General features: G+C 38.9%; 1 protein-coding gene across 4 annotated transcripts; it reads left to right on the top strand.

Annotated features, from left to right (window-relative positions):
- The first annotated feature begins 20,603 nt into the window (after positions 1–20,603).
- On the top strand, positions 20,604–57,049 carry LOC131231691 (probable serine/threonine-protein kinase BSK3). Of its 4 annotated transcripts, XM_058227978.1 has the most exons (12): positions 20,604–20,956; positions 21,116–21,184; positions 27,113–27,301; positions 27,386–27,606; positions 37,778–37,913; positions 39,118–39,251; positions 39,335–39,440; positions 44,713–44,798; positions 51,127–51,315; positions 52,506–52,670; positions 54,846–54,959; positions 56,065–57,049. In XM_058227978.1, exons 3-12 carry the CDS (start codon positions 27,220–27,222, stop codon positions 56,308–56,310), a joined length of 1,479 nt encoding a protein of 492 aa, XP_058083961.1. In that variant the 5' UTR covers positions 20,604–20,956; positions 21,116–21,184; positions 27,113–27,219; the 3' UTR covers positions 56,311–57,049. The 4 variants fall into 4 exon arrangements, with proteins under 4 accessions (XP_058083961.1, XP_058083964.1, XP_058083962.1 ...); XM_058227981.1 differs by lacking the exon at positions 27,113–27,301; XM_058227979.1 differs by having other exon boundaries at positions 20,604–21,184; positions 27,113–27,297.
- The last annotated feature ends 584 nt before the right edge of the window (positions 57,050–57,633 follow it).

Below are 57,633 nucleotides of genomic sequence, written 5' to 3'. Positions count from 1 at the left end.
TCCGGATGAGATTTACCGGAATTTGTACCATTTGGTGGACCTCGCCGACATGATCACAAATATCATCACTGCCCTTAAGAACAACAAGCTCAGTGAAAAACAAAAAAACTCCATGCACGGAGTATCTTCTTAACTTTTCTGCTTCTCTCGAGCTAACCAGATAGAAAGCACAACTCTGCACCTGGAAATCAAAACTCAAAAGTCCATACTTTGTTGGTGCACCTATGTTTTTTTTTTTTTTCCTTGTTTTGGTTTATTGATGCCTTAGTCAATAATAATTTTCAAGAATACATGAAATGCAAATGATTGTGTTAGAAGGTTCATGAGTTCCTGAACACTTGAGTATGACGCGGTTTCAACACTTGATTCGATGCATTTTGAACTATCATCGAGAATTCGAGCCTTACCCCAATCGATCACGACCCTGTGGATGCCATGTCTCAAAAATAGGCTAATCTAATCATCAGGTGGACCACACACGCACATAAAATTCCTACGGTTGGTATGTTTCTCTTAATAATCATGGGTGTAAAATAGTTGCATTTGGGTGTACATTAGCTGTATTTGGGAGGTCCAAGAAGACATGATTGTCTTGTATTAGGGTTAACTCATGGTGATTCTATCCTCTATAAATTGTATGTAGAAATAGCTTTCTTTATAACTCTTATTCATTTGTGCATAAAGTTCTTAACATACATGCAAAAGTTATTAGCATGCCGGAACTTGTTTGCCTATGTACCTAAATTTTATTTAACTATCTATTTGAGGTGTGCATATATTCCATCAATCTTACCTGCATATCAAGTCATTCCCACTATGGTGATGAGATACCTCAAAAATTAGGTTTATACAATCAGTGGTGGGCCACGCCATAGATAGCATTGGACATCCATCAAAAACATTTAAATTCATGTGGTGGCCCACATGATGTTGGATTGGCATTATTTATGGGGCATCCTACTTACTTAGTGAGGTGACCTTTTAGACGAGTTAGATTACACAAACTTACAATAGGTTGACTTGATCCAATCAACTGGACTAGATTATAACTATAATTAAAAAACAGCAAGGAAGAAAGTACTTAAATTAGTTAATTTTGTATGAGTATTATAAAATAAGAAAATAAGCAAGAATTTGGCGGATATATCGGATCAAGCCCATCTCTTCAAGTTTCATAGCGACTCCACTCGAAATCTCGTAGAGTCGAGTTAACTCAGATGAATTCCAAGTTGAGTCAAAAAGTTTTAGAACTATAATAAACCCCACAAGTAAAATTTTATAGAAAAAAATAAAATTCTAGAGGATCTAGCTAGTCTAATTAAGATAAATATTTTATCCTAGACAACCCAAACATGGCTAATTACACCCAAATGCAATTGCCATTGTTTTACACCATTGCAGGACAACCTAGTTTGCCAGTTTACCCCCAACAACCCAAATATGGAAATGCACGCCCAAATGCAAACGCTGCTATTTTATAGCCACTGCTATTAAAGTTTTAGAGAAAGCATTTTTAACAAATAGAGGAACCAGCCTGTGGTAATTATTTTAAAGTGGACAACCTAATTAGTCATTTTACCCTTAACAACCCAAACATGGCAATGCACATCCAAATGCAAATGCTGCTATTTTACACCCACTGCTCTTAGAGTTTTAGAGAGAGCATTTTCTACAAATGTTGTAGTGGAACCAGCCTAGGGTAATTATTTTACACTGGACAATGTAATTAGCCATTTTACCCTAGGCAACCGAAACATGGTAATGTGAACTGCAGTTTGAGGAATTGATAGGCCGTGCAGTGCATTGGAGATGGAGATTGAATAACCTTAATCAAAATTCGTACTTGATTGTGACGTCATTGTTGTAGAACATGCTACCGTCTTCTGCACCTTACACCCTTCAAAGAAGGGTTGAGATAGAAAAATTGTCTCTAACGTGAGTAGGATTGGAGACCAACGCTATTTTTGTAATTAGTAAGAGTGGGGAGTTTATCACCCATTGAAACTCCTCTCCTTTAGGCTCCACATGAATTATTCCTACCCTATTTAAAACATTGTATGTGTATCACAGTTATAGGGAACTACTACACAATTTTAAATCAATCACAACTTTAGTGGGGTCCACCAGTATGCCCAATCATATCATCCAACCCTAAGGGAGTTCCAAACTCTTGATCAATAAGGCCCACCTTATAGAATTCTTACGGGCAATGCACACCCAAATGCAATGCAACTATTTTACACCTGCTCTTGGAGTTTTAGAGAAAGCTTTCAATATAAATGCTATAAAGGATCAGCCTATAATAATTATTTTACCATGGGCAAACTAATTAGCCATTTTACCCTAGACAACCCAAATATAGCAATGTACACCAAAATGCAAATGCTAACTATTTTACACCTATTGCTTTTAGAGTTTTAAAGAAAGTATGTTGATGACAAGAGGAGGGAAGCTCCGTTGCATAAGTCAAGGAAGGAGACAAAAAGGAGTAGCGAAAGTGGTGGAATAGCTAGAGCTGGGCATCGAGTCAAGTCGGACTGAGTTAGGGCTGACCCGACTCGATCCGGTTTTGAAATATGCCTGACGGGAACTCAACTCGACTTGGTACTGAGTCCGGCATGCCTAAACTGATCTGAATCCGAGTCTGACTTAGACTAATTTGAACTGAGTCTAACCTGGTAAAAGTACCAAGTCGGTTCGAGTTGGCACCGATTTGGATCCGATTCGAATCGAGAGATGAGGGAGGGAGGGAGGGCGTGGAGAGGAGAGAGAGGAGGGAGGGGAGGGTGGTGGGTGGTTGTCGAGAGAGAGAGAGAGGATGGTGGTGGTGATGGTGGTGGGTGGCTGTCGGGCTTGGAAGAGGATTGTGGGAGAGAGTAAAGAGGAGATATAAAGAGATGAGGGTGGTGATGGTGGTGGTTGGTTGCCGAGATTGGAAGAGGAGGATGATGAGGGAGGAAGAGAGAGTTTGGGATCGCGTCGGGGTGGGTCGGGTATGGCATATAGGGTTAGAGATACTTAAAAATTAGGGTTTATTATTATTATTATTATTATTATTATTATTATTATTATATATCCGAATCCGAGTTGAGTCTGACCGGATCGAATTTCGGGTCGAGTCGAGTCAAGTTACTAAGAACTTAAACTCGATTTGGTCTGAGTTCAGATTGGGCGAAGCCTACTCAGTTTGGACCAACTCACCCATTCGGTTCTATTCGAGTCGGGTTTGAACGAGTCGGACGAGTCAAGTCGTCCCATGCCCATCTCTAGGAATTGCGAGTGATATATGAGAAAGCTTTACACTGCACAATGGCACCTCTCACCCATCAAAGTGTTCAAAAACGTTGTATGAGAACTTGCATAGAGAAGGATTTTCCATGACGGAGTTGTCAATTCAACCCACCCACTGCTTTTAAAGGGAATTTTCTACAAGTGCTGTAGAGGAATCAGCCTATGATAATTATATTACATTGGACAACCCAATTACATATTTTACCCTTAACAACCCAAACATGGCAATGTACACCCAAATGCAACTGCATCTATTTTACACCCACTTTTCTCGGAGTTTTCGATTCGTTATACAAATGTTGTAGATGATTCAGCCTATGATAATTATTTCACACCCTAGATAACCCAATTAGCCGTTTTACATTGGACAGCCAAACATGGCTAATGTATAGCCAAATGCAATTTGAACTATCTCACAGTTTTAGAGAAAGGTTTTTCTACAAACATTGTAGAGGATTCAGCCTATGATAATCATTTAACTTTGGACAACCCGAATATGGTTAGTGTACTCTCAATTCTCAAATATAACTATTTTACACCCACTGCTCTCAGAGATTCCACTTACATGGTATTCTGCATCAATTGTTCAACTTACATTGAGTTGTATCTTCCTCTTACGTCCATGGTTGTATGAATGTCATCTGACCCGTCCATTAGATATGCCCCCCCTCCATGTTAGCCCAGATCCCAAAATTCGGTTTCATCCATAGCTTAGGTGGGCCATGCGAAATCGAACAATGGGGACACTAGGGAGGGTAACCGCCTACTATAGAAACTTTCAAATGGAATATGGCTATTCAAAATTCTGATTATGACAGGCCCACGCCCGGCACATTGACACCCCTACGAACAGGTAAGTTCCATGTTTGATACCTAATATGTATATATGTGGGACCATAATGATATGAACCATGCCTAAAAATTTTCAGAAATCAGAAGATCCTAACCATCAAATCTTCTTTCTTTTTTTTTACTCCATTAAATGTGGACCATTAGCATTTCTTATCAACCATGTATTTATATGCCAATGATAGAAAGGTTAGAGTTGTCCAAATGAAGAGCTCTTTTGGGTATTGACGCAAGGAAGGACGTGAGGTCGAGCACCTTCCTCAAGGGGATAACTGTTCCGAATCCACGGAACTTCTCTAGACTCCTCACACAGACTTCTCGAATCCATGAGGAAAAGTACAAGAAAACAAAAAACAATTTCTATAAAATTTGAAATTGATTGATGAATGAAATAATCGAGTTCAAAACCCTTTAAATAGGGGTACTATGCAATGGAAGAAATTTCCAAGAATTCACAACTTACTATAAATAGTAAAGTTACTATTTATAAACGGTCGTGTTGTCTACTAGTGCGCAAGGTTTTCGGCCAAAAATAATAAGTGCCCTATTTGGTTTTACCACGTTGTTCTCCTGATTATTCTTAGCACTTTTCATGTTGGGCGCAACTCCTAAAGCCTAATGGATAAAGAGTTAGAATCAAACTAAAACTTACTTTTTATAGTAAAAATGAAATAAAAATAGGGGAATGACTGTCACTTTGATAGTATTTCACAAATCCGGCTTGAACAACCCAACTATTTTATGTTCGATAACTCATTCTGGTTCATGGGATATGTTCGTTTTAAGTTCTGACGGTCTGGATCATCTCCATCTCTGATCGGGCCTTTTCTGGTCTATCTTGGCCATGAAATTATCCGCGACCCGCTCTCCATCAGGTATGGTTCACCTATGATGGGCCCATCAGATTAATGGATTGGATAAACCAACCATGGGCTCGTATGCACAGATTAGGTGTTAGGGATTTGGTCTGCGGAATCACACAGATCTAAATCGAGGATAGCAATTCAATAGTAACAAGTAATCACAGAAGAACACAAAGTTTTAACGTGGAAAACCCTTGCAGGAAAAAACTACGGCACAAAGCGATAGAGATCCACTATGAAATAGAAATTATAAGAGAGAGGACTTACCCGATTCGAATAGCCTCGAATCTCACCCTTGCTACACCCTTTGATAACCCTAGAACCCTTAAGAATGCTTTAAAATTATTTTCCATACCATAGAAAAGCCCTAGTAATACCTATTTATAGTTTAGGCAAATTCCCTTTCGTACCCTTGCGAAAGGCGACACAGAAATCTGCAGTCCGCATCAAATTCGAAAATGAATCTGCGTAACTACGACTGGTCGAAGGATAGCCACGACGGGTCGAGGGACCCCCTCAACCGGTCGAGTATCCCGGACACAAAAAAAACTGAGCTCGCTGGACTTTAAATCGTGTAATGATATACTAGTCGAGCAGCTCCCACGACCGGTCGTGCAACCCAAAACTCTAAAAATTGAAAGCTTTTCTGACAACAATCTCCACCAAGTCTTCAAACTTCAGCCGTGTAGCTCCTTGACTTCTTCTCTTATTTTTGTATTGCATCATAGCTTCAATCGACGCTTCTCGTGCACACTCCGTTCTTCTTTTACGCCATTGTCAAGCCCAGAGAAGTTGCACAGAACTTGAACTTCTCAGTAGGAACGACCTTGGTGAGCATGTCTACTGGATTCACGCTGATGTGAATCTTTTCCAATGTGACGCCTCCTTCCTCAATCACCTGTCTGATAAAGTGGTGACGAACATCAATGTGTTTAGTACGTGAGTGATAAACAGAATTTTTAGCCAAATTTATAGTGCTCTCGCTATCACAGTTAACCGCCACGGCCTCCTGCTGAAGTTCCAACTGATTTCTCATGCTTCTGAGCCAAACACCTTCTTTAAACGCTTCCGTCACTACCATATATTTTGCTTCGGTCGTGAAAAGAGTCACCACGGACTGAAGCTTTGACATCCAACTGATTACTCCACCCGCTAGTACAAACGAGTATCCTGAAGTAGACTTCCTGGAATCTATACTGCCTGCGTAGTCAGAATCCACATACCCAACCAACTTTGTCCCTATTTTCTCAAAAGTTAAGATGTAGTCTTTCGTACCTCGAATATATCGAAGTAGCCATTTCACTGCCTACCAATGTTGATTGCCGGGGTTTGACATGTATCTACTCAAAACACCGACTGCCTGTGAAATATCTGGTCTCGTACAGATCATGGCATGCATTAAACTACCAACCACATTCGAATAGGGTACATGAGACATAACCTGTTTTTCCTCATTTGATTTAGAACATTGTTCTGAGGAAAGCTTGAAGTGAGTCGCACGGGGAACACTTACCGGCGTTGCCTGATCCATCCCATACTTGATCAATACCTTTTTAAGGTATTCTGCTTGTGATAACCAAAGCCTGCTCCTCTTCCTGTCTCTATGAATATCTATGCCGAGAACCCTTTTTGCAGCCCCCAGATCTTTCATTTCGAATGTCCCTGATAACTGAGTCTTCAGTATATTGATTTCAGACATATCATAATAGGCAATCAACATATCATCAATATACAATACTAGAATGATGAATTGTCCATCACTCAATATCTTGTAATAGACACAATAATCGAATTCACTTCGAGTAAATTTCTGACTCACCATGAAAGAATCAAATTTTTATACCACTACCTAGGCGACTGTTTCAGACCGAACAATAACCTCATTAACCTGCAAACATTTTTCTCTTCCCCTTTAACTTCGTAGCCCTCTGGTTGCTCCATGTAGATTTGCTCTTCCAATTCTCCGTGAAAGAATGCAGTCTTCACATCCATCTGTTCTAGCTCGAGATCGTATTGAGTAACCAGTGCCAACACGAATCTGATAGATACCTGCTTAACCACTGGCGCGAATATCTCTGTGAAGTCGATTCCTTCTCTCTGATCATAACACTTCGCTACCAACCTTGCTTGTATCTATCCTGTTTCCTTTTGAATAATCACTTGCATCAGATCGCTTTTCGGCCCACAAGAAGCTCCACCAGCTCTCATGTGTGATTTATGTGCAACGAGTCCATCTCATCGTCCATAGCCACCTTCCACTTTTCTGCATCAGGCTCATCAAGAGCCTCCTGAATAGTAGACGAGTTCCCCTCATCTATAATGAGGGCATATGCAATATTGGAGTCGTCCCTATATCTTGTCAGTAACCTGCGATCACGCGGTGGATTCCTTCTCACAGGTGGCTGCTCCACTTGATCTTGTACCTCTATCTTCACATCTATCTTTGCCTGAGTATCATTTGTATCAATTTGGACGTCTACGATCACCTTTTCTGGTTCCTCTTGCTCTTTATGATCATTCTTGCGAAATAGGGAGCTTTCATCGAATCTGACGTCACGGGTAATGATGACCTTGCGTGTGACTTTGTCGAATAACCTGTAACCTTTCACACTAATGCCATAGCAAACAAAGATATACTTTTTGGCCCTATAGTCTAGCTTATCTCTCTTAACTGACGGTACATGAGAGTAAGCCTCACAACCAAATATACGTAGATCTGAGTAGTCTAGTTTTTGACCACTCCATACTTCCTCTGAGATTTTACATTCAATTGTTGTTGAAGGAGAACGGTTCACCAAATAACAAGCCATGTTAACGGCCTCAATTCATAAGTCATTGCCCAACGCAGCATTACTTAACATGCATCTAGCCCTCTTTAGGAGAGTCCGATTCATTCACCCAGCCACACCGTTTTGCTCGGGCGTGTGGCGTACTGTTTTGTGCCTGATGATCCTTTCATCCTTGCAATAATTATTAAATTCAGTGAAAGTAAATTCTCCACCATTATCAATCCTTAAAACTTTTATTTTCCGCCCTGACTGTTTTTCCACCATTGCCTTCCATTACTTGAATATGGTGAAAACTTCGGATTTATGTTTCATGAAGTAAACCCAAACTTTCCTGAAGTAGTCGTCAATGAATGAAACAAACCATGACGACCCCCCAATGGAAACTTCTGGCGATGGCCCCCATACGTCAAAGTGCACATAATCAAGCACTCCCTTACAAACATGTTTTTCAGATTTAAAAGACAGTTTAGATTGTTTATCATATATACAATGCTACATATATCTAAGTTAGAATTTTTAAAAACTGAAATCAAACATCGATCAGAAAGTACCTTCATGCCTCGCTCGCTCATGTGGCCCAAACGAGCATGCCACATATGTAAAGACGTGGAGTTTGTAATAGCCGCTGCCGCTCCACCTGCTGAAGTGCTCACAATCTGCCTGTAAAGGTTTCCGTATCTCTATGCTCTCATAACCACGAGTGCCCCTTTTAAAACTTTAAGAACACCATCAATACCGGTGAACTTGCACCCTATAGCCTCGAGTACACCGAGAGAAATCAGACTTTTCTTCATATCAGGAACGTGCCTGACGTCAGTCAAGGTACACTCCATCCCATCAAATATTTTGATGCTCACTATGCCAATAGCCACAACATTATAGGCATTGTCATTGTCCATATCCAGCAATTTGCACATCAATTTATTAAAGTTGCTGATATGGGCTTCTAGATCTCCACCCTCTGCCATCTTGAAGGTATAACACTGTAGCTTGAAGTGTAGGCGATTTTCAGAGGACTTCTTTGCATAGATGTTCTCTAACTTTGCCTACAAACTAGCCGCAATTTTCTCCCTCAAAACATTATAGAGAACCTCATCCGTAAAACATAAACGAATAGAGGCTAAAGCATTACTATCAAGGTTTTTCCATTCATCATCTTTTATGGTAGATTTTCGCTCTTCAAGAGCCTTAATCTCGCCTTGCTTGGTTAATAGGCTAATCAGCTTAACCTTCCATAACTCAAAATTATTTTTGCCCGAGTACTTCTCAATATTAAACTTGTCGTTTTTCATTATTACTAATCCTGCAGATTCAGATCTGTGCCCCAACGATTACTCTGATACCACTTGTTGGGGAATTGGTCTGCGAAATTACACAGATCTAGATCTAGGATAGTAATTCAATAGTAACAAGCAATCACAGAAGAACACAAAGTTTTAACGTGGAAAACCCTTGTAGGAAAAAACCACGGCATAAAGTGACAGAGATCCACTATGAAATAGAAATTATAAGAGAGAGGACTTACTCGATTCGAATAGCCTCGAATCCCACCATTGCTACACCCTTTGATAACCCTAGAACCCTTTAGAATGCTTTAGAATTATTTTTTATACCATAGAAAAGCCCTAGTGATACCTATTTATAGTTTAGACAACTTCCCTTTCGCACCCTTGCAAAAGGCGACACAGAAATCTGCAGTCCGCATCAATTTCGGAAACGAATCTGCATAACTACGACTGGTCGAAGGATAGCCACAACTGGTCGAGGGACCCCCTCGACCGGTTGTGACATCCTCTCGACCGATTGAGCATCCCCGACACCAAAAAAACTGAGCTCAATGGACTTTGAGTCGTGTAATGCTCGACTAGTCGAGCCACTCCCACGACCGGTCTTGCAAGGGCCACGACCAGTCGTGCAACCCAAAACTCTGAAAATTGAAAGCTTCTATGACAACATTAGGTACTAAAAAAGGAAACTCTAACTACAAAAAAACTTCAAATAAGAAAATTATATATATATATATAGCCCACGCATGTTAGGAGGTGACCATGCAACAAAGGATTTGTGGGGCCCAACATTACCAATAAATCGCATCCATACTGTAAATCTGTTGCACTTATTCATGTTAGTCAGACAAAAAACAACATATATCGAAAGATCAAGTAGGCCATAGGATCCAAAAAAAATTGGTCATGAGCTGATCATAAAAACATTTCTATCTTTCTATCTCTGATTATAACACATAGCAGGTGTAGCAGCTCTTTTCTCTGGGTCTCTCCCTATTTATCTTTGTTTCTCTACCCTACAAATGCATTGCATGTGCCATACCCCATAGTATGTTTGATGTGCGAAACAAATAATGAATTTAATCACCGCTTCTTTCTTCTATTTGGTAAGGATCAGTTCAGTCTATTGAGACGACGGTTGATTTCAGTCTATTGATACGACTGTTCATAATTTATGAAATAAGCGAAAAGATTTAAAAAACAATAAAAATAATAATAAAAATACAACCTTATGGTTCACAATTTTGAAACTGTTATTGTAAATAGAGAGCCATTTTCATCCGTTATTGGTATAATAGGTGAGGCATTTCAGCTATTACATAGAGAATCGTTATAGGAGAAGGCCATTAATGGTCATGTGTTCCAACAATCCATCTATAAATGTCTGATGCTATGGCCTCGAGTTCAAGGTTAATCCATCCATCAGTATCTTAGACTTCACCCTCGAGTCCAAGGTAATTTGTGTGGGAAAACATCACAACGAGCCGTAGAACATGGATAGAATTTTAGGAATTAATACTTTATTCATGAACTAAAATTCCACTCGGGAGTTATTTTGATACTCGGGCTAGCTGCGTATGACACTTGATATACAGGCACATACTAATTACAAATGAGGCATATGTTAACTCAAATTGAACCAACTAAATTGTGAGACCCACCATCCCTTGTTCTCATTTGTAAAATCATATTGCTTGAACAATCTGTGCCTTTGATTCGTGGACACTTGTTTGTTGAAGTAGGTAAAACCTTCTGTATTTTTTCTTCTTCTTCTCCTTCTTTTTACATTTCAAGCTGTCCAATAAATATCCACTGATCCAGTAGTCAAATAATCAAATAAGCATAGTGTTTTATTTATCATCATTTAGTGGGACCCATGACTTGGACAGTTTAATTTGAATTACTTATATTTCACAGGTGCAATTTCAAATTAATTTTAGAGTTCTTACGTATAATCCACCTATCACGTTTACCAGGGTGTCAAAATTTTTATTAAATCCATAGTACAAGACTTATTCTAGTTCCACGCATACAAAAGACCTTTAATATATAATAAATCCTTTGGTGATCCTTCATCTCTACCAGAAAATATTAAAAAATAAAAATAATCTAAATTCCATGGTACAAGGCTTATTCTAGCTTTTGCACATACAAAAGCAAAAGACCTTTAATAAGTAATAAATCCTTTAGTAATCTGATGTAGGACATGCCACAGATGCACTCATTGTACAAATAGACCAAAAAAAGATTAAATTAAAGTAGAAGTAGTCTGTCAAATCTAGGCTCAATCCTATGTAGGGCATGACCTGATTGGGCTAGGCAAATCTGATTGAATAAATTCATTTTATATGGGGGAGAAATTATCGTTTAAAGTGTGAGCTGTAACTTTTGATCTAGTCATCGTCATGAAACGCATAACCATTGATCTTTATGTAACGATGGTTTTGGAGTCAACCGACCTGCATAGCAAATCGCGTGCATCCATTTCATGAGAAAATGCTTTATATTTTTCCAACATAGTTTCTATTCCTTCTTTTTTTTTCGAAAGTTGAAATTACCGTGTTATGTTTCAAAGAGCAAAAGACATACATGGCAAAAGCATTTGCAATGGCTCTCCTTCTCTCTCTATACCTCTCTCCTTGGCCCCTCCATTTTTCTCTCAGCCAATCTTAGCTCCTCTCTCTCTCTCTCTCTCTCTCTCTCTCTCTCTCTCTCTCTCTCTAGTAGAGCTTTGGGTACAACATATATAGGTGCATCCTCCTCGCTTGAGCTTAGCCTGCATGGGTATGCAGTGGAGCCCATTTACACACTGCCCATGTGTCAAGGTGATGCATCCAGCCATCCATTTGTTAGGTCCACCATGTAATTAGTCGTTTCTAATGCTATGCCCTTTTCTTGATGGAGGTTGTTTCTTCTGCAATGTATGTAGAATATGCTTATTCTAAAATACATCGTGTAGGGCCATTATGATATATGGACCATGTTCAATCCATCTATAATATTTGCCTCTTCAAGTTCACCCAATATGCCACAAGCAGCTCATTCCAACACATAAGTGGGTCACACCATGGGGAATAATTGAGATAGGGACCATTAAAATCTTACAGCAAGAGTAAGGGCCCACCCTGTTTTGTATATGCCATCCGGAATATGCATGCCACCTAAATGAATAGACACCTCAACAGTTAGGCTATTTAAAAACTCAAAGTGGGTAACACCACATATTTTAGAGGTTCCATGCATGATTTTATGTGGTGTGGCCCACTTAACTTTTGGGTCAGGACAATTTCCTCAATGTTGTGGAATAAACATATTCTACAAACGTTGTAGATGAACTTGCCTCTTTTTGATGAGTGGATAGGAGTGACTTTCAGGCATGGGCATTTATATAGTGAGACCCTTTGATGAATGTGTTAGATCTTAAAATCATTTGCCGCATTGGCACATGATAGTTTGAGCTTACAAACCTTGATAGTTTTCATTGCCTCTTTTTTTAAGGTTGCTGCATTGTAGCCTTTTTAATGCTATGCACTTGTTCATCATCAATGAAAAAACTTCATGTGCGCATGGTCACAAATTATGTGGTGTTAGCGATGAATATAAAACACATACACCATGGTGGGCCCTGTAAGCTGCAGAACTGAACACGGTTTAGCTAGTGACCTCAACACCAGCCAGCTAGCTAGTGTCAAAGCTATGTGGGGCCTACCATGATGTATGTGTTTTATGAGTGAACGTCTACCGTAAAAAACTTCCTACGGCTCCCTGTAATGTTTATTTGCCATCCATCCTAATGGAGAGAAAACACAAATATCAGCTTGATCCAAAACTTTTGTGGCCCCCGAAAAGTTTTCAATAATAAGCGTTCAATCCAATCCACACTGTTTCCAGTGGTGTGGTCTACTTGAGATTTAGATCTACCTATATTTAGGTTTATGCCTTAAAATGATATCGAAAAATGGATGGATAGCATGGATAAAACGCATACATCGTGGTGGAGTACACATAGCTTTGACACTAGCTAGCTAGCTGGTGTTGGGGACACTAGCCAAACTGCATCCCATGCTGGTTTTAAGCATGGTGGGGCCCACTATGATGTATGTGTTTTATATCCATACTTTCTATCCTATTTGTTAGCTCATTTTAGGGCATGGACTAAAAACTGAAGTAGGCCCAAAGCTTATGTGAACCACCAACAAATGTCCCACCATTATTGAAACCTTCGTAGGCCCACCACAATGTTTATTTGCCATCCAATTAGTTAATAAGGTCACACAGGCCTGGATGAAGGGAAAACACAAATATCATCTTGATCCAAAACTTTTGTGGCCCCAAGAAGTTATTAATGGTGGGTGTTCAATCACCACTATTCTCATGTGGCGTAATCCACTAAGCTTCAATGTACTTCATTTGTGGGTTCATGCCCTAAAATGAGGGGCCAAAATGCATACATGGTGTGGATATAAACACATACATCATGGTGGGTTCCACAACCTGCAACACATCACCACGGGAGCACATTACCGACTTCCCATTAAGACACAAGACTCCTAGTTAAAAGGCTAAAATAATAATTTTGACATAGGAAACCTCCTGGCCTATCCATCGCCAGTAGAGCTGGACACCAAGCTGAATTGAGTCGAGCTTGGCACAGCTCAGCTCAATTCGGTCAGCTGCTCAGGCTACTTCGAGCCGAGTTTGAGTTTGTGTGGAGTCGCCGAAGTCACCGCATTTGAAGGACAATATTAAAAAAAAATGGCAAAACTCAAGTTTCGAAATATAAAAGATGTAGAGGAGTTTGTGAGGAAGAAGATGAGAGTGGGGTGCACTTTAAAATCGGAAGATAGAAGTTCTGTTGTGAAACTTGTAAAAATGATAAAAGAGAGATGAAAGATTAGAACAAATGTGTTTATAGAGTTGACGATGCCCTAAAAAAGAGAGTTGTTGATGCCCTTAAAAAATGGTTATTTTATAGAAAAGGATGAAGAGACCTGTTGGGTTTCCAATTCAAGCCTCTATGGAGGCAGATTTTCATTATCTCGAATCAAAACGATTTAGGGAGGACTCTACTTCAGGAAAGAAAAGATGTAAGCTTTTCCTCGAAATTTTTGGGATGGATTCAGGAGGATCTTGCGGCGGGCTAGGATTTGGAAAAGAAAAGGGAGAGAGATCTGTGAATGTTTGCATGAAAGGGGAAACAAAAGCTATGGGCATATGGATCTTGAATCGGTGATTGCAGTAGACAGTGGTTGATGGAGTTTAATGGGGGTGACTCTTCCAAGAGAAATATAGGAAAGGTTAAGGAAAAGGTGGGGGAGGATGATAAGCCGAGTCGAGTATGTGCAAAGCTTTGAGCCAAGTTGAGTTGAGCTTATCTGAGTTGAGTCCAGCAAGTTAACTGAGCTAGCTTGATTCATGTTCAGCTCTAACTGCCGGTGAAACGCGCATGTACCCTTTTGGTGCTAGAGGAGAGCAGATTAGGTTCATCCCTTACCATGGGCCCCACCTTGATGCATACTACCATTCATTTTAATAGATTAGTTAAGAGCATGAGCCCAAAAATGAAATAGATCCAATTGTCATGTGAACCATGTCATAGGAAATTGTGGTGATTGAATGCCCTACCATTAAAAAAAAAAAAAAAAACTTAGTAGGCCCATTGCAACAATTTCATAATGTTTAGTTTCCATTGAACCTATTGGTAAGGCCGCACAAAATTGGACGGAGGGTGAAAAAAAACAAATATCAATTTGATCCAAAACTTTGGTGGCCCATTAATATTAGGGCTTGTTTAGACAATGGTATTAAGTTGTATTAAATGGGATTGCATTATTAATCCCACTTTGGAATTGGGTGACATGTTTGGATAGAATGTGAAATGTGATTAAAATTAACTTTGTAGGCTTTGGAAAATGAGCCTTATGTTGGAAAGTATGAGATGGGATTACTAATCCTGTGGATGATAGATTTTTGCTTTATTTAAATTCAATTCAAGTGTAATTTGAAAGTAAATTCTGAAATTTATTTTTTAATGCATACATTCCAAATATAGTATTAGAAAACATAAGATACACCCAATACAAGGATAATACATAACACATGCATTTATTGTAACTTTTACAATTCCATCCACCTTAATCCCACCTAATGCAATTAGGGTTTGTTTGGGCGGTGGGATTAGAAGGGATTAGGTGGGATGGGATTCATTTGGTCCTGTGCCAATTCCACTCCATGTTTGGGAAGAATGGAAAAGCTTGGAATTACATTAAATAGAATTGCATTGGGTCTCGTGCCAATTTCACTCAATGTTAGCAAGTTGTCGTAGGTCCAACCATGATGTCTGGGCTATATCCACACCGTCCACCCATTAATTTATCGAGATTATTTTAGAGCATGGGCCAAAAAAATCAAGTAAATCTAATGCTCAAGTGAACCCACCATAGAAAGCAACGAGGATCAAATACTTACCATTGAAAACTTCTTTGGGGCCACATAAGTTTTGGATCTACCTCATTTTTAGGTCAATGCCATAAAATGAGGTTACAAAACAAATGAACAATTTAGATATAAGAAGTGTATTATTCTCAATCATTTCAAATGATGGTGGGTATATGCATACAATGTACCACCGTATTATCAACAAAGCATGGCATTAATCTTATCCCATGGCAATAGGGACAATCCCTGCCATGGGTAATAATTATGTTTTTGAATCCCATCCCACGTAATCCCTTCTAATCCCATTGCCCAAACAGACCCTTAGCTAAACAGGCCCTTAGTCAGCATAGTTCCACTTGAGAATTGGATCTGCTTTATTTTTGGGCATGAGCTGACTGATGGCATGTATATAGAACACATGCATGAGGGTGAAGGGTGAACCCTGAGGTAAGGACCACAGTGTCTTGGGTAAGTAAGTGGAAGGAATACTACCCCACGGTCCTTTCAGGGACTATGGGGCCCACCATGGTACAAAGGACCGTGGGGCCCACCACCATACATGTATTTTATTCAAATTGTCTGTTCATTTTTGAAATACCATTTTAGATTATGAGCCCAAAAGTAAGACAGATGAAAGGCTTGACTAGACCACACCACAGGACTCAATAGTGACAATGACCTGCCATTAAAACCTTCTTATGCCCCACGATGTTTATTTATCATCCAACATATTTATAATGTCATTTAGACGTGGATGAAGAAAAACATAAATGTCGGCTTTATTTAAAACTCGGGTGGCCCCGGGAGATTTTCAGCTGTAAGCATTTAACATTCAATGTTTTTAATGATGTGGACACTTGAACATTTGATCTGCTTTATTTTTGGGCTAATCACCTAAAATTGATTTTCAAAATAAATGGACGGCCTGGATAAAATACATGCATCACGGCCCCTGACAGGACCGTCCGTCTCTAGCCAGGTCCTGATGGGGCTAGTACCTAATTCGCACCCGCGCTGGACCCGGTCCGACACCCTGCTGGACGCAGTCGCAGTATAGCGTGCTCATTCATTGCACGGAGGATTATTGTACCAACAAGATTCGACGGCGATGAGAAATGACCCACGGATCTTGATCATGCCATGATAAGACTTACCATTTTCTCGTGTTTTGCACGAATCATTTCTGACGGAAAAAGGGTGGGTGCTGGAGGGATCACCCAAACAGGTGGTCTGCCACACTTTCCATTTGTTTCCTGTACGATGATCCAAACCATTCACTTAGTGGGCCACCCTTGGATGGATTACTAGAGCCCAAAAGCAACACCCGACAGCCCAAACATTAAATAGATTGATGTCTGCCATTTGAGTGAATGGACAGTGCTGGTTGTTCCTTTGTAAGCATCGATCTGCAGGCTTGTATTTGATTTCTGTGATTTATTTGAGATGGCCCATCATTGATGGGCCACCAATTCAGATCATGGTACAAAAACCAGATCCACGGTGACAATTTTATCTTCCTTTGGTATTGATACCACCCCATCTTACACGTGGTTCACTTTTAGGACGGGAAACGTTGATCTTGTGAGCAGAGTTGTACACGAGTTGATCGAGCAGCTCGGCCAGTAGTTAACCACAGCTGGAACTCAGCTTGGCTCGGTACTCATGTTTAATTGGCAACTCAGTTCAATGCAGTCAACAATTTAAGCCAAATTGAGAGTTCAAATATATACAATATTTTCTCAAACACACGAAGTACATCATCAATTTCTCACAATTAAGGTTGTACATGAATCGGGCTAGCCCGATTAACTCGCTCAACTCGACCCGAAAAAGCTCGACTCGGACCGATCCGGAACTGAATTCGGGTCGGGATGGGTCATTTTCTTTGGCCCAAAACTGAATTCAAGTTGAGTTCGGATAGGTTCTAATTCGACCCGACTCGACCTGGCTCGATTCGGCCTATATATATCCTAAATTCTTACCCAGTTACCTTAACCATTTACAGCAATTCAGGCCGTCTAAATTGTGGGTCCCTTTGTAGATGGAGCAAAGTCCTAAAAATCTATAACAAAAGTTTTTCTAAAAAATCAAGGCCGTTCAAGTTATCTGCCTAAGCCATTCCCATGGAGTAAATGGAGTAGAGTCAAAAAATCAAGGCCGTCCAAATTATAGGTCCGAAATTGTCTCGAACTCGCCCGATTACTAACCAGGCCGGGTTCGGGCTAGACAAGTTGGACCAGTGACCGGGTTGGGCCGGGTTCGGGCTGGTTTGGCTGGTGACCGGGCCGGGCAAGGTTGAGCCTAGTTAAACTCGATTTGAATCGATGTACACCCCTACTCACAATATACAAATATAGCAACAATAGTTTATGAGTATTTTATATAACACTCAATACACATCATCAAAATCAAAATACCAAATTAATTTTATCATATAAAGTTTTTTTTCTTTTAATAATTTGTTTCGTATTCATATATTGCTTACCACCAGCCAATCTCATGAAAAATGCATGCACCCAAAACAAAACTTCGTGGATTCATTTTATCAAACACTTGGTAAGGAACGTTAATTTCAAAATAACTAAGTCACCAAACTGATTTGATCCGAGTTGATTTGAGCTTGGACAAGTTCGAACGCGGTTTGAATTTTTTTCGAGCTCCAAAAATCCATTCAACTCGGCTGGAGCTCAGTTTTAAACCGAGATAAATTAAGCCTTTTCTAGTGGAGTCTAGTGAGTTAACCGAGCTAAGTCGTTTATGTACAGCTTTACTTGTGAGGTACCGTGTGAAGGGCGTATAGACAGACCACGGTGACTGGGATTTTAAGCCATCAGATTTTTGGTCAGAAAATCGACAGCCAAATAATCGTTGGGCTAAAGATGAATAGTCCACATTCAACGGTGGAAATTACGCAGGGATTGTATTATGAAATCCTGTCATAATTAGGTTATGACCTGTCAACGTGGTGGCGTGGTCGTTCGTCAGACCGGTAATTCCAATTTATATGGACATGGCCCACGTATACGGCGGAGATGCTGGAGAGAGCGAGCTGTATAACGTTGATCTTTTTCTTGGATTGCATTTTAGTGGGGCAGGTGGGGTCCACTATAATTCCCAAGCTGTATAACGTTGATCTTTTTCTTGGTTGAACGTGGACCGTTGCTGTGTTTTCACATTTAACATTGTTACCGAAAGGTTCACGATCCTTCCAATCTGGGGTATTTTTTACTCATCGACAGTGGGACCCACAGTATCAACAGTTCAGATTACTAAATCATCGGCCGCTTTCCCTCTTCTGGAGAAATTGCATGGACCTAGGTTGGTGGCAAGGTTCGTCAATCGGCTTGGGCATCCGGCCCCACCACAGGAAGATCCATACCGTTCATCTAGAGGTACTTATCGTATATAGTCAATGTGGGAAAAATTCCACTGTTCAGTGATTACTGAACTGTGAGATTTGTTCCATACAAACCATCTACAGTTGATACACCTAGATGAACGGTCCTGATCATCACTACAGGCCAAGGAGCTAGCAGATTTGGTAAGCCTGCAGAGCCTCGAGCAAACGTCCGGTATAATACCTTCTTTTGAAAATACCCCATCGTAGCTCCCATACACCCTACCTCCCACCGCACAAGTGGCCAACACGATAGTGAATAATGACCGTCCATTCAGTTGTCCATACCGTGTATAGCCCAAGGTCCACAGGCGCTATTAATCAGATGGCTAGGACGGTGGATTGAAAATACATTTTTTTATCCGTCCATTTAAAGGACACTGATCCGATGGTTATGATCATCAGACCAATATGGATTTCAAACCTTGGTCCATTGCAGATAAGATTCAGTAGTTTTGTGGTCCTAATCCACCTTCCAATCTTCCACGTGTACGGTGGGAGGTTGGTTCTACATAGAGCGTGCCACCGAGGTCTTTAACGGAATCATTCCCCTCACAAAGTACGTATCGGCCGATAAACGCGTATCGGCCGACAAGCCAGCTGTAGCGGTCGGCATGCGGGACCGAGCCGCGGCTACCAATATTTTTTTAAAAATAAAAATAAATAAAAGATGGATAAATCTGAATGATTGCGGCGGGAGTGTGGGTGTGGGAAATTATGAAGAGAGATCGTTTCATACTCGGTGGAGCACGTTAAATCATACTCCTGCACTTAGCTACCTTCCATTTACACATTAGAATATCAATCCAGACTATCCAAATTATGGACCCCAATCCAGATGAATCATAGGACATAATTGAAAACTATTAGACGATCCTAACCATCCGGTCTTATCCACGGAATTTGGACCGTTGATCTTTCCTAGAAATGATTCATTTGTTACTTCAAAGAATCTAAATCGTAGGTCCTTTATACGTTCTTACAACCTACTTATTGATCACCATCTAAGCTGTTTCTCAACCAAACGCTGCTTATAGACCCCTAATCACCAGATTTTCTTTGACCGTCCTTCTTTTGAGTGTCCTATTAATGTCATGACACGGACGGTGGATTGTCTATTACAGTGAAAATATTTATCTAAGACACAATCCAAAGTGGAACTCTTGATTCCCACGGTCTAGATTGACATTTACCGACGCCAACTGGATAAGAACAATCTATGCAGGAGTACAACATAATATACTCTGCAGACTATCATACGATCTCAAATACAAAGGTCTGAAGAAGGAATTGGCTACGGTGATAGTTACCCACCATCTCTAAGATAGAGGTGACTCCAGAGCCATACAAGTGGAAAAAAGTTAGACCAATCTATACCGTTAAAATTGTGAGGCCCATTGTTATTGGCCACAACCGAGAAGATACTTTATCCGTCAAAACTAAGATTTCAATCAACGGATGTTAAAGTAATATTTTCAAAATATTGCAGAGGAATGTTTTTTATTTTATTATTTCAAATAATATATATATAAGATTATAAAAATGATTTTTACGGTCTGGATGTCCCTAAATTTCTTCCACGTGTACGGTGAACATGCAAAATAATTTAAAAAATGATGGTGAACTCACACTATAGCTATCTCTAAAGAAGAGTCTGAACTATTCACTGTTGGGAGAGAGAAGACTAACCTTTTAAATGCAAGTCGAGAAGACGAATTCAACACAATCCAATTGGCGGTGGAAAATGATAAATATAAGCCCTCAAAATTGAGAAAAATACACCAAAATACCCCAAATAAAATACTCCGATTTCTAGGGTTTTTAAAAGATGGCATGTCGGTGAATATTATAAAAAAAGAGGGCAAAATAGAATAAACGGCAGTAGAGAAGACGGACAGAAGAAGAAGACGATGAGATGAGATCCGATCGCCTTGAAGACCTCAGAAAATATCGTCCACAGAAATAACGATTCTCGAGCCTTTGATCCTATTAAGCTTTCGGCGATCGGATTTCCAGGTTCGGAGCAGCTGGACCTCTGATCTGGTCTGTATTTCGAGGGATTTTCCGGTTTTTATGGTTGTTTTTTGAGCATCGGAAGTGGTTTTTGGAGCTGGATTTAGGGTTTTTGGTGCGAAAATGGTATGGAGAGGGGTTTAGGGACTTGGAGATCTGATTCTCGTCTGGTTGATTTGATTCTGGTAGGAATCTTCGTGGAGATTCTGGCGTCAGTGAGTGGTTAGGATTTTGCGGCGACAAGGAGGATCGGTTTAGGTATTTTTGTAATTCTTTTTCATATTTTGGATTTTTCTTTGAATTTTTATGAGTGTTAAATAGGAATTAATTAGATATTTTAAATTTTGGCAGTATTTTCTGTAATTTTGATATCCAAGCCCTCATCTTTTTTATGCGTGCACCTTTTTTTCTTTTTTTTTTCGACTTTTTGGTATTAGATTAGTGTCAAAAGTAGACTGTCGAAGTACCAAAAAGAAAGAGGGTGGAATATGCATAAAAAAACATTGGGTGGGAATATTTCTCTACTTTTGGAATTGAGATTAGATGATATATGTTGGTTTTCTTCTTTTCGGTAGTATAACTGAACTGTCTCCTAATTTCCTAGGATTAGTTCCAATATCGGTGAATTCAACCCTCATCTATAGACGAGGAGACTGATAAATGAGTATTAGGCTGGTGGGGCCAATATTAGCCCTTGATCCATGACCTACAAATAGAAGGTTAAGAAAAGAATATAGGAATGATCATGATTCGGAAGGAAAAGGCTGGAGAATGGATGACCAGGATTGTTCAATCTGGAAATTTTCTGGGGGCATGATCAGTCTATAGTTGGGCCTCTCAGATAACTGGTTTGGATCTCCAAACTGTCTGTTAATTTTCTAGGATTGGTTCCATGATCCGTGAATTTGATCTGCATTTGTGGACAGACTAATTAATAAGTGTTTTAGACTGATGGGACAATTTTGGCCCTTCAATCAGTAACCTGCATTTAGAAAGTAAAAGAATATAGCGATTGTTCTGATTTGATGGGAAAGGGTGAAAGATTGGATGGCCCCAGGATATCTCAATCTGGGAAGTTTTTGGGCATGGCCATCCACTGTGAGGCTTATCAGATCAACGGCTGAATCAATGAACTGTGGGACTCACTTGTACAAACTTCGGGGTGGTGATACTGTGCATCCTCTGGTATGGGGTCATGTAGTTGTTCGATCTGGGAAATTTGTGGGGCCCAGTTCATCTAGAGTGGGGCCCATCAGATTGACAGTATGTCATTAGGTAGTGGGTTATGTGATCTTTTTTCTCTTTCTTTTCTTTCTTTCTTTCTTTCTTTCTTCTTCTTCTTCTTCTTCTTCTTCTTCTTTTGTGTGTGTGTGTGTGTGTGTGTGTGGCGATTATATTATATTTCAATCTGGGAAATTTCTAGGGCATGGTTCATGCATAGTGATGCCCATTAGATCAACAGTCCAGATGGCAGCACTGCAGCCTCACTCATAGGGCTGTTAACAAGTAACTGGACCCGTGGGTATCTCATGGATCTGGCCCAATTTAGGCAGTTACAGATCCTTTTTTCCCAGACCTGTTTAAATTTTGGGCGTGGTTCGAGCGCACCATGTTAGGCTTGTCTAGAAATCGGGTATGATTGGTTTGGGTCTAAAGTGTTCTTTTTCATCATCATCATCTAAGCCTTATCCAACTATTTGGGGCCCACCTAATGAATCCTATTCCTCCATCTCACTCTATCGAGGACAATACCTTAGTTAAACCACAGTTCATCAAGTCTTTTCTTAGTACATCCCCCCACATGCTTTTGGGCATTCCCCTTGCCCTTTATAGCCTTCAATTTGAATCAATTCACCCGTTCTGACTAACAGTTCTTGGTCTTCAATTTGAATCAATTCACCCTCAAATGAATTCATTCCCAATTCTATCCTTCCTTGTCTTGCCACTCATCTATCTAATCATTCTCATTTTAGCTACACTTATCCTATGAACAAGTTGTTATTTAATTGTTCTACTTCTATCCATGGCTGGTCTAATAGCTATCCTATAAAATTTCCCCATAGGTTTGATTAGTATGGAACGATCATATAAAACTCTGGAAGCACATCTCCACTTTTTCCTCCCAGCTTGAATTCTACGAGTAATACACTTCTCAATCTCTCTACCCCCATGAGTTGTTGACCTAAGATATAAAAAATGGTCATTTGGGATACTTGGTCAACAATCTTTACTAATTCCTTGGTTCCACTTTTGTTGTTACTAAAGTTGCATTCTATATACTCCATTTTAGTCTGACTAATTTTAGAACCTTTAGATTCCAAAGCATCTATCCATGGTTCTAGCTTCATGTTTACTCCCTTCCTCGCATTGTCAATGAAAACTGTGTCATTTGCAAGCGACATACATACACCAAGGGCTAAGGGAAAGATGCTTCTTTTTTTTTTTTTTTCCTTTTCTATGGTAGTCGAATCAATAGAAGTTGATATGAGAGTGATTATTTCGATAGAAGTCATCCGATAGGAGTTTGTATTGGAATAGTCTCCCTTCGAATACGTTCCTTAGGAAGGTCCCTTGATTGCGACATGATGCTTGCTTAATTTGCAAGCTTCAGATTCTAACTCAGACACACAAGATAACGATGTAACAAGACTATTTAAACTATTTAATGGAGGGCAACAAATCCCATAATGTTTCTAATAAGGTGAGATATCCATTTGTAGCGCAACTCCAATTTATCTATTGTTGTGATAATAAAGATTATTTGCTTTATGTCCTCCACCAATCGTCTTCCCCATCTTTAAATCTTGAAATCCACAATAGGAGAGAGAAAATGTAATGGAACGGTTTAAGGATCTAGTTTGCTTATTGACAATAGACTCAGAGGAAATTTAGGAATATATAATGTTGATGTCAATGGAAGAAATTGTGTAGGACAAGCAATTCTCAACCCAGAGACACATTTAAGTACCATCAACTAATTTTACGGAAGAAATGAGAGTAGACGTTTCTAACTAAGGCAAAATACTATGCTTACTGATCATATGGTATGATGTCCAGGATTATTAACCCAGGGAACATTTTTAGAGGACGCAAGACATATCATACTTGATTGAGTAGGAGTAGTAGTGGAAGAAGACACATGGTTGGAACAATCTTTTTACAATTCAGCATACTCATCTTTGGACAATGTAGTTGTATCACCTACCGTACTCAATTCAGAATGAGCTGAGATGGGCTTGACTGCATAGCCCTTAAGGATCTAGTTTGCTTATTGACAATAGACTTGTAGAAAATTTTGGAATATATAATGATGATGTCGATGGAAGAAATGGTGAAGGATAAGCAATACTCAACCCAGAGACACAAATTTAGGTACCATCAACTAATGTTACGGAAGAAATGAGAGTTGACATGTAACTGAGGCAAAATACCATGCTTACCGATCGTATGCTATGAAGTCCAAAATTAGTAACCCGGGGAACATTTTCAGAGATGCAAGACATATCATACTTGATTAAGTAAGAGTAGCAGTGGAAGAAGACACATGGTTGGAATGATCCTTTTACAATTTGGCATACTCATCTTTGGACAACGTAGTTGTATCACCTACCATACTTGATTCAGAATGAGCTGAGATGGGCTTGACTACATAGCCCTAGAACTGCCATCAGAAGATCAAACTTGATTAGTCCAAATTAGCTTACTAGTGAGGTCCCAACATATATCAACTGTGTTGTTAAGCTCACAATGTGCCCCCTCCACCACGACCACATGTGCCCCCTCCTCCACCACGACTTCCCCAAGTATTTCTAATATCAAAGCAACCTCCCCTTAAATCGTCCACCACGACTGCGACCACCATGACTTCCTCTATATCCCTTACCAGAGGAAGAAATAAATGCCAATTGATCAGTTGAAGATGCATGCAAAGTATTTATACTAATTGCATGTCAAATGTGGGCAAATGCCTCCAAATAGATGGAACTTCACTACCACCATGAATTTGAGCTCGTAGAGGTTCGAACATGACAGACCATGAAAGAATTTGGCAACACAAAATTCATTTTGCTACCGTTTCATGGTCTCATAATCAATCAATAAGGGATGGTATACATTCAGTTCATCCCACATATCCCACAATGCCGAATAATACTTGCCTATACTCTTATCCTCTTGTTGAAACGCAAAGATGTTTTGAAGCAACTCTGATGCAAGACAAGACAATTAACCACTCGCTCTAAAAGCTCGAACTGATAGAGAGTGGCGAATCAATCCCTTTATCTCATAACTCAGGCCCCACATCGCATGGGTTAGGACCTCAGTTGAACCCCCTTGTAGGCTTCACTTCACATGGGTTCCACTTCACATGGGCCATCCACCTCGAGTGTGTCCCTGCATCCCACGGGCTACCCCACTCAAGCCCAATGTGAAAATGCCCCTGCATTAATCACCCCCGGTGAGGAGTCTCGAATATGAGACCTCATACTCCGATACCACTTTGATATATGACAATTAACTGCTTGCTCTAAAAGCTCGAACTAATAGAGAGTAGCGAATCAATCCCTTTATCTCATAGCCCAAGCCCCACATCGCATGGGTTAGGACCTCGATCGAACCTCCTCGTGGGCCCCACTTCACATGGGTTCCACTTCACACGGGCCACCCAACCCGAGTGTGCCCCCGCATCCCACAGGCCACCCCACTCGAGCCCGGTGTGAAAATGCCCTTGCATTAAACTCATAGGAGTCAAATTATTCTCACCTGAATATATCTCTTTCGAATTTCCAAAACTTATTTTGCCGTCTTAAAGAAAAGGTAATATTTGCACTAATATGTGGTTCCATAAAAAAGCCCTAATCTAAGCATCCTTTGCCGCCCAATCCTCACAATCTTTTGAGCTTTTAATAGGCTCAGTGGACGTTAGATATTTTAATATCTTTTTTTCCTGTAAGAAATACTGCTACAGATGTGGTACATTGAAATAATTGTCACCATTAGCTTTGGTCAATTTAATTTGAAGATTCATCGACTCGGATGACAGCAGATGACTACCATTAACATCATTCTTGACATCCATAATTAAGGAAAAGAAGAGATCAAACACCAAGGGAAAAACTTGAACTTGAACTCACTAAATAAATGCTTTACAAAAACATAGATCAATATCATCCCCACATGTATGGACTGATTGATAACGGATATGAGGAACCAATCATGATCTCAAGATCTGCACTTGATCTTCAAATCTAACCATCAATGCACAATTGCCTACTCTAAACCACTAAAATGATTGTATACGAAAGTGGGCCGAAAGCACACTCACAAGGCACAAGTGGACAACCTACCATATGTTGGTTGAACAACGAATGATGGATATTTGCGTAGATCAGCCCCCAAACGACTTTGGGTTTCACCATGTGGATAAGAAAAAAGGAAGAGGAGAGAGAGTGAAAGAAAAGGGAAAAGAATGTGATACTGGATCTTTTACCTCTATGATACCATATCGAGAGAGTGGTGGGCCACACGTGTTTATCATCGTCGTCCATCACAGTCTATCAACATTTGTGTAGGTTAATGTGGAATGCTGGATGGAACATTTTCAATGGCTCACCTTTAACTCCAGAACTAAAAAATTAGGATCACTGGAAGCATGTGATAGCATCAAGAACATGTGCTTTGACCACTTTCATTGCAGCACATGTAATGGCATTGTGTTATTGTTATTTTCTCAAAAGTTAGACCTGAACCTGACCCAAAGGAAGGCTCTTTAGACCTGACGGGGACCTTACTAGATTTGGGACCTCAAATATGGTACCTGGGCCCAGTAGGACCTGACCTGAGGTGACCGGGGCCTGAGTAATCTGGGCATGGGGATATCAAGACCTGACCCGAACCCGACTTCTCGACAGCCTTACTCACTTGTACATACTCAAGAGGCTGAGGATACCCTACATCCTCAGGCAGAGGATCATATGATGCTTCTTTGGCTCAGAGCTCTTCTTTCATGTTATTTCTTTTAAAGTTTGAAGTTTGTTGGTAGGTCATTGAAAGAATTTAATAAATACCTAAAACTGTCATCTCATTGAAGGCATTAGCTCCAAAACTCGTGAATTTGAACTTCATCTGCAGATAAGTTGACTGGTATATGATTATTCAATGTGAAATTATTTGAATTGGGAATTACAGGGAACTGGCAAAGAGTGATAATTATCTTATTTTGGACGGCAAGAACTGTTTAGAGTCTTTCGGACTGAAGCTTCACGTCTTTGTAGTTTTTACCCTTTTGTATTGGGATGGGCTGTAGCTGGTCCAGTCTCAGTCCATGCTGCTGGGATTCACAATTTAAGGGGGCCGTTCTTGAAGCTCCCGATGTGGGTGAGCACAGTGATTTTATATTGCTCGTGATTATTTATTCTTCTCTCTGGATGTATAGAGTGATCCTTTTGCTTCTTGTTGCAGAGAATGAGGAGAAGAATGAGGTTGATGACGTGCCTGCATTCTGCGAGTACTCTTTTGATCAACTTAGGGTTGCTACAGCTGGTTTTGCTATGGAGAATATTGTGTCTGAACATGGAGAAAAAGCCCCAAATGTTGTTTATAAAGGGAAGCTGGACAATCAAAGGCGGATTGCTGTTAAGCGCTTTAATAGATCGGCTTGGCCCGATTCACGGCAGTTCTTGGTATGCCTATCGGACCATCAAGATTCCTCTCTTTAATTCTTTTGTTGTGTTTGATCTCTGTTTAGGGTATGATATTCATCTCACTGAATTGATCCAAGGTTAAGTTCTTTAAGATTTACTTCTAGTGTTTACTCTTGATTCTTTACCAAATTTGTGCAACAATGCAACACCATATCTGAACCTCTAGTTTTGTTGGTCTTATTACTCTACGGGAGGTCTTCTAACAGCATTAGCCCCTTCAGAAGTCCTTGAAACCATTAAAGTTGGCTCTAAATAAGAGCATGGTTGTGTGCTATGTATTAGGCTTTTAGAATTCCACACCATCTACATCATAGAAAAGTGGTGTTTCATTCATTTATTTGTTCTTTCAAACAAATTCAACTTCCTACTTATCAAATAAACACACATTGACACACAAATTTCCTACTTGTTCCCAAGTTGTGATCGCACTTGTTGTTTTCTAACTTTTTAGCAGTTGAAACGACCATATCTAATTGTTTGTCATTTTCATTCATTTGTTTATTCATTGTATGAGTGATCACACTTGTTGTTTATGAACTTTTTAGCAGTTGACACCGAGATATTTTTTACCCTTCTCTTTATCATATCTAGGCATTAGTAACTATTTAATTGGGTGCAATGTGATGTTAACACCATCTTTGACAAAAGAATTGGTAGCTTGAGTTAACTACACCATATCTTGGTCAAACAACCACGGTCTCCTCAATAAAATATGGCATGCATTCATGGGACCACATCAAATCACACTTCATCCTTGTAGATCTAAGGTATCTTGTATCTGTTATGATACTACTATAAAAGCCGATATGTATAGGTAACGGCTGTGACCGTTACGCGATATGGGGGTGAAAAGGGGCAATTGGTTTTTTGGGACCGTATTAGCCGTTACAGGGGTCATAATGGTCGTTACGGGGCATAACGACCGTTACCCCCATAATGGTTAATTTCTTTTTTCTATGTAAATCCATTTTTTGCTCGTTTTTCTACTTTTCTCATTCCAAAAACATTTCTACATCATTCTATAACAGATTTCAAACACTTGTACTATAGCCTTTAGGATTAAAATAGTAGATTGAAGCGATTTAGGCGAATAGAAGCTCTAAGAGCCATTTTTTCAAAAATTTGAAAAAAGTGGTATATATGCATTATCCGATTTCTAATTCAATGCTTGATTGTGATGTGTAAACATTAGAGACACATAACCATGTTCATAAATTCACTAAACAACCCAATACAACACTCACAAAAGAGTGGACCGTTAAGCTACCATAAACATGTTCAAAACAAAAAATGAATACAGATTTGGAATATTTACATTATTCTAGATTTTCTAGATGTTATTCCAGAATTTTTCGGGCAAAATTTTTATTTGAATCGTTACAGGGGTCGTAGCGGTCGTTACGCCCCCTATCGGCCGTTATGACCAATACTCTATCAGTAATGGTTGTGACCGTTACGGCCACCATTACCAATACAAAATACCTTGCTTAGATCTAATAGAGAAGAAAGCTAAGCACGTGGAGTTAACAAAAACGTCTCCCTCTCTCTTGAGCCAACAAATATGGTATGGACATAAATGCTTGTGTTCTTTGAGTTTTAATTTATCCACCATTCCTTGCGAGATTATGTTCTCATTGCTCTCTCGTCTACTAAAATTGTACATATCTTCCCACCACCAGAAGTTGTGTGGTTGTATCGCACCCATTGGCCCCCAGCCATGGATATGAATATTGGTATCATACCGGTCGATATGGCCGTTTCATATCCATATTGAAATGAACCGATACGTGATATAGGGTCATATCAGCCCGATATGAAAAAATTGACCCATATCGGCCTGTAGTGGCTGATACGGGGCGTATTGGCACTGATACAGGGCCGATATGGCCAATACGCCTATAAAACTCCAATTTTGATTTTTTTTTTTTTAATTTTGTTTTTAAATCACTGACGTCTCTTCTTCTTTTCATTCAAACCATGGAAGAATCTTAAAAACTCATTTTAGGCTAGATCTAGACTTATTTTGGGATCAAAAAAATGATTTGAATGTGATTCGACAAATCGAAGCAAAGTAGACCATTACGGGAAAAATTGGAAAGGGTAAACCTTTAATTTCTGTTTTTTTTTTTTTTTTTTTTGGTGTATATTTTCATCCTCTTTTTGTTGTATTTCCAATGTAAGGGGCCATTGTTTACCAAATCATGTTTGATTTCTGTTCAATTAGGGCTTATTCAGTTGACCTTCAATAAATCAAATTGACAAACATTATTCTCATTAAAGAATGGTATGATACATCATTGAATACATGGTCAAAACAAAAAGTAAATAAATAAATAAATAACTAAAAAATAAATAAATGATAGATTCTTAAATATCTCATCCCCCCCTAATAATTTTTGCCTCTTTTTTTTGGGGGGGGGGGGGGTTCAGTACGGGTTGATACGGCCCCGATGTCGTGTAGTATCATTTTTCTGCTAGGGCCGATATGCCGACCGATATCAACATTCAGAACCATGCCCTCAACAACCACTTGGGATGTTAATAGCAAAATACGTTGGATGACTAATGACTCACCCCATCACCAAACACATGCTGCACCTTTCCCAACATTTGCCCCATCCTTGTATGCATGTTCGTCATAATTTATGTCATTCTCAGCTTTCATACGGTCAATAGTGTATTCAACATATCTCCTTCCTCATCCAAATTCACTTTAATTGAGGATTGATGTTCAGGACATTGAAAAGAGCGATGTCCAAGCTGCCCACGCTTAAAGTATGAGAAACATGGTATGTCGTAAAGGCCATTATGGGGCCATAAAGGCCATTATGTAAAGGTAACAGTGGCAACCGTTACACGTTATGGGGTCGTAAAGGCCGTAACGGCCGTAATGGAAAAAATGACCCATAAAGGCCGTTACAACCCCGTAATGGCCCGGTACCCCCTAGTAAAGGCCCTTTAACGGTCCTTTATGAGGCCGATATAGGTTTTTCGGATTATTTTTTTGCAAGAAAAAAAGGAGACCAGTCGTTATAGCCCTTGTAACGATCGTTACACCCCCGTATCGTAAAGGTAATGGTGGTGGCTATTACATCCACTGTTATCATTACAGAATGCCTTAATGAGAAATGAGTGATATTTTGCCTTGTCTTGGGTGCATTTGCCCCTCATCCATAACCACCTTACCCTAGGTTGGGGTTTAGCTTCATTTTTGGATATTGGTCTATCTTTGCTTGACCTATGGGAGGCCTAGTAGTTGCCTTACATGGGAAGTTAGTCTGTTGTCCCATTATTAAGGACAATCCTCATGGGGCACAAAATCGTTTTCCAAGTCCCAAATTAATTTATCTTATCGTTTTTTGATACATGTAACTATTTATGCCTTGGATATCTTAAATACATCTTTGAAAGCCAATTCATTTCTTATGTCTGAGTTAAGACCATTAAGATATCTTGAAATCTTTTGATCTTCATACTCAAGAAACCCTACCCGCAATGTCAATTTATGAAACTTTTTATTATATTCATTTCCTGATTTCTTTCTTTGATGTAGATTGTGACATTTTGGTAGAGGTAATCAGCATTCAATAATAATAATAATAAGTCACGGATAGGAACTTCCTTTTTAACTTCTTTTTCATCCTTTTCCAGAAATTTACTCTTTTTTTTTTTTCTTTTTTTTTTTTGTTGCCTTGATGGATGCATTCAGCTTAGAGATTGACCCACCATTCTAATGTGTGACCAAAAAGCTTCATAGCTACTCTTAACTTTCCAATTATCCATTATCTCCTTGTACTCGAACACATTTTCCTCCTTGCTTGGCCAATTGATGAAGTTGCCAAACATGCAAATGACCATGGAATTCCAGAATTTTTACTTTAATTGTGGAATCTCTGTCATGTTCTGATAATCGAAGAATTCGATCATTGATGTCTTCACAAGCCAGGGGCCACCTGTTGGCTGTTGTTGGCAAGGTGTCCCGTATCGGTATCGGTTGGCGTAACGGTGACCTCCAAAACTGATACGGATACGGGGGCGTAACGGCCCGTAACGACGCAAATTTTTTTTTTTGCTAAAAAAATATGAAAAAATATGTTTTAAATCCGGAATATTCTAAGCATTCCAAATATGCATTCATTTATAAATTGGAACATGTTTATGGTGGTGTAACGGTCCACTCTTTGGTGAGAAGTTGTATCGGACTGTCTAATGAATTTATGAACCAGATAACCTAAATTTGACTACAAAATTCATATATTTAATTTTCTAACTATCTACTATCCATGATAGATATATTAGAATGAATGTAATATGAAAATATCTTACATTTAGGTGCTTGCAATTATTTTTGAGGGCCAAAATTCATGCGTAAATAGAAAAAAATATTTTAAAAAAATAAAATGGCACCCCAAATAAGTAAAAATGCACATTAACATGTTCTACTATGATTAACACATCATATGACATCATTAAAACAGCAAAAGAATCATTAAAAAATGATTTTTCAAATTTTCAAAAAAATGGCCGAAATAAATGCGTAAATAGAAAAAAATATAAAATGGCACCCCAAATATGTAAAATGCACATTAACATGTTCTACTATGATTAACACATCGTATGGCATCATTAAAACAGCAAAAGAATCATTAAAAAATGATTTTTTGAATTTTCAAAAAAAGAGCCGAAATAAATGCGTAAATAGAAAAAAATAAAAAATATATATATAATGGCACCCCAAATCTGTAAAATGAATATTAACATGTTCTTCTATGATTAACACATCATATGGCATCATTAAAACAGCAAAAGAATCATTAAAAAATAATTTTTCGAATTTTCAAAAAAATGGCCAAAATAAATGCGTAAATAGAAAAAAATAGGCACCCCAAATCTGTAAAATGCACATTAACATGTTCTACTATGATTAACACATCATATGGCATCATTAAAACAGCAAAAGAATCATTAAAAAATGATTTTTCGAATTTTCAAAAAAAGGGCCAAAATAAATGCGTAAATAGAAAAAAATATTAAAAAAATATAAAATGGCACCCCAAATCTGTAAAATGCACATTAACATGTTCTACTATGATTAACACATCAAATGGCATGATTAAAACAGCAAAACAACCATTAAAAATTGAGTTTTCGAATTTTAAAAAAACGGGCCAAAATTCATGCGTAAATAGAAAAAAATATAAAAAAATTATTAAATGGCACCCCAAATCTGTAAAATGCACATTAACATGTTCTACTATGATTAACACATCATATGACATGATTAAAACAGCAAAACATATTAAAAAAAGTATAAATACCTATTTTTGACGAATTTCTGAAAAATGGCCCACCAAGCTTTGATTCAAAAAAATCTGTAATATAATGTGTTTTTATCTCAAATACCTAGCCAAAGTTAGTCGAAATTAGTAGTAGAAGGAGTGAGAAACAGTTTGGAAGCCATAGGTTTCAAAAAAACAGTTTAAAATGGAAAAAAAAAAAATTGCCTTTATGGGCCCGTTACGGGCCCGTATTGGCTGATACGGGTACAAAATCGCGTAACGGCCGATACGACCCCGAAACGCGTAACGGTTCCTACCGTTACCGTTACGTATCGGCCGTTACGGCCGATACGTAACCGTTTTGGCACACCCTGGTTGTTGGTTAGGGTCTTGATGGGGACCTTCCCCTACGTGTCCATGTGCTTCAACTTCGGTCTCCAAATTCCCTACACATGGGAGCTCTCCCACTTGATTAGTAAGATTACCCACCGCATGCGTAAGTTGATTTGCTTGCTTTGTGAGTGCATGGATGAATTGAGTTACTTGCACAAACTCTTCCTATGTCACCTCTTTCAAAGTCATTAGGAGATGAGATAGAGTTGAAAATCTTCTGACGATCACTTGCTCTAATGCCAAGATGATGCAACGTAGTTATCAACTAAATGAGATGTTGTTACCTAAATGCAAGAATGGACAAGAGTACAACCACAAGAATGTTTGAGCAGAGAGGAAGAACATCTTAGTTAAAATTGAATTTTTTTTCTTACACTGACTTAAACAAAAACTCATAAAATTAGTAATGTGGAATGCCCTACCTCCTACACCACTCCGGCACTCCCTCTTTTTCGGACCTTAAAAGATGGTCCCCATGAAATTTTTAATGAAGATCCCCCAACTATTTTATTGATTCCAAATCAATATAATTTTTTTTCCCAGAAAGGTGGGAGCACACATAATTTTTTTCCCCAGAAAGGTGGGAGCACACCTCATGTTGGTTTAAAATCAATCTATAATTATATTTAAGATAATAACAATCACACCAACAAATATTTTGCATAAATAACAAAAACAAATCTACTAAATATCCTCAAAAATCTTCAATCATATCTTCTACATCGGCCCTTTTATCTTCCACAAATGGTAAATGTGATCTCTGACATTTATGCCCAAATCTTGCAACAAACAGCCCAAAATCAGCACATGATGAGCCCTATGGTGGGCCATGGGCCTACCCCATTACCCTCGAGTTGGAAAGACTCAGGCGAGTTGGACATTTCATAGATGTGGTAGAGGTCCTTATCCAATCTTTTTAATTCGTTGGCCATGCATTCAGAATATGATTTAGTTCTTCCATTTTGATTTATTTTTCCACTCATCATCATCATTATCATCATCATCTAAGCCTTATCCCAACTAATTGGGGTCTGTTACATGAATCTTGTTCCACCATTTGACTCTATCAAGGACGATATCCTCAGTAAAGCCATAGGTCATGGAGTCTTTTCTTACCATCTCCACCATGTCCTCTTGAGCCTTCCCCTTGCTCTGCTAGAGCCTTCAACTTGAGTCAACTCATCCTAACCGGTTCACTTCTTGGTCTTTCTTACACATGGCCAAAACATCCATGTCTACTTTCCCTTATCTTATTACCTATTGGTGCTATACCTAAGTTCCCTGGAATGCGTTCGTTTCTAATTCTATCCTTCCTTGTTCTGCCACATCCGTCTAAAGATCCTCATTTCAGCTACTCTCACCATGTGAACATGTTGCTCCTTGTTTTTCCACTCATGGGTGATGCAAGACGCATGCACGTGACTAAATAAATAAGTGAGATTAATCAGCGATTTAATCTAAATAATTAAATTTCACAAACTACGCTAAATCATCACATATATCAAGAATCAAGCATTTAACTATGGGAAGTTCAAGCCACATGTAATAACTACGCAATGCTTGACCATTAAACATTAACCGATATGATCTTATGGATGTAGAAACATCCAATTAGCACAAGAACTAATTTTAAATTCAAAGGGGAAGCTAATACTACCTAGGGTTTGCTCAATTCGGGTTTAGGTTAATCTAGGGTTCATGGGATTTAGGGAAAACTGAAATTAGGACTTGATTGATTGGTTAAGGATTTGGGTTTTTCAAGTCCTAATTGATGGGAATTGTAGGAGTGGAGGGTTAGGTATTTGGGGATTTTAGGCCAATTAGGGTAATTAGGGACCTAGGGTTTAGGGGATTTGGGAATTTGGGGATCTAGGTTTTAGATTAGGGTTAGGGTGAGCGTTGAAGAAGTAGAAGGAGAAGAGACCACAACACTTGCAGTAGTCAGGTGTGCCTTGACCAATGCTAAGTGTTTTTTTGTTAAATATCTTAATTCAGCTATTTGATCTCATATGTTACTTAGTTCATGCATTGGTCCTACATCAGTTAGGGATTCAGAACAAGGAGGGGTGTAGGGCTTATCGTATGGCCAGCTAGGATGGCTCACACGTGTGGACGGTTTTGGCAAGGTTTGATGATTTCAAAGGTTAGGGTTTGGTTGGGTTAATGGGGATGTTGGGAAGAAAGAGAGGATTTGGATGGGTATAATCAAAGGGAAGAAGAAAGCGATGAAAGTTTGATAAGAATACCTTTTGAGCAATGAGAAAGATGGGAAGATAAAAAGGAAGCTTCGCACATCCATTGAATATGAATGGCTTTGCACCAAACCCAAATCCAATGCACTTGGATGCCATCTTCAAATCTCATGAAGAAGGAGAGAGAACTTGAGATTTTATTATTATTATTATTATTATTATTATTATTTTTAAACCAAAGCAGTGGAGAGGTTCACACGCCCCCCTTTCTTTTATATTCTCAAACAATGGAAAATTACAGTAATGCCCTTTACTTAACGTCATTGTACCAAATCATGCCCTAAAACTTTTTTAAAAAAAAAACGTAACATAAATCTCATAAATGGTCCATAATGTAAAATAAACTATGAAATAAACCCTAAAACAAATCTATGCCATCAAATGGCCTATATATTGACTATCGGGCCCCACAAGTGGTCGTGATCTCGATCTGACGTTGATAATGTTCCCCGATCGCGATCCAATGGTTGAAATGATGTAATGATGAAGATCAATGGCCCATTACTCGGGATGTAGATCATGGTGATCCAGGCCCAGTGGGCCCCATGTATGGGTCGTCAAGCCATAAAGTTACCGGTGCTCTCCTTCTCGTCGCATACACTCGGACAGATGGTGTGCGGATGTCCTCATCAATGGGTATTCATTTTCTTATGTTAGTATGTTATATGATTTCTTTGTACCACATTTCTTGTTCCTTTCTCAAAGTTCATGCGTCTGATCTTATTTGGAGTTTTATTTAATCTACTGTCTTAATGGCATTCTTTTAACCGAAGTCTGTAGAATTGGCAGCTCCCCCTTTATCAGTTTCAAACTTCCAATATCAATAGTGGCAGTTGTGTGTTTGTGTTGGTAAGAGTAATTTGATTTGAATGTCTTGGATGATATTACTCAATAGTGCCAAAAAAATTTCTCCACATTTAGAATAATTATATACACATATTATCAAGCAAAATTATAGTTGTATCTATCCTTAGACTACTACCCAGATGCTCATAGATCTTGTATTTGTGGTGCTGGACAAATACTTGTTTAATGACTTATTTACACCACTTTGATGGTCAATGTCTGTTTTTTTGCTGAACGATGAAGTTCAAAGAAAGGCGTTGTCGTAATACATCCATGCCAAAGCATGTTTTCTGGATTACTAAATGACGCAATTTGTTAGATTGACCATTTTGGATAGAGTAGGCTTAGAATTTGTTAGATTGACCATTTTGGATAGAGTAGGCTTAGAATTTGTTAGATTGACCATTTTGGATAGAGTAGGCTTAATTATCAGTCACATCTCAGCCGATACCCTCTCAGCTCTTAGAATTCAGGGGAAGTCTGTCAGCTACAAACCAGTCCAGGTGGTCAAATGGACCAGGCCCAGAAGCGGCTGGTTTAAGATCAACATCGACGGTTCATCTCTTGGGAATCCTGGCCCGTCTGGTGGCAGCGGCATCTGCAGAAATTGCGACGGAGAGGTGTTGTTCGCCTTCTCAACTGGCTACGGGTTTGGGTCCAACACCCAGGCTGAGATAAAAGCCATCTGGGAAGGCCTCATGCGTTGTGTGGAGCTGGATCTTAACAATTTGGAAATTGAGAGTGATTCCAAATCCATGATCGATACCCTTTCCAACTCGGTGTCCCCTGCGTGGACCATCTGGTACTGGATAGCCAGGATTAATGCTCTCATGGCCCATCGGGAAATCAAACTCCATTCCTAGGGAGGCAAACTCAGTGGCTGACACCCTAGCCCGCAAAGCCAGCGACTATCAATTACCCTCATTCTACCGGTCCCAGTCCGAGCTCCCCTCTACTGTTAGTGGGCTCCTATTTTTGGATAGAGTAGGCTTAGGCAATTTAAGAGAGGGTTAACCCTCCTTTTCTACTCACGATAGGTGTCGCTGTTCTTTTGTTTTTTATTTTTTATTTTTGTTGACAGTGGCACCCGAATCTTTGTATAGCCTCTTGCATCAATGAAATTTTCCTTTAAAAAAAAGAAAAGAAAAAAAGATTGACCATTTTGGTTTCTTATTTTCCAAATTACCCAGAAGAATACTTTGGTCATTGGGACACTTACTCAATCATTATAATTTTATAACCCTCTTTACTTCAACATATTTTTATTCAATTTCAGCAATGATTCCAGACTACCTGTATTCCAGTAATTTGATCTTCCTGTCCGTGCTTTGACTCAGTCCACATGATACCATAACTTTTTTTGTTTTCTGTAAACTTCAGGATGAAGCAAGATCTGTGGGTCAGCTCCGCAATCACAGATTGGTAAATTTACTTGGTTGCTGTTGTGAAGGTGATGAGAGGTTGCTTGTAGCTGAATTTATGCCCAACGATACACTTGCAAAACACCTTTTTCACTGTAAGTTTTATTCCCAATGGCACTCTTGCATAACATCTTTTCACTGCAAGTTCAAGGTTGCCTCCACATGTATCCTGCTGCTTTAGCATGCTTACAAAACATTTTGTTTCATTATTTGTTATGGCCTTTACTTGATTCAGTCATAATTTTTTTCCAGGTTTGCCCATAAAATATAACTTATAGATTTTTATTTTTTTATTTTTATTTAGTTTTGAGAAGAGAATATAACTCAAAGATGAAAACTATCCTCAAAAGAAAAAAGAAAATCAAAGATGAAAACTTTTTGTTGTCAAGGACAACTTCTGACTTGGACGAAGAGCTCCTGGCAAGAATGCTTATTAATATCTTTTGGACGTTTTCACCTGTCTGATATTTGCTCATGTAACTTCACTCGACACTTGATTGGACTATGATTTGGTTAACATGCCTACTGTTTTAGCTTTTGGTTGTTGGTTTGGAATGAACAACATATCCTGTTAAACATCCAATTTGGATCTTGACAATCTCTCAGAGAGAGAGAGAGAGAGAGAGAGAGAGAGAGTCTCTGCAATTTTCCTAAATTATTATGATGTTTGCGTATATGGATTTTCTGCCATGATGCCATTCTTCCCATGCGAGGATAAGTAAAATAATGCCATTATTCCGAGGATCCAATGATGATGTTGGAAATGGTATTCAACCCTCTGCGATCTGTTGTAGTGGAACCAACAACCTGTTATATGCAATTAAATTGCACTGAATTGAAGTTGCAGGTCCTTTGTCCTATTTCGCTGCTAATAGTCTCAAAACTTATGTTTCCAATTCATTATATGCTTTTGTTTTGCTTATTTCAATTGTAACTTCTCCGGGCAATAATTTCTGGTATGATTACAAATTATTTTTGTGTTCGTCGCATTCTGGGACAGAATGGCATTGTGTCTGACACTGTAACATGAAGTTGGAATAATACAAAACAAGATGAATGAACAATATGGTATACGAACTTGGAATTGAAGTTGCAGGACTTGTATTTGGACCTATTTCGCTGCTGACAGTCAAAAGTTATGTTTCTGTCTGGATCACTGTTTGCCTTCATTTTGCTTATTTTTTAGTCAGAAATCGATGCCATCATTTGTGTGTGTGTGTGTGTGTGTGTGTGTGTGTGTGTGTGATTCTGACTCCATGTTTGGTGCTAACAATGGATTTGATCATTTGCATGGCTTAGGGGAAGCAGAACCTATGAAATGGGCAATGCGATTAAGGGTGGTTCTACATCTTGCTCAAGCTCTAGAATATTGTACTAGCAAAGGACGAGCGCTTTATCATGATCTTAATGCTTATAGAATTTTATTCGATGATGTTAGTACCAGTTTGCTAATTTTGCTGCCCCTTTCTGCATTTCTTGATATGTAGTTCTCTCATCATGGATTAGTGGTTTGCAGGACTGTAATCCTAGGCTCTCATGTTTTGGTCTGATGAAGAATAGTCGGGATGGAAAAAGTTATAGTACTAATTTGGCATTTACTCCTCCAGAGTATTTGAGAACTGGTATGTACCCCTTCTCAAACAAGAAATCTTGTCGTTAAATTATTTGGGAGTGGTTGTTTTGTGGTGATCATATCTTCAAGTGCTGTTTAATTATTCTTTCATACTTGGATAATCTTCCTGCAATGTTCTTATGAACTTAATCTCATGGTGGACTCCACCTAGGTCTGGTCTGAGTTTTGACCATTGGATCAAAGATGGTAACATTTGAGTTGACTTCTTTCCTTCAGTGTGTCAACAATACCTATGTGGGAGAACATCAATGTTTAAGGGAGAGGATCACTATCCTTGCAGATATATCAGCCAAGTGATAATGCGTATTGGTTTTCTGAAAAACCAATATCCCTAACAACATCAATATTTGGACCTTGTCTAGTAGAGTGATATTGCTGTTGGTATTGGTTAAAAAAAAAAAAAAAACACTACTGCATCTCTTCTGGCTGATCTCAAGGGAAAAGAAACTATTATATCCCAACCAATATATTGATTGCGTCCATAAAAATCAATACATTAAAAAAATTGAAAATGCCTTTTTCTGCTATTTATTTTGTGTGTGCGCGCGCGCATGAAATATAGAGCATATGATGAGTAGCAGTAAAGAAAAGGGATGAGGAGAAATCAGCCTGCTTCGCCTACATAAGAGGAGTGCCCTTTGGAAGACCCTAACATCTTCCAATTTATAACCCTTAAATTGGGCAATCCCAAAAACCCAAAAAATCACCTTCCCTTTAGCCCTCTTGAAGACTACTTCATTATTCTCCAGTTTTTTAATGGTTCATAAGTCATGTAATGCAAGTACATTTTGTATTTGCATCTGAAATACATTTTCTAAGGAGTGGTTTGATTTTTATTTTTTTATTTCCACTGTAAATACCCGGTAAATAGGTCATTATTACTCATGTTGTTTGATTTTGAGGTGAGTATTTCCGTCTCGAAGATCAGTCCATGAAGGACCGACTTAAATTTGTGGGCCCCAGTGTGATGTATGTGACATATCAACGTCATTCATCTGTATTACCGAAACATTTTAGGGCATGAGCCCAAAAATGAGGCAGATCCAAAGCTCAAGTGACCCAACCAAGTCACCTTCTTTGTATATCTTCTCATTGCGGATGTTCATTTGCAGCTTCTCAGTACTTGCCTCTGCTCTCTTTGATACCCTTCTTTCTCTTCTTTTTCTTCTTTTGCCTTTCTTCTTTTGAATTTCTTTATGTCGGATCATTCAATTAGTAGGGATTCGGCTTGTTTGGCTAGACTCATTCGATAATGCGTAAGATCCTTCATGTTTGAACCTAGTGCCAAGTCAATGTGATGTTGAATGTTCCTAATGGGAGGAAGTTTGGTTGGGAGTTATTCAGTCACCAAGTCTTGATATTCATGAAAGAGCTTCTGCATGAAAAGTTGACCATCTAACTGTTTTGCTTCTTTTTAGCAACTAAGACATGGATGATGCTGGTTTTCTTCCTTTCTTCTTTAAACTTTCATACACTGAGCAATTTCTGATCCTCCTCTTTATCAGATTTGGTGTTGGAAGATGTTTTGGAGCAATGTAATATTAACACCATCTTTGATGAATGGGTGTTAGCTTGAGTCCATTGCTCTATATCTTTATCCCACAACCATAGTCTTTGTAACAAAATGTGGCATGCATCCATGGGAGCCACACCATACGCCACACCTCATCCTTTTGCTTAGATTTAATAGAGAAGGACAATAAACACTTAATTAGAGACTTCACCCCGTAAACATCTAGTGTGGATGTGGATGCTGGTGTTCTTTAAATTTAATTTATCCACCATTTCTTATGAGACAATCTTCTCACTTCTCCCATTATTAGATTTGTGCATATCTTTACACCAGAATTGCATGTGATGCAGAAGATATCCTATTGCAACCATTGCCCTTCATCAACCACTCGAGGCACCGATGTCATACTTTGTTAGATGACCAATGTTTTGTCCCTATCACCACACACATCTACAACATCTTCCTTAACATGCGGCCCATCTTCATATGCATTTTCTTTATATTGTGTCATCCGTGGCTTTCATTTGCAAAAAGTTGGGAGTGCATTCAACATATTCTCCTTCATCATCCAAATTCACTTAACCGTTGATGTTCAGGACAGTGAAAAGAGAGATATCCTGGTTGCCCACACTTAAAACATGTGAAAGGAGTGTTGTTTTGCCTCGTCTTGAGTGCATTAGCTCTTCGTCATAACCATTTACCCACGGGTTGGGGTTTGGCTTCATTGTTGAACGTTGACTCGTTGTTCCTTGACCTATGAGAGGTCTTATGGTTGCCTTATGTTAGAACTTAGCATGCTACCCCATCAATGATGATGGTCCTTGTATGGCACCAAATTATCTCCCAAGTCCCAAATTCATTCTCTCGGTTTTTAATGCAGATATCTTAAATGCATCTTTGAAAGCCAATTCATTTTTTTATGTCCTAGTTAAAATCATTAGGATATCTTGAAATCTTTTGGTCTTCATGCTCACGACACCCTTACCATGATGTTAACGTTTGAAACTTTATGGTGCATCCATTTATCAATTTGTTACCTTAATGTAGATTGTGATATCATTGATAGAGATCACATGCATAAGTCATAGGTAGGAACTTCCGTTTTAACATCGTTCTCATCATTTTTCAAGAATTTACTTTCTCCTTACCTTGATCGATTTATTCAGCTCGAAAATTGTCTCATCATGCTAACACGTGACTAGAAAACTTCATAGCTACTAACTTTATTTTTCGGTTCCCTGCGATTTCCTTACCCTCAAGATCTTTTCCACTTTGCCTAACCAATCATGCAAACAACCATAGAATTTGGGAATTTATACCTTAATTCCCGACTCTTTGTTATGTTCCATTAGTCGGAGAATTTGGTCATTGGTGTCTTCACAAGCCGAGTGATGGGGACATCTCGCTCACATGCATGCCCCCCCCCCCCCCCCCTTTCCAAGTTATGAAAACCTAATTGGGTGCGAAGCCCTCCCTTCTTCAAAGGGCTAACTACCGTGGTGCAAAACCACATCTATCCCGATTCGTTCCTTTCTTCTACCATCCACCCTTCTCATCTCCCACAATCATCTGCGCTACAAATATGTTCTTTATTGCAACGATTTTCCTCTCTTCAGCGGAATTCTAGAATCTGGCTCTGCAGGAAGGCTGAAACTTCGGCGGAGCACCACGCCCAGACCGTACATCGGATCAAATTGAAACTTGAAGGTTTTGAAACTCAGCCCTAGCCAACCAGACCCAAGAGGGCGATTTTTGGGTTTGTGGGCCCCACACACGTGTGGCCAGCCATCAGCGCACGTGCATCAGGCTCAACCTGCTGTCAATACGCACGGGCTGGTTACAGGTTCTCTCCTCTCTTTCACTCTTCTCTCACTTAATTTCCCTAACCCTAACCCTAAATTGTCCTAAATCCTCAATTTCTATCCATTTTCTTTAACCCTAGGGTTCCCCAAATTAAACTTGTGAATCCCTTGGATTGGGGAAATATTTTTGTGCATGTGTGGATGAATTTACTCTCCTTGGAGCATTGTTTGGTCTATAATTTTAATTAATCCAGCCCTCGCATGTGTAGGCCTAGACCCGCGTAGATTCCCCTTGATGAGTGCTTGACGTTATGTAGGATGTGGAATTTTGTGTGATTGTTTCTGAACTAGTATGATCTAAAGCCTGGAATCTCGCATATCACATTTAAATTTTCATGTCCTGCATCACCGAGGCTGCCTGTTGTTAGTTAAGATCTTGATGGGGACCTTCCCCTAGGTGTCCATGTGTTCCAACTTTGGTCTTTGGATTCCTTCCCCTACATGTCCATGTGTTCCAACTTTGGTCTTTGGATTCCTTCCACACCGAAGCTCTCCCATTTAGTTAGTGAGATTTCCTACTGTATGTGTGAGTTGATTTGCTTGCTTTGTGAGTATGTGGAGTAATTGGGTTACTTGTGCAAACTCTTTCTGTATACCCCTTCAAAGTTAGTAAACGATGATGTAGAGTCAAAAATCCCGAAAGATGACCTGCTCTTATACCAAAATGGTGCAACCCAATCATTGATTCAATGAGATGTGGATAACCAAATTGCAAGAATGGACAGGAGTACACGCACCAAAATGCTTGAGTAGAGAGGAATATACAACCATAAAAAATCCCCATGAGTCTTTATGAAGATCCCCCAACTATTAGATTGATTTGAAATCAATATAATCTACCTAAGATGATAGCAAGCCTAATAATCGTAAAGGCAAATCTAGGAAATAATCCTCAAAATTTTCGATCACATATCCGAATTAGCCCTCATATCTTCCACAATTAGTAAAATTCAGTTTCTGACATTTAGGTACCAAGTCTAGCAACAATCTAAAATGGGGACATGTTGATCCTTGTGGTGGGTCGTGGGCCTACATCAGGCTCCCGCTAGGGATCTCGCTCCCACTCATGCTTCCTGGCATTTCGTACTTGCTAACATTTTTAAACAAATGCTTCTTTGCTCCTGCATCCAAATTTATGACTGCTTCGCCTCATGCTTCTGTAACTAGTGTGATCGCTGCATGCCTGTGAGACTTAAGAGAACTCTATATAGATAGGGATAGGATCCACCTCTCTCTATGAGGAAGAAGGCTTCGATTGATCCTGGTGTGACCCAATAGCCTCAATATCCTTGCCTGATCATTGTGACATGAACTTCGTTTTATCCCATGAAATTTGCTTCAAATGTCATTTGCTGATGTAATCATGATAAATTGTGAAATTCTCAGTGATTGTTGCTATGTTCTTGCACAATTCTTCTAATTTATGCAAGTCACTAGTTTAACATGCTCTACTTAACATGAGTACCTGAGTGTAGTTGCTTTATTGAGATCAATGAACTTAGGTTTGATATCAGTTATCACTCTTTTCTAGACCGTTCATTTTTTTATTTGTGCAGCCTACCTAACTGTTGAGTGGTCTATTTATCGGTCGCATGATCTACATGCTTGCCCCACATAATACACAGCTCGGATGTCATATTCGCATTCCTAGTTGACAAGTGTAACCATTTATAGGTGCATGTGGAGGGTGCGTGTGGAGCTTGCAAACTTCTTGATATCAATGCATAATACATGAAAATTTAACTTCCATATGTTTTCTGGTATATTAGCAACTTAGCTTCTAATCCAAGCTTTAAACTATTTGATTATCATTGAATAGTCGAGTCCTAGTAGTTTGAGTAATATATTCTATCGGTTTGCGACCTTATTGTTTCTCTCTCTTATAGGAAGAGTAACACCAGAAAGTGTAATATATAGCTTTGGCACTCTTTTGCTTGATCTTCTCAGTGGAAAGCATATTCCTCCTAGCCATGTGAGTTCCATATTTCTTTCTTTAATGATACCATTTTGGGAAAGTATGTTGAATGCAGCTTGCTATCTTTTATTCTTGTAATATTTTCAGACTATGCTTTGTCTAATTGGTTTGCACATGCAAAAGTGACTAAGAACTCTCATCATTGACAGCTCTGTGCCACTTCTGTGGTTCTTTTGCTTTTGTGTCCTTTTGAGCTTCTATTTATTGATTTATTTATTTGAGAGGTTCATTTTTTTAATCTTTAAGGGCTTGCTTAGTTACCATGAAAGTTGTGTCTGAATAAGCTATTTTTGGACACAGTTGTCCAGATAAGGTTTGTTTGAAAATATTTCATGGATAGGCTATTTTGTTGTCCTCACTGTTTTTTGTCAAACACCCTGGAATAGCGATGTATGGACAAAGCAACTCTGACACATGTACAAGCGCATGTGGAAATACCTAGCATCCATAGCTTGAAGATGGGCAATGGCACATGTGGTCCATGTGGGGCAGGCAATCAACAATTGATGGTGGCACACCTGGTACATGTGGGCCCTTGAAGATGGACGGTGGCATCAGGGCACGTGGCATGTTAGCACAGTTGATCGTAGTCCTAACGTGTACTTTATTGGGAATGCAGTAGATAAGTGTCCTTCTAATTCTTTATTGAGATTGCGCCATCCACATGAGATGCTATTTTGTTGCTTATGTCCCATTTTCTTAGAACTGGTGCCAATGGTGTTTGACAAACCAATGAATAAAACTTTTTGTATGACAAAACAGGCTCCTATTCGAATCCTCTTATAAAAAAGAAGCTGCTCATGTCACGTGGACATTTAATGAACATTAGATCAATAAGCACTTAAAAAAATATCAAAGTTACAGATGTGATGCAACAACCATGTTGGGTCAAGTCAACAAAACATACTCCCAAGTCCCCACAAGTGTTATCCAGTCACTCTATATGTGCCAAAATGTTTAGATATATAAGGCTACCTTTTGGGTTGCCCTATCTCCAATTTTTATTTAGATTTGTGCCCAAGAATGCTTGAGACACCATGGACAGTGCTGCTATCCAGATAAGGCTATCTGAATAGAACTTTTTGGGTAACCAGACATGCCTTTATTGAAATCCTCTTATATGTGTGTGTATATATATATATATATATATATATATATATATATATATATATATATATATATATATATATATATATATATAAAGAAGCTGCTTGTGTGGCATGGATATTTAATGAACATAAGATCAAATAAGCACTTAAATCTATATCAATTTTAGCAGATGGTGATAATTTTCAGATGTGATGCAACAACCATGTTGCACCAAGTAAATAAATCATACTCCCAAGTTCCCTACAAGTGTTATTTGGTATCTCAAGACGTGCCATAACATTTAGATATGTCTCGTTGTGAATTTGTGGTGATTGGAAATAGAACCAATGCATACTTGGATTGAGGATATTCAATCACAATGCACAGGTGGAAAGCAATTGGAATCTGGTTTCATAGTGAGCAAGTTTCTAATAATTAAACTGTCTTGATGCCATCTTTTCATGGCAGGGTTCTTATGGCCACTTGGTTAAGGGAATTTTCATCTTCACTTGTTTGTTTGTTTGTTTGTTTTTTTTTTTTTTTTTTCCACTTGGAGGTGGCCATTGCATTGGGATGTAATGGAGTGTTACGAGGGTCGCTTGCTTCTGTCCCTTTGGATGGCTGTTGTTTTTATGCCTTTTTGGTTCTAATAAAATCTTAGTTGACTGTTGAAAAAATGAGAACATATTTGGGCGAGATTTAATTTTCAATTGAAGAAAAATATTTGGACGAGATTTTTTAATGTAAGAAACATATGTGACAATCAAAGGGAATGTAAGTAATATAATTTAACTGAAAGTTAAGTAAAATGGTGTCTATGGAATGCATTGAATAGAAGAACACATTCAAAAAGCTGCAGTCTTGAGCAATTTGCATTTGTAAGAGACGACTTAATCAAATAGGGCATTTCTCTAATTTTCTGTTTGTGTTGGTTATAGACATTGTTTTAAATATCGACGATATCGACTGATATATCCCACGATATAATCTTGAATCCCACCTGTGCGAAACGAAACACACAGGTAGTGTCGATATATCCCACATGTTCAATCTGGTGAGCATTTTTAATTTCTGATCTTTTTTTTCGTTGAAATTATGTTAAGTCAATGTCAAATGGTTACAAATCCATTGGTTCTTCATGTTTTGTATGAAAAATCATGGAGTTGGAGCTTTGATTTCAATATCCATTGGTTCTTCATGTTCTCCATGTTTTTTTTTTTTTTTTCCGAAATTTTCCTTCAACAAACTGTCAATTAAGACTAATTTCGAAATATTTAGGAGTATTTTATGAAATGATTATCACATACTCTAATTTCAAAATTTGAGTGTAGGTGGTCCGATTTAGAGAAAAATGGGAAAATTCGAAATTTCCCCAATTTCTCCCAAATTGTTTGCAATATTGCACTCCAAACATGAAATCAAGCATATATGAGGGTTGATATGCTGATTTGTTAAGTCCTTGTCAATTTTAAAAAAAAGAAATCACTTTTTTAATTTAAAAATAAATTTAAAAAATTATTAAAATAATTTTTTTTTTCAAAATTTCCCTTCAACCAGTTGTCAATTGAGACTAATTTCGAAGTATTTAGGAGTGTTTGATGAAATTATCATCACATACACTCTAAATGTTATGCATTCAAATTGAATATAATTGCATTAGTTCAGTCAAACAACGCATAGCTTAAGAACCTATACAAAGGAAACCTATCAGGTGCACTTCTTTTTTGAGATGTTATGACTTAAAAGCAAGGTGTTCTGTATCCGTTACGTTACGACCATTAAATTCGATCGTATTAGTAACGACCGTGACCATTACATGATACGAGGGCGAAAATGTGCAGCTGGTTTTCTGAGACCGTATCGGCCTCTTTGGGGGCCGTGTAGGCCATTACAGGGCATAACACTGTTACCCCCGTAATGGTTGAAAAACAACCATCTTTTATTTCTATTTAAATTCACTTTTTCTTCTCAAAATTTTTTTTTTTCACTTTTCTTATTCCAAAAACTTCCCTAAATTATTCTACAACATATTTCGACCACTTTTACTATATTTTTTAGGATTAAAATTGTAGATTGAAGCGAATTGAGCGAATTGAAATTTCAATGGCCGTTATATATATATATATATATATATATATATATATATATATATATATATATATATATAGTGGTATTTATGCCTTTTTTTTCCCGATTTCTAGTTCTAATGCTCGATTGTGATGTGTAAATATTAAAGACACATAACCATGTTTACAAATTCACTAGACAACCAGATACAACTCTCACCAAAGAGTGGATCGTTACGCTATCATAAACATGTTCAAAACAAAAATTCAATATATATTTGGAATATTTACATTATTTTGGATTTTCCGAATATTTTTTAAGAACTTTTCGATAAAAAAATTTTACGACCGTCACATGGGTCGTAACGGTTGTTATGCCACCGTATTGGCCATTACGGCCGATACCCATATTAGTAACGGTGGTGATCGTTTTGAACATTGTTACTAATATAGAATACCTTGTTTAAATGTGTGTATATAGGTCTTTTTTGGACAATCCCTAAAGTTTCATTGAAAAATTCAACCATTTTCCCAATGTTTCACAAAAAGTGTGATAAATTACCCAAAATAAACGATATATCTCGTGCGATAACCAATACGTAGTTGTATCCCAAGGATAAGATACGTAATGCGATACTAATATTTCGAACACTGGTTATAGATACAAGTAGTTAATAAGTGGGATTAACTGTAGGCGCCCTATTTTAGCATCCTATCGAGTGTTTTCCAAATATTGCCTATGATATGCTTGTCAAATCTCTACACCATTGGACCATAATTCCAATATCTTTCAGTAATCAGTTGCTTCTCATCCATACATAAACATGTATCATCCAATATCATTTTAGGCTTAGAAGTAGGGTTGTACATGAGCCACTCTAGCTTTAAAAGCTCGCTCGGCTTGGCTCGATCTAGCTCAACTTGACTCGACTCGAACAATGACTCGACGCAAACCAAGCTTCATATGACCCAGCTCGTTTTGAAAACAAGCCAAGTTCGAACATAGTAGAGCTCGACTTGAACCCGGCTCGGCTCTACTCGAATATATTTTGTATTTTATTATATATGTTACTATATTTAAAAATTAAAAAATAAATAAATAAAACTTAAACCATATGATACCCGTCCATCCCTTTCTTAACCTTTCCCTTCCTTACCTAATTCGCCATGCTTGAGCTCCTCTCTCTCTCTCTTTCTCTCTCTCTCTCTCTCTGCACAAACAACAAGGTACCCTGTATGGCTCTATATAATATTATATATACACACATTATTAATTGAATATTTGATTTGGGGGTTGGGTGAATTGGGTCGGGTTGCTGGGTTAAGTCAGGTGCGGGTTGGGTGTTGGGTGTTTGGTTGGGTCGAGTTGGGAGCAGACTCGACTCGATTCGAGGTAAGCTCGCCTCGACTCGATCCACTAGCTCACCTCGAGCTCGACTCGAAAGGTTTGGCAAACAAGCCAAGCTCCAATGGTAAGCTCGAGGCCGAGCTCAAGCTCGAGGAGAGCACGGACGAGCCAAGCCAAGCTTGACCCACCTCGACTCGACTCGGCTCGATGTACAACCCTACCTAGAAGGGCATCAAAGGTAGTTTCCTTCAAGAGATGCCAAGTCGAGTATAGTGTCCAAATATGCATTGCTTTTTAGGCTATTGGACGAATTGTACACCCCAACTATAGCATTCTGGCCCCCGACCTCTTGCTATCATATTCCTCATGAAAAGTAGCATTTTACTTAAAAACATTGGGGTACCAACTGGATGTGGATTGCATATTGACACTACCAGTAGTGACTCGCTACCAGAAAATGCTCCGTGGGCCCCACCATGATGCATGTGTTTTACCACATTGTCCATCCATTTTGCCAGCAAATTTTAGGGCATGAGCCCAAAAAATGAGGCAGATCCAAATTTCAGGTGGACCACACCACGGGAAAATGTGGTGATTGAATGCCCACCATTAAAAACTTCTTGGAGCTACAACTTTTGTATCAAGCTGATATGTGTTTTCCCTTCATCCAGGTCTGTGTACCTAATCAACAGGTTGGATGGCATATAAACATTACAATGGGCCTTAGGAAGCTTTTAATGGTGGGTGTTCAGTCACCAGTGTTTTCCTGTGGTGTGGTCCACCTGAGATTTGGATCTGCCTCATTTTTGTGCTCATATCCTAAAATAATGATCCAAAATGGATGGATGGCATGGATAAAAACACATTCATCATGGTGGGGCCCACTGCACCATCTCTCCTGGCAGTGTCAGTATGCAATCTGTGTTTGCACCAACGTGGTCGCAAACATGTAAGTCATGCCCTGGATATTACCGTAGCGACAATTAGCAGATAATCTCCACTTTGACCTGTTACATCAGGGAGTTCAGATCGGCAATGATGCTATAATTGCCAACCTCACACTAATCTGGGTCAAATGTTGTTATTCCAGCAACATATGATGGTGATACATAGGCATTTATATTTAGCTATGTTAATCTTCAGGCACTCCTTAAAAGTTTTGCCACCCCTTTACTTCTAACTCTGGTTGCCAGGCACTAACATAATTTCGGAAGTAGACGGGATGTTTCGACATTGGGTTTCAAGCATGGCCTACCTCTCCCACCCAAAAAATAAAAAAATAAAAAAAAAAGCAGAAGAAGAAGAAAAAGCCAGCTCGAAGCAATTAACCTTACCAATCAGCCCATATTCACTATGAAATTTGAGGTTTTCCAAGTAAACATTTATATCTAGCTATGTCAATCTCCAGGCACCTTGTAAATATTTTGTTGCCACTTTCTACTTACTACTCTGTGTGCCTCTAACAGAATATGTTCTGTTTCATGTGAGCTGACTGATTTGAATTGGGTATACTTCTGCAAATTTTACCAGAGGGTAGTTTTGTCCATTGAGATTGCTGCTTCCAGCATCCATCATCCTGTTCTTATAGTTCTTAAAGAGAACAATTTTGGAACTCTTTAGATTTCCATGCTTTGAATCTTTGATAGGTGGCTCCATCCAAAAGGTAATGGCATAAAGACCTATTATGATGGTGACATTCTTTGTTAAACTGGTTGCTTGGTAAGCTTAACCATTGCCGTGAATATACTATGCATGCTCATTTTATACTGCATATTAATGTATTATTCTACATCTAATACTTGGTTGTGTAACTTCTACACAGGCGCTTGACCTTATACGGGACCGGAATTTTCTGATGCTGACTGATTCCTGCTTGGAAGGACAGTTCTCAAATGATGATGGGACTGAGTTAGTACGCTTAGCATCTCGTTGTTTACAGTATGAGCCCCGAGAGCGGCCTAATGCAAAGTCACTAGTGGCTGCCTTGACTCCTCTTCAGAAGGAAACCGATGTGAGTTGTTTTTTGTTAGAAAAAAACAATGGAGCCTTTTGAGTCTTTCTACTAGAAACTTGGTGATAAGTCTGTGCTGCAGTTGGACTGGTGATGTGATTAATACTGTTGAAAGTTGAAACATAACTGCTGGCTATTTACTGAATTGCTTGACATATTGTGGATAGCATTTCTTTACACATTTTCCATCTCCTTTCATCAGCCTTCCCTGCTTTTACTATAAGATGCTTTGATTTGAGGTATTGAGAGAACCTAGCTATTTGTATGCCTATGATTTTCCTGAAATAACCCCTAAAAGCATTTAAATTCTCCTAGTCATGACCTGCCATGCCTGAGCCAAGTCAAACTTTACCAACAGTCGGTTTCCTGATTTCTGATGCTATTGACACTGCAAGATCATGGCTTTAAACTTCTCTTTTGCTATCTACTAATGAGATTATGGTTCTCAAATGGATCTTGGCACCAGTCGATTATGACAGACGCAATATATGTCGAACCATCTAGTCCTCAACATTTTTCCTGTTCAAGGGACATCCTTCTCAGTTGTACCTTTTTATCCCACTTTAACTTCTTGGTGCGACTACTATTTGCTATGCTTCTCCAATTACTCTTGAGAATAACATGCAATAGAAGGGTGGTTGAGAAATGGATACCCTCTTCAAGTTAGTCTACTGCCCAAAGATCATGGGGAATGGATATCGGTAAAATCAGTCAAAAGCGACTTCATGGGCTGAAGCCAGAGCATGGGGAATGGATATCAGTAAAATTCAGTCAAAACTGTCAACTTCATGGGCTGAAGATGAAGACAGTCACCATCATTATAAGGAAATGTTTAGTTTTAGTGACATCTCCCTCATGCCTACACATGAACTCTCTCCTCCATCTTTATGTTTAAAATGCAGAATGCATTTTCATGGATGGAATGGCTTTGGCTCCTGTACTAAGGTAGTACTGGAAAAAAATTGGTTTATGTGACTCAAGTGCGTAGGTCTAGCTCTTAAAGTGCACATACTATAGTTTTCTAAATGGCAGTCCTGGACGCTTGTTAGCTTATTGCATCATGCATGTTTATATTAATTTGTGGCTACTTGTGTGCTTGATCATGCTTTCCTGTCAATAGATTGAACTATTTTTTTTTTACCTGAACTCAAATTTGAATGGTCATCCTATTTAATTGCATTGTTCTACAGGTTCCATCTTATGAGTTGATGGGGATACCGCATGGTGCTGCATCCTCATTGCAGCAACTATCTCTATCACCCCTTGGCGATGCTTGCTCAAGAATGGATTTGACCGCCATACACGAGATCTTGGAAAAGGTCGGCTACAAAGATGATGAGGGAACTGCTAATGAGGTCTGTGTTTGATGCATCTAATCAGAATTTAAGAAATTTCATAAGACATGACTTTTACTCAATTTATTTATTGTGATTGTTTGTCTTTTTCCATTCCTCCGCCATCAGAATTAGATGGTATGCATGACAAATTAACATGCAATTGGGTTGGTATGCATGAAAAATTAACATGCATCTGGGCTGGTGTGCATGACAAATTAACATGCAATTAGTTGTACATGAATGTTCGTGCGTGTCTATATTGTGTTTTATCTCTATTAGTACCAACTATCTGTAGTGACATATACTTGCCCTACTTTCATGGATCCTGAACTTGAAGATAAGCTAGTCTAAGGTCTGCATTGCATACTCATGCTGGTTCCATGGTGGGAGATGCACAATCCAAAGAAGAAGAGTTTGGCGTTTGTGGTAGATATTGGCTGAATGGAAGAAGTGTTTCTCGGAAAGGTTGTTCTCCATTGCTGTGTCATGTTATTAATGAATGTGGACAGTACACATGGGATATTCGTCCAATTTTTAACCTAAACTTGAACAGTTTGTCCTGGGTATGAAACACATTTTAGAATGTGTGGAAAGCAACTCTGGAGCCATAAGATGCTCATGAGTATGCATATGCATCTAATACCGTCGGATGTGTCCTAACTTTCATTTGCTTGTAGTCGTACAAATCAGATGCAACCAAGGCTTAGGTGCACAATCCTTCTCACCAGGTGTTGCTCCGGCTTCAATTGCATTTTGGACGCTTCCCGGCAATTTATACTCACTAACATTTTGAAAAAGATGCTTCCCTGCTCTGGCACCTGAATCTTTTGCTGCTTCGCTTCATGCTTCATGCACATGCCCACGCCCACATGCACAGAAATGCCCACATCCACAAATGCATGCATGCTTGCTTGCGCACACCCACACACATGCACACAATTGGTTGTACTTGTACATAATTATAAATGTTTGTCTGTGTTAGTACCAACAAGCTACATTGACATGCCTATTTTCATGCATCTTGAACTTGAAGATAAGCTAGATTAAGATCCGGAGTGCTTGCTCATTCTAGATTCTGTAGTGGGTGGGATATGCACAACTTAAAAGTGAAGAGTTTGGTATTTGTGGTAGAAATTGGTAGAGTGGAAAGTGTTTCTTGGACGGGTTGTAGACTTGTATTCCATTGCTGTGTCATGTGATACTGAATTGTAAAAGTTTAAAAAAAAAAAGATTTTTTTTTTTTTTTTTGTAGAAGTTTAATGTAAAAAGTTTTTCTTGTAAAGGTTGTACGCTTGTACACATTGTTGTGTCATGCGACTCCTGAATGAAGACAGTACACAATGGGGTATTGTTCTTTTTTTAACCTAACCTTGAATGCTTTGACCTGGGTAAGAAACCTCTTTTAGAAGTGTCTGGGTAAAGTAACTCTGGAGCCATAAGAGACATGAGTATGCATATGCATCTAATAATGGTGTATTTCTCCTAGGCCTGTTCATTTCTTTACAGTCGTACAAAACAAATGCACCCAGGACTTACTTGCATGATCCTTCTAACCAAATGTTGCTCCTGCCACAATCGCACTCTGGACTTGCACACCTGCTCCCACTTCCTGGCAAGTTATTCTTGCTGAGATGCTTCCCTGCTCTGGCACCTGAATCTGTTGCCACTTCACTTCATGCTCACACATGCGCACGTGTACTCACACACACAAGCAACATGCACGTGCACTCACACACGTGAGAGAAACTCTGCCATTGGCCATTTTTTATGGCAAGAGAAGAAGTCACGAGTATCTTTTTCTATATTCAAGAAGCATGTAAATTTCAATGAGGGCTCATTGGAATTGAAAATTTCCATGCCTTTGTCCAAGAAGTTGAACACCTCTTCAGCCCAAATAGTTGAATCCATGACTATGTATGGAGTCTACTGGTGGTCGGGGCCTGTGTTCATTTTTCAGTTGAATATAATCAAACAAATATATAGAGTATTCTTTGTTCATGTTCGTTACTTGATTCTAGACATTAGATTCAATGCTCGTCGCAGCAGCACTGATGGGACAAATATTGTTGTGCTTTTTTATCTTATGCTTGGTCATGTTCTTGGATGTTTTGATAATACCATGCATTGTATTTGAGCAATGCATCTCAAATTCTTCTGTACATTGTTTTCTTGACAGTTATTTCTATCATGCAGTTGTCATTTCAGATGTGGACCGACCAAATGCAGGAGACTTTGAACTCAAAGAAAAAGGGTGATGCTGCTTTCCGACACAAAGAATTCAGAGCTGCAATCGAATGTTACACTCAGGTTGCTCCCTATTAGTAACTTTTCTTCTTTTCCTTTTTTTTTTTCCTTTTTCTCCTTTATAAAAAAAAAAAAAAAAAAATTCTTTATAGCTACCAACTGGATGATATGTTAATTAACAAAGGAAGATTAATTCCCCAATGCACAAGGATGAATGGATAGCTCCATCGACAAAGTTTGACTCTTTCTTTACAAGAGTAAATAAAATGCTTAATCTCTAATGTCGTAGTGGACCTAGCCCCCTGAATGATTTTAACTGACCCCACGTGGACGGAATGCCACAAAAATCAGGCCTGTCCAATCATTAAGTGGGTCACACCATAGAAAACAGTCGACAAATCCAATGTTGCTCCTCCCAAAGGGCCCATAGTCCTTCCCTGAAGCCCATCTCAATAACAGATTAGAGCTTTCCTCAATGATTAATTTCCCAAAGAAGAGGGATAAATCTGATGCAAACCTCTCTGAGTGCTAATAACTTTGCTTTAATGAGATTCAGCTTCCCACAAGGGCCAAAGAAACCACTAACATCACTTCTTCCTTCTCATTCTGGAGAATGCCACCTATGCCCGAAGGGCCACTGCTCTCCTGACAAAGCATTCTCAAGGCAGCTTCTATCCGATCTTAGCACCCTTCACCTCTCTACCCCCTCCCCTAATCATCACAAGCCCAATCTCGACTAATGTCCTGATGAGAATCGTCTGAAAACTTGGGGGAAATCTGAGTCCAATCAATGATCAAAGAGGTGATTGTACTAACAATAGAGAGATTGTACTAGTGCTTCGCCATGCTTGCTTTGGGTAATGCCCCCTCCCCATAAGGAAGCTGATTCCCTAAACCACCAGCATTTATCATCTGGGGTCCAATACCTTTCTATAATTCTCCCACGCTGTTGCTACCCCTTCTCTCTCCATCTTTTCCAATCCGTTCGTTGAAATCATGCACAAGTATCTCTCTTGTTTAGGATTTAACTCGGTGGAATAGATGTTGCATTTTTAATCTCTGAAGATGTAGACGTTGAAATTTGAATACTATTATATATATCCTTTGTTTTAAATGGAGAAACTATCATGAGTTATGGAGCTGACACCATTATTTCATGCACTCGCAGTTCATTGAAGTCGGGACTATGGTTTCTCCAACAGTCTTGGCACGTCGCTGCCTATCATACCTCATGAGCGACATGCCACAGCTAGCACTTAACGATTCAGTGCAAGCCCAGGTCATATCTCCTGCATGGCCCACCGCATCCTATCTGCAGGCTACTGCCCTTCTTGCCCTCGGAATGGAAAATGAAGCTCATGAAGCGCTCAAAGACGGTTCGTCCCTAGAAGGTCGAAGAACTACAGCTGCCTGATGGTAGAAAGACTAAAAAAGAAGAGTAAACAACTGAAGGGCATATTAGTCAAGCTTTCTTATTTCTATACAAATCGCCCTTATTGAACATAACAACGCAAACCATGCAATCTTCTCGCTTGTGGGAAAATGACCAGAACACCCTTCTGAAATATTCACCGTAATCCCTCAATTTTTTAAAATCGAGGATCTTTATGTTTTGGTCAGTTATCAAACAGTGAGGAGGTTTCCTGATTTGCAAAATGACATGTTTGCCCCTTGATGAGCCCTGTTCTCAATCAATTGCAAGTGTATGTGAGTATTTTTAAATGACCATAATGCCCCTGGAATGATTTGCAGAATTCACATGTGAGGGGGGGGGGGGGCTTTCCTGCCATTTTAGGAAATTGGAAATGGGTTCATATCCAGTAATGGGAAAAGGGGGTATATATATATATAGACATATATATCATTCTTTATCCATGACCATGTTGTTTGTACAATGGGCATATGATGATGTATGGGTGCATGTGAGTGCTGGAAAAACATGTAATTTGTGTACAGCAACTGGTTTTTGATGTGTTCCCTCCCCATGGCTGTGATGTTTGGGTGTATTTATTTGTATCTTTCTTGCAATAGCTGTTTTGAGCTTGTCTGATTTAACTGTCTTTTTTCTAACTGTATTTTTCTGTATGTTGTTCATGAATGTACTCATATATGTATGACATTGTCAATCTATGGTCCTTTTTTTTTTCCTTTTTTTTTAAATTTTTTTTATTTTTACTATGGTAGACTATGATGGATGATACGCAGGCACCTAAAAAGTACCAGGCTCTACAAGTAGGTTAAACTAGACTGTTATAGCATGAACCAAAAGTCATGCTTATCTGAGTACCTGACTATTGGATTGGTGGACATGATTGGACGGTTAAAAAATGAAAAACATGGATGGTTCTATTTCAACAAACAAGTGTCCAGGAATAGGTTAGGTTTTATTCTACCAATCTGATTTTGGTACAGCGATTTTGCAATAGTGGGTTCCACAATTTAGCCGGTTTGATTTTTGCTGCTAATACAATTCCTGAGCGCCTGAGTATCAAGAGGCATACTCTGCCGGAATATTAATTTACTGTTTTTTTCCCCATCTATTAATAAAGAAAATTGATCTAGTGATTTGACTATGAATCAGTCACATTACCTATCTGATCGGTCCATTTGATCTAATCCAATCTTTAGCAACTGTGAAAAAAATAATCACAGCAATCATATGGACCTAAACATCTGTGAGTGGACCTATTTTTAGTGAACAATCCGTCCATCAATTTGTGCAAGCCACTGAATGGAC

This window comes from Magnolia sinica, chromosome 17, assembly GCF_029962835.1.
Source record: "Magnolia sinica isolate HGM2019 chromosome 17, MsV1, whole genome shotgun sequence".
Lineage (NCBI taxonomy): Eukaryota > Viridiplantae > Streptophyta > Magnoliopsida > Magnoliales > Magnoliaceae > Magnolia > Magnolia sinica.
This window is presented reverse-complemented; position numbering and strand designations above follow the sequence as displayed.

What these genes read in the sequence shown, in the direction of transcription:
- LOC131231691 (XM_058227978.1), top strand. Translation starts at nt 27,220, where the DNA reads ATGGGCTGTAGCTGGTCCAGTCTCAGTCCATGCTGCTGGGATTCACAA. An exon ending in TGCAAAACACCTTTTTCACT is followed by an intron (nt 37,914 to 39,117) that starts GTAAGTTTTATT and finishes TGCATGGCTTAG; the next exon opens with GGGAAGCAGAACCTATGAAA. An exon ending in CTCTTCAGAAGGAAACCGAT is followed by an intron (nt 51,316 to 52,505) that starts GTGAGTTGTTTT and finishes ATTGTTCTACAG; the next exon opens with GTTCCATCTTATGAGTTGAT.